This window comes from Choloepus didactylus, chromosome 7 (genome assembly GCF_015220235.1).
Source record: "Choloepus didactylus isolate mChoDid1 chromosome 7, mChoDid1.pri, whole genome shotgun sequence".
NCBI lineage: Eukaryota > Metazoa > Chordata > Mammalia > Pilosa > Megalonychidae > Choloepus > Choloepus didactylus.
Genome location: NC_051313.1, coordinates 155816009 through 155888097, shown reverse-complemented (window position 1 = coordinate 155888097; position 72089 = coordinate 155816009). Strand labels below are relative to the sequence as shown.

The 72089-nt window shown below is 36.5% G+C and overlaps 2 pseudogenes; both read right to left on the bottom strand.

Moving 5' to 3' along the window:
* Positions 1-40156: 40156 nt before the first annotated feature.
* Positions 40157-42350, bottom strand: LOC119539853 (annotated as a pseudogene).
* A 24943-nt stretch (positions 42351-67293) lies between these two features.
* LOC119540948 lies at positions 67294-68913 on the bottom strand (annotated as a pseudogene).
* Between the last annotated feature and the right edge of the window lie 3176 nt (positions 68914-72089).

Below are 72089 nucleotides of genomic sequence, written 5' to 3'. Positions count from 1 at the left end.
ATGGTGTGTGAACAAAATCATCTTTCAGAAAAAGGGTTGATGAAGAAACCTGAAAGCAGCAAGAGAAAAACAATCCATCACATACAAAGGAAGCTTGATAAGACTATGTGTGGCTCTCTCTTCTCCTTCTGGGACACCCATGACACATACATTCATGTGCTTCATATTGTCATTCAATTCCCTGAAATGACTCAACTATATTGAGTGAAATAAGTCAGACACATAAGGACAAATATTTTACTGTCTCACTGATATGAACTAATTATAATATGTAAACTCAGGATGAAATATAGGATACCAGGATATAGAATGAGGCTAAAGAATGGGGAGGAATTGTTTATGTGCAGAATGTTTAACTAGGTTGAACTTAAGTGTTTGGAAATGGACACAGGTGACAGTAGCATGTTATTGTGGGAATAACTAACAGTGCTGAATGGTGTGTGAATGTGGTGGAAAGGGGAAGCTCAGAGTCATGTATGTCACCAGAGGGAAAGTTGGACATTAAAATACGGGAATGTATAAAACAGTGGATCTTGTGTTGGACAATGTCCATGATTAACTGAACAAATATTAGAAATCTCCTTCATGAACTAGAACAAATGTATGACACTATAGCTAGAAGTTAATAATAGAGAGGTATATGGGAAAAATATACCTATTGCAAACTATGTATGTTATCAACAGTAACAATGTACTATACCAATATTATGAGTCAATAATGGAGGGGGTGGTTAGGTATCTGGGAGGATTTGATTTTCCTTTTTTGTTTTTATCTTTCTGGAGTAATAAAAATGTTCTAAAAATTGAAAAACATTGATTGTAGTGATGAATGCACAGCTGTGAGATGGTCCCATGGGCAAATTATCATGCATTTTGGATGATTGTATGGTACATGAACAATCTCAATAAAATTGAATTAAAACAAAACAAAAAAAGAAACTATGCCTTCCATGTGGGACCAAAGGAAGAGATGATTATATGGTGTGAAATATATATTTTCTGTAGCACAATATATAATTTAATTTGTATGATCTGTTTACTCAAATATCATAATTATGAGGAACCTTGACTAAGGAGTGAGACCTGGCTGATTTGTAAGGCTAGCATGAAACTCCAAATCAACCCAGAGTAATTTGGGCAGAGAATAAAAAGTATTTGCAATGCCCCCTTGAGTGACTGGGGAAAAATGTGGAAATATTAAACCTCTCCAACTGGGGAATTCCTGATATTCTCACAAGCTTGGGGACTTACAGCTTAGCAGGTCAAGACTGGATCTTAAGGCCTCCTCTTATGAAGATTTTTACTGCAAAGGAGAAGCTAAGCCTACTCATAATTGTGCCTAAGAGTCACCCCCAGAGTCCTCTTTTGTTGCTCAGATGTGACCTCTCTCTAAACCAACTTGGCTTGTAAACTCACAGCCAACCACCCTACTTGGGACATGACACCCAGGGGTGTAAATCCCCCTGGCAATGAGGGATGTAACTCCAGGGGATGAGCCTGGACCCTGCATTGTGTGATTGATAAAGACTTCTGGACCAAAAGGGGGAAGAGAAATGAAACAAAATAAAGTTTAAGTGGATGATAGCTTTCAAATGGAGTCAAGATGTCATTCTGGAGGAAAATCTTATGCATTATATAGATATCCCTTTTAATCTTTAGTTTATTTGAATAGTATTGTATGGTATGTTAATATATTTCAATTAAAAACATTTAAAGAAAACATTACATTGATTTCTTCCAAAAATTTTATTTAGTTTACAAAGTTTAATTTTGCACTTCTTTTGATAAATTTATTCCTATGTATTTTACTTTTAATGCTATTGTGAACTGAACTGTTTCCTTAATTTCAGTTTTTGATTGTCCATTTTGGATTATAAGTATTTCAAGTATAATTGACTTTTACATTGATGTGATATCCTGTTTTTTTTTTTTTTTGGTCAATTGTGCCCTTTATCAATTTGAGGGAGTTTCCTTCTTTTCCTAATTTGTAGAGTGATTTTGCCAAACCATTTTTTCTGAATCTACTGAGATGTTCATATGATTTTTAAAAATTCTATTTATATTTTGATTATATTAAACAAATTTTGGATGTTAAACCAACATTTCATCCTTGTGATAAATCCCTCTTGATCATAGCATATAATGACTTTTTAAAATACAGTTTTATTGAGATGTATCCACATGCTCTACAATCATTCACAGTGTACAATCAATTGTTCATAGTACCCCCATATAGTTATGCATTCATCACCACAGTTTTTGAATTTTTCTTATTCCCCCCAAAATAATAAAAATTAAAAAAGAACATGTAAAACATTCCACCTCCCAACCCACCCTATTTTTCATTTAGTATATGTCCCCATTTTTTTCTACTCATGTGTCCATACACAACTGTGTCCAAACACATCATCCTTTACTTTTTGTTGTGATTTGCATTAGTCCTAACCAGATTCACTTCATTCATATCTCTAATAGATGTCTGAACTCTTTTTCAGCTTCTTTAAATGCAATTTTATTGAGATATAATCACACAAAATACAAATTGTGCAACCCATCATTCACAGTATCATCCTATAATTTTCTTTTCATAACCACCAACTTTGAACATTTTCATTACTACAAAGCATGAAATAAAAATGAAAATAGAAAAAGAACATCCAAAACATACCATTCCCTTCTTCCCCTATTGTGCATTTACTTTTTAAAATACAGTTTAATAGAGATATATTCACATACCCTACAGTCATCCACAGTGTACAATTATTCACAGCACCATCACACAGTTGTGTGATCACCAACAGAAACAATTATTGAAACTTTTTCTTTGTCAAAAATTAAATAAAAGCCAAAAAACACACCTAAATCTTTCCATCCCCTTCATCTCACCCTATTATTCATCTAAATCCTGTACCAATTTTCCCACTTATCTGTCCATACACTGGGTAAAGGATTTGTGAGCTACAAGGTTTTCACAGTCACACGGTAACACTATGCAAGTTTTTAGCAGTTGCCATATGACATAATACTTTTATCTCTGAGTTTCATTTGTCACTCAGATACTCAAAATTGCAGAGACCAACCAGGTTATACAAATAGCTCAGCATCTCAGAATTTAGAGGTAACCATTACAACTCAGGAATAGATGTGACTGCCATAAAAGTTTGCGATCTAGGGACCTTTACAGTAAGTATTCCCCTGATAATCTGCACTCTAAGATTCAATTCTCAGAGTTTACACATTATAGTTAACACATACAAGTTAGACATTAAAATGTTTTCATTTCTGGTGTACTTCACTCAAAAGGCTGTCCTCAAAATCCATTCAGCTAATTGCATGTCTCACAACATCGTTCCTCCTTGTAGTTGCTCAATTTTCTATAGTATGCATGCACCAGAATTTACCATTCTTTTCATCAATTGATGCACACTTAGGCCACCTATATCTGTTGCAAATCAACAATATTGCTATCATAAACACCAGAATGCAAAGGTCCATTGCTGATACTCTCATATATTTCACACAAATACCAAATAATGAAGTTTCCAGACATTATGTTAGCCACATACTTAGCTTCTTGTGGAACCACCACACTGTCCTCCAGATAGGCTAAACCATTATACTTCCCAAACAAAACCCTGAATAGGTACATCCCTCCCTCCATTATTTCTCCAGCACTTTTATCCCTCTGTTTATTTTCCCTGCAATTTTGTAGAGATATATTCACATACTGTACAATTATCCACAGTGTATAATTGTTCACAATATCATTATGTAGTTGTGCATTCATCACCACAGTCAACACTTGAACATATTCATTAACCAAAAACTTTTTTAAAAAAGAGTAATAAAGAAGATAAAAGCAAAAATAAAATAAAATAAAATACAAAAATAAGATCATGTAATAACACCACTACCAAGAATACCATAACCCTCCCTTATATCTCCCACTCATAAAGCTAAATAGTTTTGGTGTATTGTTTTGTTACATTTATGGGAACATATAACAATGTTACTGTTAAAAATAGACTCCAGATTCAATGACTATATTTTCCCCATACCATCCCATTTTCAACACCATGAAAGGTTGAAATTCACTTGATCTCCCACATGTAAAAACATTTTTATATTTGTACATTTAGTCACCATCACTGACCACTCTAATTTTCACTAGGTTATACAGTTTCAGTCTTTATCACCTATCTTTACTTCTGGTGTCATACATGTCCCTAGCCCTCTTCTTTCAAATTTACTCACGGACATCTTTGTTCATGGTACTGACAATATTGTGCTAGCATCAAACTGTATTGTGTTTTCCATCTCTGGATCTATACAATCAATCCTATTGAACATTCTATACTCATTCAACATCAAATGCCTGATATCTACTCTCTTTCTATCACCTGATAACCTGTGATCTCAGCTTTAACTCTCAAAAATTGCTCAGTAATGTTAGTTCATATTGGTGAGACCATACAGGATTTGCCCTTTTGTTTCTGGCTAACTTCCCTCAACATAATGTCCTCAAGGTTCATCCACTTTGTTATGTTCCATGACATTTTTCTGTCTTACAGCTATGTAATGTTCCATCATATATTTATACTGCAGTTTGTTTATCCACTCATCCATTGATGGGTATTTCTGCTCTTTCTATCTCTTGGCAATCATAAATAATGCTTCTACCAACATCAATTTACAAATATCCATTCATTTCTTAGCCTTCAGTTCCTCTGAGTTTATACCCTGGAATTGCTCAATAATATGGCAATTCTATACTTAGCTTCCTGAGGAACTGCCACCCTGCCTTCCAGAGTGGCTGCACCATTCTGCATTCCCACAAACAGTGAATAAGTGTGCTTCTTTCTCTATATCCTCTCCTGCACTTGTAATTATCTGTTTTTTGTTTCTAATGGCCATTCTGGTGTGAGATGATATCTCACGATTATGATTGCATTTCCCTAACAGCCAGTGAAGTTGAGCATCTTTTCATATGTTTTTGAGCCATTTGTATTTCCTCTTCTGAAATGTGTCTTTTCATGTTTTTCACCATTTTTAAATTGGCTTGTTTGTCTTTCTGTGGTTGAGTGGTAGGATCTCTTTATATATTCTGGATATTAAACCCTTAACTGATATGTGGTCCAAATATTGTCTTCCATTGCATAGGCTGCCTTTTTACTTTTCTGACAAAGCCGTTTGATGTAAAAAAAATTAATTTTGAGAAGACCCAGTTATCTATTTCTTCCTTCATTATTTGCACTTTGGGTGTAAGATCCAGGAAACCACCTCCTATCACAAGATCTTTAAGATATTTCCCTATATTTTCTTCTAAAATTTTTATGATCCTAGAGCTAATGCTTAGTACTTCAATCCATTTTGATTTAATTTTCGTATAAGGTGTGAGATAGGATTCCTCTTTTGTTCTTTCGGATATCCAGTTCTACAAATACCAGCTATTTAAGAGGCTTCTCTGTCCCAGTTATGTTGACTTGACCTCTTTATCAAAGATCCATTGTCCATTGATGAGAAGTTCTATTTCTGAACATGTAATTTGATTCCATTGGTTGGTATATCTACATTTATGCCTTTACCATGCTGTTTTGACCGCTGTTGCTTTGTAGTACACTTTAAAGTCAGGTTGTGTGAGACCTACTAATTCATTTCTCTTTCTCAAAATAATTTTGGCTATACAGGGAATCCCACCCTTCCAAATAAATTTGGTTATTGTTTTTTTCTATTTCTGAAAAGTAAGTTGTTGTGATTTTAATTGGTATTGCATTGAATCAATAAATCAGGTTAGGTACAATTGACATCTTAGCTATGTTTAATCTTCTGATCCATGAACAAGGTATTTTCCTCCATTTTTTTTTGTCCCTGTTTGGTTTGTTATAGCAGTTTCTTTTACTTTTCTATGTATATGGCTTTTGTGGGCTTTATTAAAGTCTATTCCTAAAAAAAAAAAAAATTGATTCTATTGGTTGCTATTTTAAATGGATTTTTTCTTGTTTTTCTCCTCCTGTTGCTTATTATATGTGTATAGGAACACTACTGATTTTTGCATTGATCTTGTAACCTGCCATGTTGCAGTATTGATTGATTAGCTCTAGTAGCTTCACTGTAGATTTTTCTGGATTTTCTACATATAGGATCATGTCATCTGCAAACAGTGACAGTTTTACTTCTTCCTTTACAATTTGGAAACCTTTTATTTCTTTTTTTCCTAATTATTCTAGTTAGAACCTCCAGCAATATGTTGAATAACAATGGTGACAGTGGGCATCCTTCTCTTGTTCCTGATCTTAGAGGGAAAGCTTTCAGTCTCTCACCATTGAGTATGATGTTAGCTGTGGGTTTTTCATATACTGCCTTTATCATATTGAGAAAGTCCCCTTCTATTCCTATCCTTTGAATTGTTTTGATCAAGAAAGGATGTTGAATTTTGTCAAATGCCTTTTTTGCAACTATCAAGATGATCTTGTTATTTTTCTGCTTTTATCTATTGATGTGGTGTAATACATTAATTGGTTTTCTGGCTTTCAAACAGCCTTGCAAACCTGGCATAAATCCCAACCAGTCATGCCATATAATTCTTTTAATGTGCTGCTGGATTCAATTTGTGAGCATTTTGTTGAAGATTTTTGCATCTATTTTCATTAAAGAGATTGGTCTATAAATTTCTTCTCTTGTAGTATCCTTGTCTGAATTTGGAAATAGGGTGACATTGGCTACAAAGAATGAGTTACCTAGCTATCCCTCCTGTTCAAATTCTTTGAAGATTTTAAGCAGGATTTGTACTAATTTTTTCTTGGATGCTTGGTAGAATTCACATACACAGTCATCTGGTTCTGGGCATTTCTTTTTTGGGCGCATTTGATGACTGACTCAATCTCTTTACTTGTGATTGGTTTGTTTGGGTCATCTATTCCTTTTTGAGTCACTGTTGGCTGTTCATATTTTTCCAGGAAGTTTTCAATTTCATCTAAGTTGTCTAGTTAGTTATCATATAGTTAATCATATCATCCTCTCATTATCTCCATTATTTCTGTGTGGTCAATACTTAAGCTGCTTTACCATTTTCTATTGCATTTATTTGCATGTGCTGTACTTTTTATTGCTAGCCTAGCTAAAGGTCCATCAATTTTATTAATTTTATGAAAGAACAAACTGCTGGTTTTGTTGATCCTCTCTCTTTGGCAAATTTTCTCTTTCAGTGTCTTAAATATATCATACCACTGCTTTCTTGCCTCCATGATTTCTGTAAAGAAATCTGTACATGGTCTTATTGAGCTTCCCTTGTATGTGATGGATCAGTTTTCTCTTGCTGCTTTCAGAATACTTCCCTTTCCTTTGACATTTGACAATCTGATCAGTAAATTCCCTTGGAGTACATCTATTGGGATGCCTTCTCTTTGGGGTATGCTGAATTTCTTGTATCTGTAATTTTATGTCTTTCATAATAGTTGGGAAATTTTCCATGATTATTTCTACTACTATTCTTTCTGCCACTTTTCCTTTCTCTTCTCCTCCTAGGACAACCAAACATGTATATTCATGCACTTCAGGTTGTCATTCAGTTTCCTAATACCCTGCTGATACTTTTCCATTCTTTTCCTCATCTGTTTTTTGTGTGTGTATGTTTTCAAATGTGTTGTCTCCAATTTACTGATCCTTTTTCTTGCCTCTTCAGATCTACTGTGGTATTTTCCATATTTTCATCTCTTCTATTATACCTTTCATCCCCTTAAGTTCTGACATTCTTTTTCAAGCTTACAAACTCTTCTTTACGATCATCCAGTGTCTTCTTCATATCATTCATCTCTTTTGCCATGTTTTCCTTCAGCTGATTGAATTGGTTTGGGAGATTTATTTGAACATCTTTGTTTAGTTGTTTCAATCCCTGTATCTCAGTTGAAGTGTTAGTTTTTCCTTGAGCTGGTCTATATTTTCATGTTTCCTAGTATGGCTCATTGTTTTTAGTTGTCTTGGCATCTGATTTTCTTGATTAGTTTATTTAGTTTATTCTGGAGCTCATTTTCCCTCTTTTGCCTTGAGTTTCCTTCTTGGTTGGCTTTGTTCTCTATTCTTTGGTGTTCAGTTCAGCTTATTATGGTCAACTTCTGTTTAGTTGATCAAAGTTTTTAACCTCTTGTATATCTGGTTATTCCTCTCCCTGTATGTAACCTTTGTGTGAGAGGGTCTCCCCAGATTTGATTGACCCCAATCAGAATTTCCCAGCTCAGACAGGACCAGATCTCAGGAAGAGGATACTGAGTTTCCCTGAGAATAAAAACCCACAGGTTGTCAGACCCTCCAGTGAAACCTCTAGACTCTATCCTGTCCTGTCAGTGAGACTTTTCAGCTGGCAGTTCCCCACAAGTGTAAAGAGTTGCCACAGTTGCCTTTAATTCTCTGAAGACCTTGTATCTGTGGGGGATGTGGCTGACTAAAGCTGGTTTCTGTTTTCCAGCCCCTGGGGACTGAGTTCTCTGAAGGAGGGTTGCCACTTGAACTGGCCCCGATCCTCCCATTTTCTTGTGGGAAGTGATGCCATTCAGGGGACTGTCTCTCCCACTAGACTCATTGTTTTATCTCTCATAGCTATTGTAGCTCTGCTCTTGCCTGGGACAAGTGGCCAATTACAAACATTTGAGGCTTTCTTTTATGAGCTACTTAGAATAGTTATTTCAAAAAAAAAGCCAGAAAACAAACAAAAATTCAAGTAAAAGAAAAAGTAATCCCTTTTCAAGGTCTTTCCCTGTTCCCCAAGTTTTGTCAGTCCCAGAGTAGACTATTTAAAGATAAGTCTTTTAGGCTATTATCTCTTTCATCTGAATAGTTACTCTGAGGCAACTTTAATTCTGCCCTTATAGGGAGGCTGGACTGCTGCCAGAGCTCTGATGAGCTATTGAAATGCAAAAAGATAAAGATTTGGAGAGCAAGAAAATATGAAATATATAATCAGAAAAAGCCCTGTTTTTCAGAGACAGACCCTGGCTTCCTGGGTCTGCAAATGGGCATTGTTATCTGCAGCTATGTGCCCCCTTTTGTTGGAGTCCAGCCGTTTTCCAGTATTCTGAACACCTCCAACACCAAATGTCTCTGGGTTTGTTTGTTTGTTTGTTTTGCTGTTTTTATTAGCTCTACCTCCTCCCTGTAGGGCTGAATTTTCCCAGATTCTATTGTGTGTGCTCTCAGCTTATCTGTACCTGGAGTTTTTATTCAGTAACCTGAGTTTGTTAATTAATTCTGCAATTGGGGCAGGGTTGAGCCACCTTCCTTGCTCCCTGCAGAGATTGTTTCCTTTTCCCATGGTGAACTGTCTCCAATACAGTCTGCCATGCCTAGGCAGGAGGGGCTACCAGGCCCCTGGCCAGGGAAACTTACAGGTTTTGCTGTGATCTCAGTTCTTCCACCCATTTTGTGTGACTTATCACAGGCTTCCCTGAAATTGCTGTTCCACAGTTTCTGATTATTTACCAGCTGTCCTAGAGAAGAATGAGATTCCACACATCACCACTCCACCATTTTGCTCTGCCTCTGGCCCATGAGTTCTTAACACCTGGACAGCCTAAGTCACATAGACTGGAAATGGCACCTCCTGTATTTTATGTAGGCTTCTGCATCTTCCCAGTATAATAGCCAATAAATTATATCAGATGTGTACTGGTCTTACCCAGACTTGAGCTCCTTCTTTGGGAAGTGATAGGGACATACTGAAACCCCCTTGTCCTAGTAAGGCAATAGGCTGCCAGAGTTAGCATTCTCCAGGGAGGCAGCCTGTGCAGTTCTGCAAGTCCCTGGGCCTTTTATGGATACCCAAACTAAGCATCACATGACAGACAAAAAGCAAAAAAATGGCAACTACTAACAGCAGCAAATGATTTGGCCATCCCAAATTGTGCTTGCCACCTAGCCATTTGGGATGGAATGTTAGTAGGCCAAAAGCACCATGAAAGCATTCCCATTGGTCTACTGTCAGTATCAAATCATCCTGCTTGGTGTGTGTATTAATTATGGATCTCTAAGGAAACAGAATCAAGAAGAGACATCTATAAACACAAGATTTATAAAAGTGTCTCATGCAACTGTGGGTATGTATGAGTCCAAATTCTGTAGGGCAGGCAGCAGACTGGTAACTCCTATGAAGATGTTCAATGAATTGGCAACTTAAATGAATTCCTCAGGAACTTCTTTGCTGGCCAGCTGAAGAAGAAGTGAAGATCCTCTATCTCTCTTGCTTAAAAGGCTTCAACTGATTGGATTAAACCAAACTGATTGCATTCTCTCATTGTGGAAGACATGATCTTCATTGATGTAATCAGTCATAACTGCAGCCAATGGACTGATGATTTAATAAACCAGTCTTCTGGTTTATTAACCAGTCACAAATGTCCTTTCAGTAATAGTTAGGTCAGTGCTTCCTTGACCAGACACCTGGCTACCATCACCTGGCCAAGTTGACACAGTAACTTAACCATCACAGTCCAACCCTTGTCAACTTGGCAGTTACACACATCACCTTAAACCATACTTTATCTCTAAGTAGAGAAAAATAACAGACCTATATTTCATCTAACAATATTCTGCTGTGTGGCATACAACCAGAAATTCACTCCAGAATAGGGTACAAGTCCTTGGGTGACATTAACTCTTAAAATTGATTTCCTTTAACTTAAATGCTGCAAAATGGAATACAGCTTATGTCATATGATAAGGGAATAAGACAGAGGAAAAAGAAAAGATGTTTGCTTTACAGACAAATACAAACATACTCATAACAAAACAAGGAGAAATATTCATGCCATCATATTCCTCATTTCTTTAACTAGTCACATAGACATAGTTCATGTTTATCACTACCTTCATCCACTACCCACTCCCTTTACCCTCAGCAAGCACTTCAGCTAGCCATGATTCTTTGCCTAGTGGGGTGACCCAAATCCTCATTCCTGGAGTCTCTTGGCCTGGATTGTGTTGTTGCAGCTTCCATTGACTTTAATCACAGGACATGGTAGTACTAAGAGATCTCCTGTACTCCAGGAAAACTTTTCTTTACCTCCATTATGTAGTTGCAGTGCTATTTCTCCTTGATAGGATCAATCACCCCAGCCTGGACAGTAATCCCCTTCCTTGCCTTTTGATTCAGAAGCATAAGAAGCCCAAAGTGGCCAGATGGCAACCTAAACTTCCAGTTCAATGGAATTATTGCTGTGTTTCTTGGTGAAAGCACTCCTCCTTTTGGAAAAAATACTTGTAGACCAGCAGAGCTTAAGCTTGCAGGGACATGAAGCAGAAATTTTCCTAATGGGTCATGAGGAGTGATAGTGAGTGGTGCCACTCCTTTTTCCACCCCTTGATTCCAGGACCTGTGAATCCTGGCTTTGGGAGAAGCAGCACCATAGAGTGGATGCTGATTCAGAGAATGCTCAGCCTCCTGGGGAACACTGCCCCAGCCCTGCAAGGTATTGCCACCCAGTTGGTGCTGTAGTTGAGTCTTCAATAGGCCATTCCACTGTTCTATCAACCCAATGACTTCTGGATGATGGGGAACATGGTAAGACCAGAGAATTCCATGAGCATGTGCCAATTCTCTCAATTCATTTGCTGTGAAGTGGATTTCCTTGGTCATGTGTGGAGTACCGTGACAGTGGATAAGGCATTCTGTAAGTCCGTGGATGGTAGTTTGACAGAAGCATTTCATGCAGGGAAGGTTAACCCATATCTGGAGTATGTGTCTACTCCAGTAAGAACAAATCACTGTCCCTTCCATGGTGGAAGTGGTCCAATGTAATCAACCAGCCACCAGGTAGCAGGATGATCACCTCAGGGAATGGTGTCATATGTGGGTCTCAGCTCCTGGCAGATTGGGCAACCAGAAGTGGCTGTGGCCAGGTCAGCCTTGATAAATGGAAGTCCATGTTGCTGAGTTCATATATAACTTCCATCCCTATCACCATGACCATCCCTATCACCATTGCCCATTGAACAATGACAAGAGTGGCTGGGGAAAGAGGCTAGTTGGTATCCACCAAACAGGTCTTTTTTTCCACTTGGTTATTAAAAAATTCTTCTGCTGAAGTCACCCTCTGGTGAGCATTCACATGGGACACAAATATCTTTGTGTTTTTTGCACACTCAGAAAGGCCTATCCACATACCTCTTCCCCAGACTTCTTTGTCACCAATCTTCCAATCATGTTCCTTCCAAGTCCCTCACCATCCAGCTAAACCATTAGCAACAGCCCAGGAATCAATATACAAATGCACCTCAGACCAGTTCTCCTTCCAAGCAAAGTGAACAACCAGGTGCACTGCTCAAAGTTCTGCCCACTGAGAGGATTTCCCTTCACCACTGTTCTTCAGGGACATCCCAGAAAGGGGTTGAAGTGTTTCAGCTGTCCACTTTGGGTCATGCCTGCTTATCATGCAGAACCATCTGTAAACCAGGCCCAAGTTTTCTCTTACTTGGTCAATTGATTGTAAGTAACTCCCCAAGATGCCATAGCTGTAGGGTGGGAAAGAGAAGGTAAAGTAGCAGGAGTGGGGGCCATTGGCATTTGGGATACTTCCTGATGTAACTTACTTGTGCCTTCAGGACCTGCTTACACTCTATCACATATATACCTTTTTCCATTTTGTGATGGAGTGCTGCTGTGAATACCCAACTTTATGGCTTGGTGGGTTGGACAACAGCCAGCTCATTATAGGTAACTCAGGCCTCATGGTAACTTGGTGGCCCATGATTAAGCATTCTGTCTCTACTAAGTCCCAGTAGTAGGCCAACAGCTGTTTCTCAAATGGGGAGTAGTTATCTGCAGAGGATGATAAAGCTTAACTCCAAAATCCCAAGGGCCTGCATTGTGATTCTCCTATAGGAGCCTGCCACAGGCTCCAAAGAGCATCTCTATTTGCCACTGACACTTCCAGCACCATTGGGTCAGCTGGATCATATGGTCCAAGTGGCAGAGCAGCTTGCACAGCAGCCTGGACCTGTCGCAGAGCCTCATCTTGTTCCAGTCCCCACTCAAAACTAGAAGCTTTTCTGGTCACTCAGTAAATGGGCCAGTGTAGCACACACAAATGAGTAATATGTTGTCTCCAAAATCCAAAGAAGCCAACTAAGCATTTTGCCTCTTTTTTGGTCATAAGAGGGGCAAGATGCAACAACTTAACCTTCACCTCAGAAGGAATATCTCAATGTGCTCCAAACCATTGAACACCTAGATATTTTATGGAGGTGGAAGGCCCCTGTATTTTTGTTGGATTTATCTCCCATCCTCTGGCACACAAATACCTTATAAACAAATCTAGAGGAGTTGCTACTTCTTGCTCACTAGATTCAATCAAAATGATATCATCAATATAATGGACCAGTGTGATGTCTTCTGTATCCCTACAGACAATATAACATAGGGCTGGAGAATTGATATACCCCTGAGGTAGCACAGTGAATGTAAACATCTGGCCTTGCCATCTGAATGCAAACTGTTTCTGGTGGTCCTTACTAGCAGCTATTTGAGAAAAAAGCATTTGCCAGGTCAATAGCTGCATACCAGTTACCAGGGGATGTGTTGATTTGCTCAAGTAATGATACTACATCTGGAACAGCAGCTGCAATTGGAGTCACTACTTGGTTAAGCTTATGATAATCCACTGTCATCCTCCAAGACCCATCTGTTTTCTTTACAGGCCAAATAGGAGAGTTGAAAGGAGATGTGGTGGGAATCACCACCACTGCATCCTTGAAGTCCTTAAGAGTGGCATTAATCTTTGCAATCCCTCCAGGAATCCAGTAGTGCTTTTGGTTTACTATTTTGCTAAGCAGGGGCAGTTCTAATGGCATCTGCTTGGACTTTCCAACCAGAATAACCCTCACTCCTGTAGTCAGGGAACAATGTGAGGATTCTTCCAGTTGCTGACTGTGTCTATTCCAATTATGCATTCTGGCACTGGGGAAATAACCACAGAATGGTTCTGGGGACCCACTGGACCCACTGTGAGACAGACTTGAGCTAAAACTCCATTGATCACCTGACCTCCATAATCCCCAACTCTGACTTTTGGAACAGAATATTGTTTTGGGTCTCCTGGAACTAATGTCACTTCTGAGCCAGTGTCTAATAATCTCCAAAATATCTGATAATTTCCTTTTCCCCAATGCACAGTTACCACAGTAAAAGGCCATAGGTCCCCCTGGGGAAGGCTGGGAGGAAGATTATCAGTATAAATTTTTGGCAGTCTTTCTCCAAGAGTACCTGGTCTTGCCCTCATTCAAGGGGCTCTGGATCTGTAAACTGTCTCAAATCTGGGAATTGATTAAAGGGCCATGACTCTCTGTTTTTGTAATTCAAGGGAGACTTTTGTTCACTTGACCTAAAATTCTTCTGCTTTTACAGCTTAAGCAATAATTTAGTAGACTGCCCATCATTTTTACTGCTAGCTACTCCATGATCTAGTAGCCAAAAGATTATGTTGACTGCTGCCTTGAGCCTGTTTTTCATTATGGCAGCCAAGCCCCCCCTGTTGTCTTTGACAACTGCTGCCACATGGCTTCTCCTGACTCAGGATCTGATTATCCCATTGTGTTTAAGGATTCCAGCTTAGTGAATTCAGTTCCCACAGTAATATCTAACCTACCAAGGGGTGACTACAGAGCCCTTCAGGGATGATGGAGGTAGTCTCATAAATTTATTCCTCACAGTCCAGGTAAGAGGTATGTACTGTGGACATTCCAGGTGAGTGTGAGCATGTCTTCCATGATAAATCCACACTAATATTCCAATCTGTCTAAGCCCTTGAATCCCATCCTCTACATTATACCAAGACAGTTCTGGCATTTCAACCTAAGGTAATGCTGGCCACCTTTTGATCCATGTTTTAGCTAACCACCCAGTTAATGCCCTTTCTAATCCCTTGAGCTACAGCATTGAATGCAGAATATCTGCTTAGTGGGCCTATATCAGTAAATTCAGCCTGATCCAACTTTATATTCCTTATACCATTACCCCACACCCTTAATATCCATTCCCACACATATTCCCCTGATTTCTCTCTGTATAAGTTGGAAAAATCATATAGTTCTTTTGGAGTATAGCATACTTCCTTATGATTCACACTTTGTACCTCACCCTTCAGGGCCTGTTTGGACTTTAGTCTAGTTATAGGTCTTGAAGCAAAGATTGGTGTTGGGGGCAGGTCATCAAAGAATTAGAAGTATACTTCAAGTAATTTACCTCAGGACATTCTGTTGCAGTTTCATCTCATGAAACACGATTAATCTCTCCAGAGAGAGGAGTGAGGGCTGCTTCCTCAGGGGGTTGATTACAGGTTTGGCAGGCACTGAAGGGTTAATCTCTTTAGGTGGGGTTGGATGGCAGGCTCCTTTTGGCAGGCTGCCGGTGAGGAAGCTGTTTCCTCAGGGTAGACTGGAGGTGCAGAGCTGTTTCCTCAGGACAGGCCACTACAGTTATATCTAACAAAGACTCAGCAGAATCCAGGATTCCAATATCCTCACTGCCATTATTATCAATCCATATGTCCCCATCCCAAGTTTCAGGATCCTATTCTTTCCAAATCAATGCCTTTTCTTTAACAGCAGACACACTGCTAGTTTGAGATTTTAGTTTACGTTGTAAATCTGCTACTTTCACAATGAGTCTCTGGGTCTGGTTTTCAGAAATCTCAAGTCTGCAGCCACAGGAAGTAAGATTTTCTTTCAAGGCACACATAGAAACTTTTACATCTATAATATGGTGCTTAAGTTTTAAATTTGAAGCCTCTAACTTATCCTCTTCTCTTATAACTTTATCCAGCATATCTAAGAGCAACCAGCAAACATCATTATACCTCTTAACTCTGCAAAACTCTGTTAAGGTGTCAGAAATGCTGTCACCCAGAGCCTTGTTCATACGAGTATGATTAGGAGAATCAGACAGTGATATTTTGCATATCTCCATTGCCAACTTACACCATGGACTGTCAGTGCCATCTTGATTATTGGAAATGGAGTCATCAGTGTCTTTGAATCTAATCAGAGTAGAAAAACAATTGTAAAAGCCCATTTTAATATTCTGTTTCTCAAGAACCATGTTGTATTAGTTAGGGTTCTCTAGGGAAACAGAATCAACAAGAGATATCTGTAAGTATAAGATTTTATAAAAGTGCCTCACACAACTTTGGTTATGCATGAGTTCAAATTCCATAGGGCAGGCAGCAGACTGACAACTCCAATGAAGATGTTTGATGAACTACTCAGGAAACAAACTGGCAACTCTGATGAATATGTTCAATGACTCCTCAGGCAATGAACTGGCAACTTTGATGAACTCCTCAGGAAATGTTTCTCTGGTCGGCTGAAGAAGATGTGAAGGTCCTCTATCTGTCTCACTTAAAAGTCTTCAACTGATTGGAGTAAATCCAACTGACTGCATTCTCTCATTGTGGAAGACATGTCATTCATGGATGTAATCAATCACAGCTGCAGCCAATTGACTGATGATTAAATAAACCAGTCTTCTGGTATATTAACCAGCCACAAGTGTCCTTGTAGTAACAGTTAGTCTGGTGCTTGCTTGACCAGACACCTGGGTACCATCACCTGCCCAGTTAGATACATGAACCTAACCATCACAGTGTATCAATTGTTTTTGATGTTATAAGGAAGTTCTTCTGGTGATGAGCTGTCATAAGTTTCCCTTTGAGTGACTACCCCTGTTAGCCCTGCCCTGGGCATCCAAAGAGCAAGGCTTACTGCTCCATTTGGATGATAAAGAGCCCAGGAATGGGATATGCCCCTAGAAGAAGTAGCCCTCTCCATCTGAGAGCAATTCTCTAGAGTAGTCCAATAGTAGAGGGGAATCAACTGGCAGAATTCACAAGAACTTGGGAGAACTTGTCTGGGAAGAATTCCTTATAATCAGCTGACAGAGAAGGAAACATTTCCAAACTTTAATCATGAATGATTTAACTTGTTATGTAGTTCCTTTGAAAGGCTGTACAGAGAGGAGAAATAAGCCCAATAGGCAGTGCTTTGTTCGTTCACTTTTTGTGAAAAGAGAAATGGCACAAGATTAGAATACTTCTACCCAGGTCAGTGGCAAATGATTTGGCAAATTGGTCAGGGATATTTATGGAGTGTGATTGGAAAATCAGAGACAAGGGGTTTGGATCACGGAGATGTGGAATGACACATCCACACAGATTGGAATATATTGTTTATGAGGAGACTGAGTAATTCTTAGCAATTTCTTGTCCTACTTAGACAGAAAATGCAGAAGTGTAGCAAGCAGAATAGGATAGTAGATTACACAACCAGATAAAACCCTGTGCATTGGTTGTGGATTCAAAATCAAGTTTCCCCATTAAAATTTTACTTAGCATTTCTTTAGTAAAAGAAGATCCATTGAATTGTGGATGATCTGTTCTCAGAACTTATACAAAGAAGTGGATCTAAATGGCATAGTCCATGACATGCCACACATATCCCTTATAGGACATGGATCAATTCCCATAGTGTCAGCTCATACCCAGGACTCCTCTGTACACTGTGTGAAATATCTGAGAGTTTTACCACCAAAGAGAGATGAATTGAGTCTTTATCAATTCTTGCCATGATTAGTGGAGAGTTAATCCTGGGTAGGACACATAAACAGACTGTCCTTCACTTGAGAGCAGCCTGCTCTTTGAGGCAGAAGAATCTCAACAGGAAAAGAGTCATGCATGCTTGCTGGAAGGAGTCATTGGTGTCTGTGAAAAGCTGGATGCCAAAGAGGTGAATGGAGCTCCATATCCAATTCCAGAAATTCCTCAGCCTCACTAAGATCTGTAAATCATTCATCACTATTTCTCAACCATGTTGTCTTAGTTTTCTAAGGCAGCTATAAAAAATACCACATCATGTGTTGGCTTAGCAACAGAAAATTATTGTCTCATTATTTTGGAGAAGAGAAGTCCACAATCAAGATCTCTAGAGGCCATCCTTTCTTCTCGAGTATATAACATTCCAGTGCAGGTTTGCCACAATCAGTGGGGTTCTTTGGTTTGCACCTCTGCCTATAAGACAGGGGGATTGCTCTCTCTCTCTGACTTCTTATAATGGCTGATTCCTGATTTATTTTGAGGTCTCACTTTGACTGGCTACCTCTGAATTTCTTCTACCTTATAAGAACTTCAGTCATATGGGTTAAACCCCAGCCTGATTGAATTTGTCCTTATGTAAGTAGAATCTTCAAAGGTTTTCTTCACAAATGATTCTGCATCTTAATTAATGGTAGAATTTTCAAACATCCTATTTACAAATTTGTTCATACCCATAGAAATGTAGGTTAAGACTTGAATATGTTTTTTGGGGGGTATGTGATTCGATCCCCAACACATGCCTTCATGTCTCTCATGATCCAGCTTAAATTTGATGTCCATCATTACCTTGATTACACTTTCAGCTCCCTCACTCTCTATTACTTTGTCATACCTGTTTCAGTAAATTATAGCATAAGCCAAATGCAGCTCTTCACATAATCAAGGCCAATATCTTTACAACTTAATACTTCTAGAGGAAAACATACAACTGTGAAGCCTGCACTCCCTTAATGTTCATACTTACAAACTTCAAGTGTGCCTTTAATGCTGCCCAAGAATCACACTAAATTTTGCATATACATTCCTTATTAAATTCTTTTAAATATTTCCTAATTATTCATCTCTCTTAAATATTCAAAGTAATCAGCCCATCCCATTCTGAGCAATTGGCTTTAATTCACATTTCTCTGAGAAATATATGATGTTCCTTAATAACAGAAATTTAGATTTTCTCATGGCCAGCTCTTTGTTATCTGTGCACATATATTCAATCTCTGTTTGTATTACTATCAAGGAACTGCCTGTAGCCACAACCTTATGTTTTGCACTAGTTCCCCCTGCTGTCAACCACTCAAGGACATTGCTTCAATCTTCCTTTCACTCTCTCTATCATCATGTTGTATTACTTTTGTGCACAACCTTCTCAGAATATGAATATTTTCTCTCTTCTTTTCTCTCTCATCTACTCACATTGCTTTAGCTACCATATATATCTGGATTCCTGCATATAGGTATTTATGAGCCACACATCAACCCTAAATCCTTGACTCATATATAACTGCCTGCTTGATAATCTCCACTTAGGTGTCTAACATTGTGTATTAAACTAAAATGTGAAAAACTTCCCTGGTCACTGCACCCACAATAATTTATTTACTGCTGTTCTAATAGATTCCTCATCTCAGAAATTTCAAAAGTCAAGTAAACTTAAACTTATTTTTTCTTCCTCCCTCTTCCCACATCCAACTCTTCAGCAAATTTGTTGATTTATAAAGTTATCAAATTTTAACCACTTTTCAATGTCCTCAGTGTTTCTACTCTGGTTCAAATCATGGCAACCTTTTATTTTTATTGTTGCAAGTCTTCAGCACAGTTTACATAATTTCTCATTGCCATCATGTGCTGTTGAAAACAGGCAGGTTGACCATGTCTTCTACTAATTGACATATTATGATACCAAAATTGAATGCCAAAATTGTTACATGATCCCTAAATATTTCTGTCTCTTCTCTCCCCACTTGCCAGTTTAAACACATCACATACTGTTTTCTCCTTGTTCACTCATGTGCCTATTTCACCTTTGAACATACTACTGTTAAACTTTTCACACTCATGCCAATTCTTGTTTCAAAACATTACATCCCACCCTTGCTTTGTTTTCTTGTTCTTTGTTTCCCCCATACATTTCCTTAAGGGACCTGCTGTCCCAAGTCCTAACACCTGATAGCAAATCACCTGACAAAATTCTAACTCAATGGATCTGTTGTTTTGCAAATGGTTAACCTTTAAATGTAATATGTATTGACAGCTTGTGTCTTGGAGACACCATTAATCAACAAAGAATCTCACAGAGAATTAACAGTTTCATCTTCTGTATTCCAATTTCATTTTGTTTATAATTCTCTACAATTTCACATTTTAAAGTCATATTTCATTTAACACTTTTTGCATTTTCTCTCTTCCAAAAGCACAAGTGTAAGTGACAGTATAAGATTCAATTCCAGATCAGTTTAATAGACTTTGAAAGTACTAGTTTAAGCTACATTAGAATAGAGTAGATTGAAATAAAAATATAACATGAAATGATTGAATATAAGTACATTTGCATGAATAACACTAATTTACCACTGGTGTTATAAACTACAGATGCAGATGTCATCAACATAAAAGATGTCTTGTATTCATTGGTCCTTTTCCTGAGACTGCACATGGCATAGCTGGCCACATTTTGTGGCACAAACTCATCTTCAGGGTAGGGCCTGAGTCAAGGAAATCAAAGGTGTATCAGTCAGCATAAGCTGGGTGTCAGTGTGTTTAAAGAAGGTGAAGTAAAAAAACTTAGTACTTTTCTAAGATAGTACTTCTTGCTCAAGGTATATGTTCATTTCAAGTTTTCTGTAACTCTTTTTGATATGGTCTATATTCTAGGATCAGTTTCACCCTGTAATATTGTTGGTTGTGAGGTAGAGAGAAAATAAAACAAAACATAATAAAACACATGATGACTTACTTCTTCCTGGAAGGTCTTCATGTCAATCCTTCTCACATTTCCTTTGGTCAAAACATTCCACATAGCCCTAAGTTCAACAGAGTGAACAAGAATAATCTTATATTATCTATTATCTGTTAATGTAGTAATCCTGTAATTGCTCTAGATAAATGATGGAACAATTAATTTAGAAGTTTTTTCTTTTTTCTGTTAATTTTGATCCTTTGATCTTCCATAAAATTTCAGTCATTTTGAGTTCATTAGATTAAATATCCACCACTTGTTTTACTTCTTTGAGGTTTCCCCTGAAGTTGTATTTTTCATCTTTATTTTTATTGATTATCAAATTATTGTAGCAATAATGTATGATTTCCAAAAGACAAAAACACTCACAATTCCAGAAGCCTAAGAAAACCACCATGTTCATTTCTCCATTTCTCACTTTCAACCTATGGGCATATGTGAACACATTTTTACATGTTTAGAATGATAGCAAACCATGTATTTTGTGTCTTCATTTGGTTTCATCCCATATTATATGTATTTTCAATGTCACAACAAAATCTTTAGAACTATAGTTCAGAGCAGCTGCTCCAAGAATTTAGAAGTGTTCTAAATGAACAGCAAATGGGGAATGGCAACATACGCATAAGGACTTGATTTTTGTCCTTTCAACAATTAAAGTAATGTGCTACATTCCTTTCAGCAGTCCTATCTTAGTACCAACCGATTTTAGTCTTTCTTAAGAGGGATGACTTCACTGGTTATTCACAATCAACTTCCTTATCCTCTTGCCGCTTCTGAAATGAGAGTCCTCAGCATTCTGGCAGGACAAAAAACACAGATGGACACTTTGTCCAGAAATACATTCAAACAACAAAATCTGTTTTTCTGTCATTGCAAAAGACAGAAAAAGCTCTTGCCAAAAGCTTCTCTCACTGACTACACTTACATGGTTGGATTCTAGAAAAAGTTCTCTTAGGTACCATAAGATGGATACTGCCTGTTAAAGGATTCTTCATACCAACTACTTATTTAAGACATTCACAGATTTTTTTCCCAGTTTAAGCACTAGGGTTTAGAAGTGGGTGAATGTCTCTAAGGAAATATCTTCCTCATGTTCTCAGGTTTTATTCCAGGGTGTTCACTATTATGTTTGGTACAGAATCACCCCAGAAGCCTTTTCCACATTTATTACCACCATATATTCTCCCCAAGACTTCCCTAATGTATAGAGTTAACAGTGTGGCTAAGCAATGTCTCACATTCATCAATTCACCAAACAGCTTAAGGATTTCTTTTATACTGACTAGAGAGGAGTTAAATATGAAGGCATGCCTCCTTCATGCAGATTTCTGACAAGTCAAGAGTATATTATGAATGTTCATTTGGTTTCCATGGGTTTCTCTCCAGAGTGTGTTCTTTGATGTTGGATGAGGGATGAGTTGCTCCTGAAATTTTTCCCACACTGTGGACAGTGGCTGGGACAGCCCCTGCTATGGAGTCTCTGGTGTACCACTAGATGACAATTCTGCTTAAAGGACTTTCCATATTCCAGATATTGGTATGGTGTCTCTTTAGTGTGAATTCTCTGATGCTTGGTCAGACAGGAGCTATCCCTGAAAGCTTTGCCATGTTGATTACATTCATTCACCTGTATGATTCCTCTGATGTCAGATAAGTCCAGCAATGTTTCTGAAGTTTCTGACAATGGCTGCAGCCATAGGGCTTCTTGCCAGTATGAATCCTCTGGTGTCTGATTAAGTAAGTCCTCTCAATGAAAGTTTTACCATACTCATTACATTAGTAGGTTTTCTCTCCAGAATGGATTTTTTGATGCATAATTAGGTGAAAGTTGTGGGTAAATGATTTCCCTCACTCTGCACATTCAGAGTGCTTCTCACCTGTGTGAGTCCTCTCATGCTGAGTGAGGTATGAGTTATCTTGGAAGGTCTTTCCACATTTGCTATATTTGTAAGACTTCTCAGTACAGATTCTGAAATGCAGTGAGGTGAGAATTGTCAGTGAAAGGTTTCCCACACTCATTGCATCTATAGGTTTTTCTCTTGTATGAGCTCTTTGATGGAAAGCAAATGATGAATTTCTGTAGAACGTTTTTCCACATTCCAGACATTCATAAGTTTTCTTCCCAGAATGAATTCTCTGGTGCTGTGTATAGCTGACCCATCACTGAATGCTTTCCCACATTTATTGCAGTTATAATGTTTCTGTCCAATAGGGATTCTCTGATGCACAGTCAGTTGTAGTTATTGGAGAAGGATTTTCCACCCTCATTACAGGTGTACTGTTTAACTCGTGTGAGTTTTGTGATGCAGAACAAGAGAAGTATTCCATTTGAAGCATTTGCCACATTCAGTACATTTATGTTTCCTCCAGTGTGACTCTTCCTGTTTTCATTAAGAGATGTTCTCATGGTAAAGAAGTCCCCAAAGTCCTTACCTTCATTCAGTTTCTTGCCTCTTTTCATTATTTTTTGTTCACCAAGGTATGTAAAATATTTGAAAGTTTTAACATTTTCATGATATTTATAGGTTTTTTCATTTGTTTGATTTTTTTTTCAAATTGAATAACTTCCATGGAATGGCTAAGGACATTTCCACATGTACTACTCTCACTGGTTCTCTCAGTAGCATAGCTTTGCTGACAACTGATACAATCAAAACTTTCAACATTCAAGTTTTGCATATAAAAATCAATTGTTATGGGAATTCTTTCAGAAGGTAGAAGGTCTGAGCTCACACCCAAATATGCCATGAATCCAGGATATTTGCAAATTGTTTCTTGAGCCTTTGGCTTCTCCTGAGTTACAACTATCTGCCTCAAATGTCCCCAACAGTTCTCAGTGTTCCAATCATTGCCTAGACGAGAGAAATGGGAAAACTTCCTCATAAATCCTTGCATTTCCATGTCACAGAGTATTTCTTCCTCAGGAATATTTTGAGCTGTCATTCCCAGTTCATGTCACAGGCATGGATGGCTGGTGGTGGCCATGTTCAGGATGGGTGAGTGGCATTGTTATTTTTAGTACTGCAAGCTGTATTTCTTCAGCATAAATGCTGGTGGTCACCTGTTCTCTTAACACCTCCCTGGATAATGCAAATTATTCCTTGATATACATCTTAAATGTAATTTCTCTATGGAAACTCTTCTTACATGAAATACTTTATGACACCCCCTTATTATTCATTACCATAGTTGTACTTGTTCTTTTAAAATTTATGAGAATTCTGTGATTATCTAATTAATTTGGGTTCATTCATAAGATACTCCATCCCATGAATACAGGGTCAGTTTGTCTTGTTTATGCTCAGTAAAACTTGGATAATACATTTGTATTTGGAAATTATAGCTAGAGAAATATTTAATAATGGTCATTCACTACTTAATATAAAGACTAAATCAATTTCTAATCTTGTCCAAACACAATTATATGTTACTATTTAACTCATATTGTTGAAATAGAGTATTTCTATTCATTAATAAAAGTTTGAGATAAACAGAAGTTATATTTTGGAAGAAGGTCAATGAATAGAACAATATTTTCACCTGCTTTTCTATCATCTTCAATTAGTGGAGCCATTTCTTTACTGTCAATTAACAATCAAGTTGTACCTCATGTATTAGTTAGAGTTCTCTAAGGAGACAGAATAAATGAGAGATGTCTGTAAATACAAGATTTTACAAAAGTGTCTCATGCAACTCTGGGTATGCATGAGTCTAAGTTCCATCAGGAAGGCAGCAAACTGGAAATTCCAATGAAGATGTTTGATGAACTCCTCAGGAATGAACTGGATGTGCTGATTTGCTCAAGCAATGCTACCACTTCTGGAACAGCAGCTCAAATTGTAGTCACCATCTGGTTAAGCTTAAAGTAATCCACTGTCATCCTCTGAGACCCATCTGCCTTCTGCACAGGTCAAATAGGAGAGTTGAATGGGGATGTGGTGGGAATCATCATCTCTGCATACTTCAAGTACTTAAGAATGGCATTAATCTCTGCAATCCCTCCAGGAATCTGGTATTTCTTCTTGTTTACTATTTTGCTAGGGAGGGACAGTTCTAGTGGCTTCAACTTGGCCTTTCTCACCATAATAACCCTAACTCCATGAGTCAGGGAACCAATGTGAGGATTTTGCCAGTTGCTGAGCATTTCTATTCCAATTACGCATTCTGAAACTGGGAAAATAACAAAAAGATTGGTCTGGGAACACACTGGACCCACTTTGAGACAGATCTGATTTAAAACTCCATTGATCTCCTGGCCTTCATAAGCCCCAAATCTGACTGGTGGACCAGAGTGGTGTTTTGGGTCTCCCGGAATTAATGTCACTTCTGAACCAATGTCTAATAATCATTTCCTTTTTCCCAATGCACAGTTACCTTGGTTCCCCTGGGGAAGGCTGGGAGGAAGACTAACAGGATAAATTTTTGGCAGTGTAACAGGGTCCTTCCCTAAGGGTACCTGGCCTTGCCCTCATTCATGGGGCTCTGGATCTGTAAACTGTCTCAAGTCTGGGAATTGATTAAGGGGCTGTGACTCTGTTTTTGTAATTCAAGGTTTTTTGTTCACTTGACCTAGAATTCTTCTGCTTATACAGAAAAATTTATTAGACTGCCCATCTATTTTACTTCTAGGTACTCTATGATCTACTAGCCAATGCCATACGTCTCTGCAAGTCAGATTATTTTGACTGCTGCCTTGAGCCTGTTTTCCATTATGGTAGCCATGCCCACCTTGTCTTTGACAATTAACTACTGCCATGTGGCTTCTGCCAACTCAGGAGCCAAATATTCCCATTGTGTTTAAGGATTCCTGCCCAGTGACAGCAATTCTCACAATAATATCTTACCTATGGAGAAGGGTGACTACAGAGGTCTTCAGGGATGATGGAGCTAGTCTCACAAAGTTATTCCTCACAGTCCTGGTTAAAGGTGTGTCCTGTGGACATTCCAGGGATGTGAAAGCAGGTCTTCCGTGATAAATCTACTCTAACATTCCAATCTCTCTAAGCCTTTGAATCTCCTCCTCTACATTATACCAGGGTAGTTCTGGAATTTCAACCTCAGGTAATGTTGGCTGCCTTTTGATCCATGTTTCAGCCAATCACCCAAGCAAACTGTTAATACCCTTTCTAACCCCTTGAGCTACAACACTGAATGCAGAATCTCTGCTTAGTGGGCCCATATCAGTAAATTCAGCCTTATCCAACTTTATATTCCTTCCTCCATTATACCACACCCTTAATATCCATTTCTAAACATATTCCCCTGATTTCTGTTTGTATAAGTGGGAAAACTCATACAGTTCTTTTGGAGTATAGCATACTTCCTAATGGGTCACATTTTGTACATCACCATTTGGGACCTGTTGGGACTTACTCTGGTTATAGGTCTTGAAGCAAATACTGGTGGTGGGGATGGGGTCTTGAAAATAATTAGAAGTGTCCCACAAGCCATTTACCTCATGACATTCTGTTGCAGTTTCATCTGGTGAAACAGCTTTAATCTCTCCAGACAGAAGAGTTAGGGCTTCTTTGTCAGGGGAGGTGATTACAGGTTTAGCAGGCACTAAAGTATTAATCTCTAGGTGGAGGTTGGATGGCAGGATCCTCAGGGCAGACTGGAGGTTGGGAAGCTGTTTCCTCAAAGCAAGCTGGAGGTTGGCTAGCTCTCTCCTCAGGGCAGACTGGAGGTGGGAGATTGATTCCTTAGGACAAACCACTACTGATATATCTAACAAAGACTCAGCAGAATCTGGGATTCCAATGTCCTCACTGCTATTATTATCAATCAATATGTCCCCATCCCAAGTTTCAGGATCCCATTCTTTTCCAGTCATTGACTTTACTTTAACAGAAGACACCCTGCATGGTTGAGATTTTAGTTTATGCTGTAAATCTGCTACTTGTACAATGAAACTCTGGGTCTGGTTTTCAGAAATCTCAAGTTTGCAGCCACACGAAATAATATTTTCTTTCAGGGCACATACAGAAACCTTTTCATCTGTCATACAGCACTTAAGTTTTTTTTTTTTTTTTTTACTTTTTTTTATTTTGAAATACATTCAAAGTTGTAGGAACAGTTGCAAAAACAATACTAACCCCATACACAGAATTCCATCATACCCTGACTCCCCTCCCCCAATAGCTCAATCCACCAACTTTAACATGCTGTCACATCACTATTTCTTTCCCCCCCTATCATCCATCATCTATTGCTCTGTCTTCTGAACATATGAGAGCTAGCTGCACACATCCTTGAACATACACTATAATTCATGTATACACTTCCCATGAACAAGAACATTCTTTTATGCAATCCTATTAAGTGCAGCTAAGAAGTACAAGAGATTCAACAATGATATGAAGCTTACATTCTATATTTCCTTTTCCTTATGTCTCATCTGTGTCCCTTTGAGCCACCTGTCCTCTATCCTCCAATCCCATCCAAGTTCATCCTTGGCATTCAATTGTCATCTATTTAGACTCTTTTTTTTTTTTTCAATTGTGGAGACATATATACAGCCTAAATCTTCCCATTCCACACCCTCCCTGGCCTTCCATTAGTGGGATTAATCACATTTAGAATGTTGTAATGCTCTTTTCCACCATCCATTACTAGAAATTTCCCTTCACCTCAAACAACAACCCTACACTCATTTCTTAACTCCCCATTGCCCCTTGCCCCATTTCTCACTTAAGTTTTAAATTTGAAGACTTTAGCTCATCTCTTTCTCTTATAACTTTATCCAGCCTATCTAAGAGCAACCAGCAAACATCATTATACCTCTTAACTCTGCAAAACTCTGTTAAGGTGTCAAAAACACTGTCACCCAGAGCCTTGTTCATATAAGAGTATGATTAAGAGAATCAAACAGTCATATTTTGCATATCTCCACTGCCAACTTACACCATGGACTGTCAGTGCCATCTTGATTATTGGAAATGGAGTCATCAGTGCCTTTGAATCTAATCAGAGTAGAAAACAAATTGTAAAAGCCCATTTTCAGATTCTGTTTCTCAAGAACCACTCCTGCTACCAAGTTGTATTAGCTACAGTTCTCTAGGGAAACAGAATAAACAAGAGATATCTGTGAGTATCAGATTTTACAAAAGTGCCTCACACAAATTTGGGTATGCATGAGTCCAAATTCCATAGGGCAGGCAGCAAACTGGCAACTCCAATGAAGATGTCTGATGAACTCCTCAGGCAGCCTACTGGCAACTTCAATGAACATGTTCAATGATCTCCTCAGGAACAAGCTGGCAACTTTGATGAACTCCTCAGGAAATGCTTTGCTCTTTAGCTGAAGAAGAAGTGAAGGTTCTCTATCTGTCTTGCTTAAAAGTTTTCAATTGAATGAATTAAATCTAGTTGATTGGATTCTCTCATTGGAAAAGACACACTCTTTGATGTAATCAGTCACAGCTGCAGCCAATTGACTGATGATTTAATTAAACCAAACTTCTGTTTTTTTAAGCAGCCACAAATGTCCTTGCAGTAATGGTTTAGGCCACTGATTACATGGGCAGACACCTGGGTACCATCACCTGGCCAAGTTGACACATGAACCTAACCATCACACCTCACTTTGGCACTTTCTCTCTTATACCATTCATGTGTTCCTTTTTCACTCTGTTTTATTGCTAGTGGGATCTTTATGTCCTTAGAACTATATAACCTGGACATAATGATTTTGGACATCTGAATTAAAGTCTAAATTTGATGATGTCTTTGGTAAAATATGAAGCCTGTGGGAAGCTCTAGTTCCTCATATGTATAGTGAAGATCCCTAATCTAGCTAATCTTCATCTAAGGAAATACCCAGCTACATAATATGAGTCCCCATCCTTCCTTGAAGAAAGGCCCCATGTAGTTGATTATTGATCCAATTTGTAATCTTCATAAAATGATGAAATAATAATTACATCATAGATATTTTATAAAGACATATTAATTATGAATTCCAAAAGGTTTCTAAATACCCTTCATCTTTTTGAAGAAAATAATCTAACCATAACTTAGCCCCAGACTAAATAACTCCCATTTTAGCAGTCCTATTTAATATTACTTTTAATTTAAGTGTTATTTTCTTTCTTCTGAACTTTATTCTTTCTTCTTGTTTACTGGTGATTAATTGATATTGTGATATTTTATTAAACATTAAAATAAGTTAAGCTCAGATATATAAATACTCATATCATTTAGAATTCTGCTATGGACATTAAGTCAGATAGGATAGTATGGCTCTCCTTTCTGGCTCCAACTCCTCACCCAGAGAGTGATCCCAGGACCACAAACTTACCCCATAACTGTTCAAGACTAATTGGTGGGTTGTGATCTTAGTCCCTGTGGAGTTACCAGTATAAATAATTCCCTAAATTTAGGGGCTTTATCTCTTTTGGGAGCTTCTGTTTCCATGTACTCTCATGTCTACCCATTCTTTATGTTAATCTGTTTAGTGTATGATCACTGTGGGTTTTACCTTCCTTATCCTCAAATATGGAACAGCACAGAAAAAGCATGCCATGCATTCAGAATTCTGCTTATCATTAAGAGGCATCTGTTAGCAAGAAGTTTTTAAGAATCAGAAAAGCCTCACATTAGGCCACAGATGAAAAGCACCAAGCCCAATTGTCAGTTTTACAATCCTGGTCTTTTTTTTTCTATTTAGACTATCAAAGATTTACAATTGGGATGACACACACACACACACACACACACACAAACACACACAACAGAAAAGACAATCCAAGAAGAAGATGGGATCTCCAACAATAAATATCAGGTATTTTGAAAACCATTATATCTTAATTTTATTGTGTTCACACCACTACACTTAGTGACCTGCATGTAGCAGTATCCAAATATATGTCAAGTATTGTGACAAGCATTGTTTCAGGTATTGTAATCAAGATCTGGATATGAAATTGACTGATTTCAGCAAAATATTTTAATATAACTTAAACATATCATAAGCTTAACTCATCTCCAGTTGGAGATATATCTGTGTTTGTGGCTTTATAGCTTTCAGAAGCATTGTAAGGTAATTTCTCCTCCAAAGCTTAACTAAATAACCTGACAATGTAAGGTCATATCATGGAAATCATATAATAATGATTCCTTATTTTAAAGAGTATATAGTAATAATGAACATAATATTAGAAACCAGTAAGATTGTATTCAAATTGATAAATGATAGTGAACATAAATGTTACCTCAAAGCCAGAGGAGTCATAACATCAAAACCACTCTCTTTGTGCTCATCTACATTATACTATAAAGAAGGCTTTGGCATTTATTCAAATAAGTATTTGCTGTAGAGAGATATTTTAAGCTACTTGTTTTGGTTGCCATGTTCAACTTTGCTCACCATAGTACTCCAGTGCTGAATTCAGTGTCTGTCAAATGATAGATTTTGAGGTTGTAAAACAAATGAAGAAAATGATACACGGCACACAACTTACAGCTAAAACTACTTTGGGCATCAGAAAACTTGTCCTCTTCTGAGTTTAGTGGCTAAATTCACCTCCTAAGGTCACAGATCTAACCTGTGAAGCTAACTGAATGCAGACAAAACAAAGTCTTCAAGAAACCTGGGGATTTCAGGGCTCATGGATGCAGAGAGACCCATGACATCCTACTATGCCTCCATCCAATCTTCTAATGTTATTAAGAATCAGAAAAGCTTCGCATTCAGCTACAGATGAAAAGCACCAAGCTCAAAGGTCTAGCAGCTCTCAGAGGAGGGCAAGGTCAAATGAAGGGTATGGGAAAGTAGGAAGATTATTGTTATTTCAATTCTGGTTGTTAAATTCTTTCCCTGAGCAAATGGCATAGCTTCACATCATGGAAAATACAAATTAGTTATAAAACAGAATGCTTATGTTTGAGAATTCTTTTAAAATCAAAACTGGAAATAAAATAATCATAAATACAAACAAAACAAAATGCAATCATGAAATGAAGTAATACTCTGATTACTAGAACAGAAGAACAGATACAAAATAGAAGTGATATGAAAATTTGCTTGCATTTATTCAAAGGAGGTTGCATAGAACTTCCTATAAACCATATACTACTGCTTTTAATATCATAAACTCTAAGATTGTGAATAATAAGCTCATACTCCTATTTTTTCATTCCCTTTTTTCTAAGCTTTGAGAAATATGTTTCTTTGTGAGTGCATTTATGTGTGAGAGAGAAAGAGAGGAGAGAGAGAGAGCTAGATAGCCACAGAGGATCAAATATCTGGCTACAGTTTATGCAATATTTGTAACCAAAACACCTCAGTATAAAATGGAGGAATTATTTTCATTAATTCTGCTTAATAATGTAGAGAAATATCTATGTGTATTATTCAAAATGTTTATTGACAAATATAAGGAATTATAAATACAAATACTCTTTTTTACCTAGAAATCAATTTATCAAGAAATTTAAATTTCTAGATTCATGAGTAAATGTGTTATCATTCTGTGTCTTTTGAACTAGAACTTAAGAATATTTCCATTGTTGATATTGTTTTTTAATGTACCAATAATGTGATGCTTGTTTTACTTTGTCATTCTTATAGTAAGTATTCTGAGTTCTGAACAGTCTTGCTTCTCCCCTTTCTCTCCTCTCCATAAAGGTCTAAGTTTATTCATTTAAGACTTTTTTTAAGCATCTACTTTGGGGTAGACATTTTCCTAGGCATTGGATAAACACCAATGGGAGAAAAGTAGATAAAATATCTCTTCTCATAGCACTTACATTCTGTAGTAGAAAATAGAAATAAGTGAACATAAAAAATGCCAGGGGGAGGAGCTGGGGTAAAATGCAGAGGTGTTGGGCTTCCTCACCTGAATTGTTGCTGATGTTCTCACATTGAGGACTGGTGGTTTGATGTGCTGAGCCCTCTATCACAGGACTTGCCCTTAAGAATCTTGTCACTGCAAAGGAGAGGCTAAACCTGCTTATAGTTGTGCCTAAGTGTCTTCCCCTGAATGCCTCCTTGTTGCTCAGATATGGCTCTCTCTCTCTAGCTAATCCACCCTGGCAGGTGATCTCATTGCCCACCCCCCTACAGGGGATCTGACTCCCAGGAGTGTAAATCTCCCTGGCAGTGTGGGATATGACTTCCAGGGATGAATTTGGACCCAACATCATGGGATTGAGAACATCTTGACCAAAAGGGGAATGCAAAATGAAACAAAACAAAGTTTCAGTGGCTGAGAGATTTCAAATGGAGCTGAGAGGTCACTCTGGTGGGCATTCTTATGTGCTGTATAGATAACACTTTTTAGGTTTTAATGCATTGGAATAGCTAGAAGTAAATACCTGAAGCTATCAAACTGCAACTGAGCAGCCTTGACCCTTGAAGATGATTGTATAGCAATGTAGCTTACAAGCAGTGACATTGTGATTGTGAAAGCCTTGTGGATTGCACTCCCTTTATCCAGTGTACAGATAGATTAGTAGAAAAATGGGGACAAAAACTAAATGAAAAATAGTTTGGGAGGGGGCTGTTTTGCATGCTGTTTTCTTTTATTTTTTATTCTTATTTTCACTTTTTCTGGTACAAGGAAAATGTTCAAAAACAGATTGGGATGACGAATGCACAACTATATGATGGTATTGTGAACAATCAATTGTACACTTTGGATGATTGTATGGTATGTGAATACATCTCAATAAAATTGGAAAAAAATGCCAGGGCTGGCTAATATTATGAAGAAAAATGAGGGATAAGGGATAAATTATTATATATTTATTGATCAGGGAATTCTTCTTTGGTAATAAAATAGTGCAGAAAACACCTGAATAAATTAAGGAGATGGGACATGACATATTTGGGGAACAGATTTCCAGGGCAGAAAAAGTAACTTTTTCTTTTGAGTGTTAAGCATATCCATGCTACTGAGATGCAGAATAAGTTTAATTTCATGCCCTCATATATATATGCTTATTATTTTATATTTTCTGCTCTTTATTTAAAAAAGTCTTTCACTATGCAGTGTATTATAAAAAATTATTTTCTGATATTTAAAATGTTTGTATATTTGTTCCATTATCCTTATAACAATACTTTAATAACATACCCTTAGTTTCCTTTAATTTTACCAACTCTCTGTCGGTTTCCTAGCATAAGCAGGAATAAAATAGTTTCTAGAATATTGTTCTCTCACTCTTTTCCTTCCTTTAGCATCAATTTTGGTCAATAGTTTTATCTTAATATTTATTCCTATATTTTAAATATGATAAGCTTTTCTATTTGAGTTATCAATTTCAAATATGATTTTACTGCCACCTGCAATCTATCAAGCAACTGTTCAGCTTATACTCTCTAATTTTCTTCAAATTCTTTCCTGACAATTCAATTATCACTTCACATCTTTCTGCTGTCTGGAAATTGCTTCTCCCTGTCTGATCATAATTTTCTGAACTCTTAAATTTCTGTTTCATGATGTTCTCTATTAAAGAGAGCTTTATTATTTATTCAGATTTTTGGCTCTAAATCAACTTTAAACTTGTGTCATAATGTAGCTATGCTTTTCAGCAACAATTTTCTGGTGAACATATTTTTTCTACTAAGAAGTGTGCTACATGTGTTTTTTACTTTAGATTTTCTAATAGTATTTTGTATAACACAGCAGTTTCGTATGCCATTATTTTAGGGGTTGGACTTTGCTTTCCAGTTATTGTCAGGTGGGCCCCACGGGGATGCAGAAATTCACAGCTTTCCTGGTTTCTCAATTCTATGCAGTTATTGCACTCCTGGAGTCTTCTCTCCCACCCACTTATTATCGTCTTCTAATCCCCAGCCATGCCTGGAATGGCAATCATCTCAGTTTACACAATGCTGCCCTGTTGGCTCCACCTTCTCCCCTTCATATTGTTTTCACACCTTTCTCTTCATTAGTCCTCTGATTGCTCCCTGGCTCCTTGTCTCTTAGGTGTGTCCACAGCAGTTCCCCATTAGGAGAATTTGGTTCCTAATATTTTGGGTCATTACCACACCAGTGGAACCCTACACCCTGTTCTTCCCTCCAGGGACTACTGGACACAATTTGTCTCAGTCTTTTTTCACCCTTACATGCCATTTGTAGTTGATGGGTCTACTTTGTCTCCTATTTCAATGAAGTTCTCAATTTTATTTTCCTTTATCACTTATTCTCTGGCTGTATGCTATGTATTCTAATAATCGAGGTGGAAACATTAAGATTTTCAGATGATATAAAGTCTTGTACCAACATGCAGAACTTCCTAATTTATATTTAAGAAGTTTTGCTCAGTTTGCCTCTATGAAGAATGAGGTGAATGGGATAAAGTGCTCATAGGGTTATCAGTTAGGAGGCTCCAGCAGAGGTCCAGGCAGGAGATGATGGTGAACGGAACAGGGTTGTGGTAGAGGAGGTTATGAGACATTGGCTAACTAAAAATACATGTATGCACTCACAAATGTGTGTATATGCATACATGTGTATTTGTATATATATATATATATATGTATATATGTGTACATGTCATAGGAAATTTGTTTTAACCTTACTCCTTTCTCAGTACATGATTAGTCAGCAGGAATGTTTGATGTTTAGCTTCTGAGTTGTAACTGTTTTCCTTTCTTAACTATATTTAACAGCAGAACTAGTAACTAATAGCACAAGGCATACACAAAGTGCTTAAAAGACCAAATGTTTTCTTTCTCTCTCTCCTAAATGATCCAAGTGCAAAAGGAGAAACTTTTTCATGTTTCCTTTCTCAAAGAGGGAGTTTTCATTATTTTGTTTCTTCGTTGCCTTAAAGAAAAACTAGTCTTTAATTCCACAAATTCTGACCACAGAGAATTTTATATATACCTGTACAAATATAAGAGAATTGATATTTTCTTTATTAATGATCATATGTAGCAAATGATATGACTGTGATGCCCATTAACTAGATGTGGCTAAGTATTTGCAATTTTTCTTGGTCTTCTCCTTTACACTTCTGTCTCATTTATTTTTATTTGGTTTCTGTTGAAATTTTACATACATATATATACACAATTATAGGTCTCAGGTAATATTTATGTAGCTTTTATTTTACACATTCTGCATTGTATTTTGGTTAGACATCTGTCAATATAATTTTGTGGCTTTTGAATATTGGTAAATATTTACATAAATATAAAAGAAAATGTTTACATAGAAAAGAAATACAAGGGGTCATTTGCTTTAATGAATAAATAATTTTGATGTACAAATATATGTGTAAAAATGGACAATGTACAGGAAGAGGCAAATACAAGATAAATGACTTCACCTTAAAAGCAAATATTAGAGAGATGGGGAAGATGGCAGCATAGAGAGAAGTGGAAGCTAAATAGTCCCCCTGGAACAACTAAAAAAAAACAGAAACAACTAGTAAACAATCCAGAATAACTGTGAGGGGACAAATGAGACCATCCACTCATCATACACCAACCTGAATTGGGAGGAATGCCTTAGAACAGAGCATAAAATCTGTAAGTAAAACCTGCAGATCCAAGTCATGAGGCCCCGTCTCCCATAGCCTGAGCTGCAAAGCCTCATGGTGCCAGAGAGAAGCTCTCTCCCAGCAAGTGAATATAGCTCAGCTGAGCACCAACTGGGGCTCTAAGTAGCGAGTGTGAACTGCTCGCTACAGGTACGAATCCCCAAAAAATAGATGGAGGCTTTGGGTGATGACTGACCTTGGAGAGCCAGAAGGTCACCTTGGACTAGGTCTGAAGGGGACTATCGGTTTCTTTTTTGGCTCAGTGGAGAAAGCCCCAGCCATTACAGTTCCCAGTGCTGTGACTCAAAGAAGGGTGGAGATAGCACAAGCAGAGAGATAGAATATTGAAATGTTAATGACCTCCCCCAGGGGGATCTATCTTTTCTAAGAGGAAAGGGGTGGGACCCTTTCCATTCAGAACCAGACTGCAGAGCCTGGGGGAACACAGCCATACCTCCTCACACCAGTCAAGAATTATAGGCTAACTGGCACCACCTGCTGGGCAGAAAAGCACTGTGACCTGAGGCATCACAAGAACCAATTTCTAAGGGACACCCACAGGGAAACCAGATACTGAATATTTCTTCCCTCTGAGACCTGAGCCTGTTCTGTTCTGGGAAAACCTGATTAGGGTAACCAAAGAAACCATGCCTAGATAACAGAAAATTACACTCTACACTAAGAAAAACAAAGTTATGGCCCAGTCAAAGGAACAAACCTACACTTCAACTGAGATACAGGAATTTAAACAAGTAATGCTAAATCAATTCAAAAAGTTTAGAGAAGATATAGCAAAAGAGATAGAGGCTATAAAGAAAACACTGGGCATACATAAGGCAGAAATCAAAAGTTCAAAAAAACAACTAGTAGAATCTATGGAAATGAAAGGCACAACACAAGAGACAAAAGACACAATGGAAACATACAACAGCAGATCTCAAGAGGCAGAAGAAAACACTCAGGAACTGGAGAAAAAAGCACCTGAAAGCTTACATGAAAAGGAGCAGATGGAGGAAAGAATGAAAAAATATGAGCAACATCTCCAGGAACTTAAAGATGAAACAAAGTACAAGAATGTACAAATCATTGGTGTCCCAGAAGGAGAAGAGAAGGAATAAGGGGCAGAAGCAATAGTAGAGGAAATAATTATTTAAAATTTCCCATTTCTTATGAAAGACATAAAATTACAGATCCAAGAAGCACAGCATACTCCAAACAGAATAGATCTGAATAGGCCTATGCCAAGACACTTAATCAGATTATCAAATGTCAAAGAGAAAGAGAGAATCCTGAAAGCAGCAAGAGAAAAGCAATCCATCACATACAAAGGGAGCTTAATAAGACTATGTGCAGATCTCTCAGCAGAAACCATGGAGGCAAGAAGGAAGTGGTGTGATATATTTAAGATACTGAAAGGGAAAACCACCAACCAAGAATCCTATATCCAGCAAAGCTATCCTTCAAATATGAGGGAGAGTTCAAAATATTTTTGGACAAGCAGACAATGAGAGTCTTTGTGAACAAGACACCTGCCCTACAGGAAATACTAAAGGGAGCACTACAGAGTGATAGGAGAAGACAGGAGTACATGGTTTGGGACACAATTTTGGGAGATGGTAACACAGCAATGTAAGTACACTGAACAAAGATAACTATGAGTATGGTTGAGAGAGGAAGGTTGGGAGCATGTGAGACACCAGAAGAAAGGAGGAAAGATAAAGACTGGAACTGTGTAACTTGATGAAATCTAGAGTGTTCAACATTGTGATAAAATGTACAAATATGTTCTTTTATGAGGGAGAACAAGCAAATGTCAACCTTGCAAGGTGTTAGAAATGGGGAGGCATCAGGGAGGGATGCAATCAATGTAAACTAGAGACTGTAACTCTACAGATTCATTGTATTATGCTTCCTTTAATGTAACAAAAGTGATATACCAAGGTAAATGCAGGTGGGGGTGATAGGGGAGGCATGTTAGACAATCGACATTGGTCGTGTTGTCTGACTCTTTACTTTGTTTTGATTTAAGGTTATTTTTCCTTTTGCTGCTTCCTAGCTGTCATTTTTCTTCCTCTTTTTTTGCCTCTCTACCTTCTTTGACTCTCCCTCCTGCCTTGTGGAAGAAATGTAGATGCCCTTATATAGATAGTAGTGAAGGTGGTGAACACATAAATATATGACCATACAGAGAACCATCGATTATTTACTTAGGAAGGAATGTACAGTGTGTGAACAAAATCATATTTAAAAAAATGGGTTGATGACAAAACCTCAAGGGCAATATACTGATTGAAATAAGCCAGACACTTAAGGACAAATATTGCAGGATCTCACTGATAGGAACTAATTATAATATGTAAACTCAGAGACATGAAATATAAGGTACCAAGATATAGGACACAAGATGTGAGAATAACTAACAGTGCCAAATGGTGCATGAATGAGGTGGAAAGGGGAAACTTAGAGTCATATATGTCACCAGAAGGAAAGTTGGAGATCAAAAGATGGGAATGTATAAAACTGAATCCTATGGTGTGCAATGTCCATGATTAACTGTACAAATATTAGAAATCTCTTCCATGAACCAGAACAAATGTATGACAATACAATTAGAAGTTAATAATAGAGGAGCATATAGGCAAGAAATATATACCTACTGCAAACTATATACTACAGTTATTAGTATTTCAACATTTTTTCATAAACAGTAACAAATGTACTATACCAACACTACGAGTCAACAATTGAGGGGGGGTGGTTAGGGATATGGGAGGAGTCAAGTTTCCTTTTCTTTTTTCTTTTTTCATCTTTTACTTTATTTCTTGTCTGGGGTAATGAAAAGCTTCTAAAAGTTGAACAAAAATTAAGTGTGGCTATGGATGCACAGCTGTATGAGGGTACCAGGGGCAACTGATTTTACAGTTTGGCTCTTTGGATAATTATATGGTATCTGAACAATACCAATAAAAATTAATAAAAAAACAAATATTAAAACAATGATTTTCACAAAATACATTACAATTTTAAAGTACTCAGTTTACTTTGTTCATGATGTATTGAGATGAGTAGTTTTCATGTACTCCAGGCATGAATATTTATTGTACCACATCTTAACAATATGCAAGCTATATTATAATTTTTATCATATATTTGTGCATTTAGCTCTTTTTCTGGAAATTTTTTACAAGAAATGAAACAAGCTGTAAGTAAATGCATGCAAACATTTCCAGTATTACTTTTTATTGTAATAAACAGTAAACAATTTTGATAAATAATGTTAAACCCATTATTTTTTTTTTTTTGGTGCAGTATAAATTTTATTATGTTACAAAGTGGATTTTGGCACTAAAAAACCCTAGTTCATCCAGACCTTTCTCTGAGAGTAAACTTAAGACCAATTTAGGAAGTATTCATTTATTGACAAACTTCAATGTCATTTCATACCAGCAATTTTATTTACATAGCAACAACATACAAGTATCCATTATAAATGTCAGAGATCATCTCTACATTCAGAACTTCACTCATTTTAAGGGCCAACAAAGGAAGTTCTCTTTCTTTCAGTAAGTTTCTTGCCTCTGTTTTTCTTTGTACAAAGTGTGTACTAGCAAGTGCATTGCCATAGCATGGCTTTAAAGCTAACTTTTTGTTTGTTGGGATCTGTTTGATATGATGGAGAAAGGTGCATTGTAAGATGTTTTTCCCTTATAAATTCAGAAGGCCATGGCATTGCAGAATGGTGGTAGTTTGATCTACTATCTGCAATAAGTAAATTATGGCTATAATTTCAAAACTGATGTTTAATGATGGCAGAGTGATTTATAAGTGTGCTAACAAATATTCTGGTAGCATGTATTCTCTGCCAAGACGTGAACAGATTCAAAGTAGTACCATTATCATATCAGACCAGTTCTTGTTTTTTTTGTTTAAGATCAGTGCTGAGTCTATTGTTTCTTAAAAGGGTACCATATGATGAATGTACAACTATGTAATGGTACTGTAAACAATTGAAAGTACGATTTGTTTTGTATGACTGCGTGGTATGTGAATATATCTCAATAAAATGATGATAAAAAAAAAAAGGGTACCATAAACTTAAGTAAAATAACATATTCCTGTTTTACTTGCCAGTAGTCCTTCATAAGACTTAGTCATAACTTGAAATTTTAATGTCTGCAATATATACTGTATTAAGGTGTTATCTGTTCAAGAAAGATGGACCTAGATGTTTTAAGGCTTTCTACCAATATCTTAAAATCTATAGTTCATATCAAGAATCAGCTGGGAAATTTTATGATCTAAACCTCCACCCTCACTCCCTGAATGCAATTCAGTAGTTGATAAGTCTTTAGTTTGTATGTGAGTCTGTTTTTGTTTAAATCATAAAGTTCTACCAGTATGTTTACATACCTCCATTCCAATGTATTTTGGGGTATGAAGCAAAAGTAGCTATACCGACCTTATAAAGCAGAGAAGATAGAATATTACACCTAAATGATCAGCATGGTATTTGGTTTTAAGTCACACCTTAAAGTAAATCTTGGGAACATGGTGTGAGTGCCCCATATTAAAGGTACATCCTAATATAGTATCTACTACTGTATTTGCAAACCAAAGGGAATTTAAGTCTTCACTTGGACATTGTTATCAAGTCTCATTAGATAATCAAGTCCAGATGGTTGTTTTTAATGCAGGAAACTGTAATTCATGCTTCCAGGTTTAAGTAAGAATCAGAATATATTAATGTTTAATGCACTAGGGGAGTAAAGAACCGAAAGTGGAAGGGTGATGTAGTTACACATTTTGCACACCCCATCATTGTCAATGCTACAGATCTTCTGCATTCAGATTTCTTATACATTAAAAGTTGCAAAGAAGCTCCAAAAAGCTGTAAACACAGTGACTTTGTGAGGAACTTGTCAACCCACATCTTTCAAAGCCAGATCAATTTATATGGTACATGCATTACAGTTGTATGAAATGTTGGTTTGTTGCTTTCTTCTTGAAGGACTAAGGCAGCGGCTTTAACACTACTAACAAAGGTTACACAGGTCATCTTATCCACAGGCAAACTGTTTGTACTACTAGAACACTAACTGGTATTTTCAAAATTCAAGTGAAACTGTCACAAGACAGACTTGATGTATTTGATATATACTGGAAAACTTAAGAAACAGCCATTTATTATTTGGATTAAATGTGTGATTTGTTTTCCAATACAGTATACACTTTTCAGTTTATAGCCAGTCTTTACATGAACAGATTCATACCATTGCAATACACAGGAGTTCATAAATAAAATTCTACTTAAGTAGGTAGTAACTAGCAAGTGGCAAGTCAACACAGTCTCTCGTATCATGTAGTTCTCTTTACCAAAGATGAATCTCTCAGATTTCAGCAATAATTTGACTGGCTCCTTGTAATGCCTTTAGCATGTCAGCTGCTTCTTTCCTATGCTGTGCCATATCCTTAGATTCAGTCAGAAGATCATCCAATAAGGATGATTTATACAGTTGTCCTACTAACTCACTCTGAAGAGTATCTTTCACATGATTAACCCAAAAATGCATTACCGCCTTTGGCACACTGTCTTGAATATTCTTCCTGACAATAAGAAAATATGATTTAATGAGTCGCTCAATAACTTCACAATCTTGCTGTTCACAGGCAGATAGTTTTCGTGCAACAGGAACTGGCACATCCAGGAGATTCACAGCATGGCCTTTTTGTGGACTGGCTGGCATAATTGGAATTGGTTTTGATTTTTCTTCAGCTTTTGAAATCTTCAGCTTTTGAAATTTTCAACATTCCTCTCCAGTTGCCTGTTGTTGGTTCTTGAATGGCATCTCCTGCCCCACCACTTCCAGGTGCAACCTTGTCTCGTGATACAGCTGAAGGTAATTCTCTTGCTAGCCTGTTTCTCCTTTGTTCCTGTATATTATTCTTCATTAGCCCACAAGCATCAGCAAAGTCTGGATGTTTTGTGTTGATATAAGCCAATTCAATTGCCACTAAGTTGTGGACCATTTCATTTGTGACAGGAAACCTTTTACGAAGAAGACAAGTCACTACTTCAACTATAGCATCATGAAGTTTAGGAAACCACAACAATTCCTGTGTACTGTAATTGCTACAGTGCTGAATGATCCTTTGCATTTCTTCATGAACTAGTTCCACACAACGGAGGCTAGGCTCTTCTAGACATTTGATTTGCCGCTTGACCAGTAATTCAAATGAAACCTCAGGCACAAACAAAGCAGGACAGGGACCAGTAGCAATTCTAATGGCAGTGAAAATATCAATAGTGTTAAGGCCACCCTAGTGGGTCAACAGATTCTAAGGTTCGCCCAAAAGTCTCATGGAAGATATAACATATTCTAGCAACACCGCATAGCTCTGAAGTTTCAATATATTTTGCAGTCCCTTCAATAGTGTTACAGTATTCTGTGGCAAATTTGGTAATAAGCTGGAGTAAAGTAGCACTTTTATCATCCACAGGTTCACTGTAGCTATTTAGAAGAGACTGATATTGAGCAGCTAAAACATTTATTCTTGTTTTCAGCTCTGGTAAGCAATCTCTGATGTGATGCATCAGTAACCTATTTAGAGTTCTAGCAAGATATTTTGTTCCATTTCTATTGGCCAGAGATGGATATTTCTTTTGAAGAAAAGCATATTCATCACAGATTGAATCTGTTATGCTCTTCTTATTGTTAATATCTAGCTGGCTCCTGTTAACTACTCCAATTATTCCAAGTTTGCCTGGTATAACCCTTCCCATCAAAACATCCATGGCATCTGTTCCTGCATCCATGAGATCAAGTTTAGTGATTACAGCTATGGTTCTGTGACCATCTGGATCTACCTCTCTTGAAATTTTAAGAGCCTCTGATGTTGCCATATCTGTATTAGCAGCAGTGACAGCGAGGATAATGGAATTTGGATTACTGATGAACTGAAGAATGAGCTCTCTGATTTGAAGTTCAATATCCTTAGGTTGATCACCTACAGGTACCTTGGTCATCCCTGGTAAATCCACAAGTGTTAGATTGACAACATTGGGTGAAAAAATCTTAAGATGAATTGGTTCAGGGCTTACTCCCTTGTTTCCTGAAATTCTTTCTGTTTTTCAATTTCTAGGCGAATTTCATCAAAATCTGTGTAAAGCTTATTTTTGGTGTGAAGAAATTTACCCCATTCTTCTGCTTCAACCCCATTTTCTTCTCCTGTTTTTTTTTGTTTGTTTGTTTGTTTATCTTCTGGTGAAACATGAATCAGCTGCAGAATGAGAGGTCTCTGGGTGACAATACCAGTACCTCTGGGAAGCAGGTCCCTCCCCACTAGACTTTCCAGCACTGAGCTCTTTCCACTGCTCTTGGTCCTACAAAGCTTGGGTGTTGCTCAGGCAGCAGACCAGGTCCTTCCCACCAGGGACAGAGCCACTCACAGGGTCCTTCTCCAGTCTATAGACTCCTACAGAGTTTCAAACAATTCAGAATTATCCTTTTTTTCTTTGAATCTCTGTAAAGAAGTTCTCAGTAGCTGTTTATGTTGCCATTTTGATGACATCACTCCTTGACATATGCTTCTGATAGAAGGAAATCAAAAACCAAATTTGGTATTTTGGCATAACTCTTGCGTATATGTGTATGTGTGTGTGTGTATGTATCTCAAAACAGCAGCAAGTGAAAAATGGGCAGTCTTTTAGTCTAAGGAACTTTGATAAGATGTGTTGAACACCAATTTGATGTTATGTCCTTTAAAAGTAGTGAATGTAAACATGTGTTAGGCATGTGTGCTGGTTTAGATGTATTATTTCCCCCAAAAGTCATTATCTTTGATGCAGTCTTGTGTGGGCAGGAAACATATTGGTGCTGATGGGGTTGGAGACTTTTTATTGGATGTTTCCATGGAAATGTGATCCTTCAATTGTGGGTGAGATGTTTCACTGCATAATTTCCATGGAGGCGTGGACCTGCCAATTTAGCATGGACCTTGATTAGTTTGCTGGAGCACTATATAAGCAAGCTTGCTATAGCCAAGAGGGACACATTGAAGAGAGAGGAGCTTCAGCTTACAGAGACATTTTTTAGATGACCTTTGAAAGCAGACTTTTGCTCTGGAGAAGCTAAGAGAGGACAAATGCCCCAAGAGCAACTAAGAGTGACATTTTTGAGGAGCTGAAGCCTAGAGAGGAATGTCCTGGGAGAAAGTCATTTTGAAACCAGAATTCCAGAGCAGATGCTAGCCACATGCCTTCCCAGCTAACAGATTTTCTGAACACCATTGGCCATCCTCCAGTGAAGGTATTTGATTGTTGATATGTTACCTTGGACAATTTATGGCCTTTAGACTGTAACTGTGTAACCAAATAACCCCCCTTTTATAAAAAAAAAAAACAATCAATTTCTGGTGTTTTGCATTCTGGCAGCATTAGCAAACCAGACCAGCATGTAACTTGTAAGCTGGGGAACAGGTGATGAATGAGGAAGCTTGTGGTGAAATATCAGCCTTTTAAATGTCACTAAGCTGCTTGTCCTAGTATCCCAAGTAGTTAACAGTGACTGTATTTGAACTAAGATGTAAGTGAATGCAAATTTCTCATGTATATTTATCTTTATTTTTAAAGATTCTATACTGAAATGTGATTTGTTCAAAGTGAATTTGAAGAAAAGCAAACATAAGGGATTAGATGACTATAAGCAGCATTAAAACTATTTTTAAAACTAACATCTCCATGTTTAGTTCTGAAAATTACAAAGATGGGATTCTTTTGCTTCAATTGTCTGTAAAAGGTAACCTAGTCCTCTAGGTCTCCAAAAATATTCAAGCCACTCTAAAATATAGAGAGAAATATTGAAAAATGATGGGAAAAGAGAAAAAAGAGAAAGAGGTGGGAAAAGAAGAAGAGATGGCACAATGCTTGTGTAATGCAGTTCTCTGGGCATCTAATTTAAAATGTCAGGTGGTCATACCCAAACATCCAACTCTGTAGGAAGCTACTATCAGTGTCCAATGTATCGAGTGGAACATCAGGTTGCTGTTAATTTGATTTTCATCTACTTCTCCAGGCCTTTCTTCCCAAGACAATCCCTTCAGAGACACCCACCTCTTCCAGATCACTCCAAACTCCTTATGATACCAGCACTACCAAGACCTAAACTATACTCTCTTCTCACAGACTCATGTATACCAATGTTGGCTTCATACCTCTCTGCCATTCTATAATTTAAGTTTTTGTGATTCAACACTATGCTAGGACTATTAAATAAAAATTGATAGAATAATGTCTCACAAATGGACACCAGTCTATCTACATAGATGCCTCTGTTAGAGGGCAAAAATGGTATACCATTGTGCTGGTTTGTATATATTATGTCCCCAAGAAAAAGCCATATTCTTTGATGCAATCTTATGGGGGCATACATATTAGAGTTGATTAGGTGGGAATCTGTTGGTTCAGTGTTTCCATGGAGATGTGACTCAGTCAACTGTGGGTGAGATCTTTCATTGGATTATTTCTATGGAGATGTTGCTCCACTCATTCAGTGTGGATCTTTATTGGATCACTGGAGTACTTTAAAAAGAGTCACAGAGGCCCAGATTCAGAGCAGCTGTGAGTGACATTTTGGAGAGCAACTGAGAGTGACATCTTGAAGAGGAGCTGCAGCTAAGAGAGGACAAAATGTCCCAGGAGCAACATTTTAGAGAATGCCATTTTGAAACACCAACTTGGGATCAAGAAGACACAGCCACATGCCTTCCCAGCTAACAGAGGTTTTCCAGATGTCAATGGCCTTTCTCCAGTGAAGGTACCCTATTGATACCTTACCTTGGACACTTTATGGCCTTAAGACTGTAATTGCATAACCAAATAAACTCCCTTTATGAAAGCCAATCCATTTCTGGTACTTCGCAAAAAGGCAGCATTAGCAAACTTGAACCATTCTTAATTGAATTATGGATGGAACCAAGAGAATTTTGTGGTGGTGTTTACATTTCAGTCACTCCCATTAGAAAGAGTAAGTCATTATTCAAGGAAAATAGAAGATGGACAAATTCCCTGCAAAAAACCTCTATGTTAAGGAAAGTGCTATAGGTTTTTACAAAATGACAGTGTGGTATACAAGGTATATAATCATACTGAAAAGAACTGGGGCATGCCAATGCTGAACTCATCACCCTTTTGTCCCAGAATATCAATCCCTTCATGAACTAAAGGCTTCAAGACACTGAAGGAAATAAACAGCTCTCAGAGGATTTCTTCTTCTGAGATTTTCAGATCAATCCCAGCTTGAAAAGATACTCTTTGTCAATATTTTGCTTTTCTACATCTTAACTTTCTGAGGAATACTGTTGTCATATTGGTTTCCTGTCTGGACCATGAACTCCATACTCCAATGTACTTTTCCTCAGCAACTTTCTTGTGTGTACATCTGCTTCACAGCCAGTGTTGCTCCTCATATGCTGGCTACCATGAACAAGAAAAGCAAGTCCATAAGCTATAGTGGATGTGTGTCTCAGCTTTACACAGCCATGGTGTTAGGTTCCTGTGAGTGTATCCTTTTGGCAGTCATGGCCTGTGACTTCCGTGCTGCTGTCTGTCAGCCTCTTTGCTACATATCCATTAAGAATTCTTGGCTCAGCAATCCTGGCTGACAAACCATGGCTCAGTGGCCTCATCACCTCCCTAGTTAGTGTTCCCTTACTGTGGAGCTGTCCCTGTATGGTCACCACAAACTGGACCACATCTTCTGTGAGGTGCCAGTGCTCATCAAACTGGCCTGTGTGGACACAACTTTCAATGAGAAAGAGCTCTTTGTAGCCAGTGTGGTCTTTCTTGTCTCTGTGTCATTCATCTTAGTCTCCTATGGCTTTACAACCCAAGCTGTACTGAGGATCAAATCAGTTGCAAGATGTTGAGGGAGCTGTTCCTCCAACATGGCTGTGGTCATCATTTTACATGGAACTATGTATCTTCATGTACCTTCAGCCAGTCAGAAGGAGCTTGAAAAACTACAGGAAGTTCTTTTTCTACACCATAGTCACCCCACTCTTATATCCCATTATCTCCACTCTGAGAAACAAGGATGTGAAACTGTCCTTGAGAACACTGATAATGAGAAATGATCTTGGATAAGGAAGGTTAAGAGACATAAGAATAATTTTAGAGGGCTAAGGCCCATGGATCTTTTGTTTTAGAGACTTTTCTTTTTTACAGTGCCACTAAAAATAGTAAATAGCCCAGAAATCTATAAGGGACTAAACTACTTATGTCACAAAAATATTACATGCTTCTCAAATATCTCTCTCAGGAATCTCAAAATTCTATGCTGTATCTACATAAAACTCTTTGCTCTTCTTCAACCAGTCATCAAGTTTCATGTCCCTACTGCTTCTCCCTAGAGTACTAGTTCCCTGGTTAATCCTTTATAAAAGCTCAACTAAAATGTTACCTGCCTTATGTATCTTTCTTAAAGCACCATCTTAAGATGAGGAAAATTGTTTCATAATATATATTCCCCTAGCACAGGATGCATACTTCTGTTTCTACATTTTGAGATTATTATATATGCAAATCACATCGAAGTTATAAATAACTATTTTCCCAGACAATGTTAAACCATATAATAGAAAAGCCTTGCTGTGTTGACTCATTTAAAACATGAGAAACAAAATTAAATAAGAGTTATGACACTCTACTTCCACAAAATTCTGGGATTGAAATAATTATATCATTTTAATAAAGTAATGAAATAAGTAAGATTGCTTTAAGCAGATTGATCCAAATATCTTTTAGATTCATTCCCCTTTTCTTTGATGGGTTTAAAGTTGAGTAAAAGTTATATATACTAGTATGTATTTGAATTAGTTTATAGAACATTTTTTAAATCTACCATATTGTTAATGTAACAATCTAAGTAATTCCGTCTGGCACTAACTTCTGTACAGGGAAGACTAACTTGCTATATTGCATACCTTAAATTTTGAAGTATGAAGCTCATATACAAATGCATGTTATTGGTAATTTTTATATTTGTGCTTTTCTGGCAAAATTAAAAAACAAAACATACCTTCAAAAGCAACTTGACAACTACATTCTTGCATTTGATCATGATATGAAATCCAGTTTCCTCCCCTTTCCTCATTTCTCTCTTTCTCATTACCTCAATGCAGAATACTGTATCTGTCAACTCAAAGTGTTTCCAGTGAATTTGACAGTAGAGGAAAATTGATTTAGCATGCAATCTTAGTTTGACTTCCATTTTCTCATTACAATGTAGATGACAGAATAAATCATGAAATTTTCCACATCACAGAAAACAAAATACAATACAGATAGAATCTGGTTGAGCTTTCAAATGAGGTAGCCCTTATGATGGCTGATAAAAAGAAAAATGACTAAGGCTCATCTAAAATCTACCCATGGACCATAATATCATAGCCCATTTATTAATGCCAGAAATAAACTTTGGAATTGTCTCTACTGCCAAATTGTAGGTTAAAAGCAAAATGGCTACATATATCTTAAAGAAAAGGCATGATAAGAATTTTGTGAATGACTCAGAGACACCTTTCCAAACATAACCTGTCCAATTTTCACCTCTTATACATCAATTTGGCAACTAAAATACTGAATACACAATTTAACAAGACCAAGACAGGTATAAACCTCATTGAATTTGTATTCTATGATATTAGTAGGTGAATTCCCACATCAGTAATGGAAGGAAGATCCCAGGAACTGAATGGAGCTTGCTAAGGATTGCATGGTTCTATTTACAGCACTCAAGGAGAGCAATTCTACAGGACAACCATACTTTTATCAGTGTCACTTCTTTATGACCAGAATAGGGAAGAAGATACTTGTTTCAGATTCTCAGTTTAAATGAAATATGACCTTTATAACACAAAATGTGGCACATTAAAGAAAAAAACTCCAAATGAAAAGACAACAATGTGCAAAGTAAAAGAAGTAATAAATTATGTAGGAATGACAACTATGCAAAAAAGTTAAAAAGATAGAAAGAAAACCCTTTTAATGGTAATATGAAAAATAATTTCCATTGAAGAAAATAAATTACTATATATAACAAATAATTGCTACCATAATTCAAAAGAAAAGTTAGATAGAATTAATTTTTTTAAAAGATGTTAAACTCTGAATCAAGATATAATTGGTATTCCCTCTAACATGAAAACAGAAAATATAGAAAAGGAAAACAAAGCTATATAAAGAGAGTTGAATGAAAAAGATAAAAAGAAAACATATTTGAAAAAGTCTTGTTACTTTTTTTCTGTTTTTAAACTTGACTTTTTCTGTGGCAATATATTTATGCTACTTTTGCAATAATAGCACATATGTAATTTCATGATTTCTAAAAAGCTAATTATGATTATAAGTGTTTCTGTTGTGATTGGATAATCTCCAAAACACCAATAATTTGTTACATTTTTTCCTAGAGTGTATAGTTTGGATGTTCCCATTTTTCTTATGTTAAATAGGTGAGTTGGGCATACATTTATATACATTGTGTACTATGGTTATAATTACGTATTTATGCAGTATTTTAGAAGTGCAATTGAAAGTAAAAACCAAGGGCACAACTGCTCAGAATTCCTTCAATGGTATCTGCTCTCTGGAAGAGCTGCTATATCTTCAGATGCACTGACATTCATACCAGGCACACTTCCCTTGGGCTCTTCCCAGCCAGTAACTGAGGCAAGGGATGCTAGAAATTGGTCATTCCTGTCTGGGATACAGTTTCTCTAACAGGCAATTTTGTCATGGGGCCCCCCATCAGTTTGGCTGAGAGTTTCCCAGAACTGCACTGGAATCTGAGGATCTTCCTCTCCTTTCCTTCTTTACCTTGTTGCTTTTACAGGACTCAGACTGCTTTGAAATCTGAAGGCTTTCCTTGCCTACTCCTGCTCCAACCTCATTTATCCTTCTCTGTCATTCTCCCCATTAAATCTCTTGCACATCTAATCCATCCTGGTATCTGTTTCTTGAAGGCCCTTCACTAATACAAATAGTGTCAGGAGTGGTCCAAGGAAAGGAGGTAGCAAGTGAGTGTGGTCTGGATTACTCACCACCCAATGGCTTAGAAGACCCAATTCTTAGTGGCATGTGGACCATAGATCCTTCCAGGCACAAGATTAAAGCCAAAATCCTAAAGATTTCACCTGTAGTGACCTGGGAATATGCTCTGGTGAAGGGGAACACTGTTGCCAATGAATTCAGGTATTTGAAAGTTATGGAGAGTGTGCTGGTTTGGATCTGTTATGTACCCCACAAAATACTATGCTTTTTTAATCCACTCTTGTGGGGGCAGACCTATTGCTGGGTGGGACATTTTGATTAGGTTTTTCCAGGGAGATGTGATGCACTCAATTCACAGTGGAACTTAATCTTTTACTGGAGTATTTTTTAAGAGAGAACAGAGAGACATTTTGGAGAGACATTTTGGAGAGAGCCATTGAAACCAGAACAAGGAAAGAAGGATCAGCAGAGGTTGATACGTTCCTTCCCATATGACAGAGGAAACATGGATGACATTGGCCTTTCCTCAGAGAAGGTATGATCATGTTGATACCTTAACTGGACATTTTCATGTCCTAAGAATTGTAACTTAATAAATCCCCATTGTTAAAGCCATAAAAAGGAAGAAAAAACAAATAGGGACACACAAATCAATTTACATGTCACCAATTTGATTTTCAGAGCATTTGTCTAATTTATCTCCACATGAAGAGGACCTTCTTGCCTATTCATTTAATGATTCACTAATATAATTATATTAATCATTCATTAATAAATTATATTAATACTTTACAATGAAGATGGTGAAATGAGCACAAAGTTCTACCACCTCTCTAAACATTAAGAAATGACAGTAATTGTTAATTTTAAGAATAAAACATAAGAAAATGATAGGATTTGCATATTAGAAATATTGAATAATTCCTGGAAAATAAAGCATATAGGATCAGATCTCAGAGAAAAAGTTTGTGGAAGCCCACAGACTAAATCCTAGACTAATGGTCAATTAGAGGTGTACGCTCTTTTCTGAACTTTGAAGCCCATAGACACAGATATAAGATTCATATAAAGGGTTAATTCAGAAAGATTAATAGATGAGGCTTGAGAAGTTAATGTTATATCCCTAATATGTGTCAAGAAGCATCATCAGTATCCTTTCCCACAGGATAGGGCAAAGTGATTAAGTGCAAGAAATGAAAAGAATTGAAAAGGTATCCCCATAATGCTCAGAATATAAGCTCTTCTGAAAAGAGCTTATGAGAAGATAATGCTTAGAATATAACTTCTTATGTCACAGGAGACTTGGGAAACAATGTGGTCAAGCAAACAGACACTATTAAATGTAAAAAAGAGTATACAATGGAGGATTCCCACATATGAGTGTAAATAAATTTATCAAAGAAAATGTCTAAATTCAAGAAAGAAATAAGGAAAGAAAGAATGGAATGATGGAGGTAAAAGAAAAATGTTACTAAATATTGAAGAGGAATGCTAAATAAAGTAAAAAGAAGACACTTTAAGATAGTTTCAAAGATGTGGGAGAGATAATTAACTAAGAAGTTTTGTTCTTTAAGTTTATTAAACTTACAAGCAGAAAGCATGATAGGCTGGATAGCAGAAACACCTGAAAAATATCTTAGGATATGGATAAGTTAACAAATGCTCTAGGAATATTGAGATAAAATGACCAAGATATTTACAATGAAAGAAAAAAATGGTAAAAGACATGAGGCAATGACATGCTGGTATATCACCTCTCAAAACCAACCCAGGGGGGAGGGGCAGGATGGCAGAGTGGTGAGGTGTAGGTTTTAGCTACTCCTCCAGGGCAGTTGGGAGAAAGCCAGGAACTGCATGCACTGGACACCGCAGAGCAATTTGACTTTGGACATATTTCATGTAACACGCACAAATGCATGGGAGAGCTGATATCAGCAAAATCTATAAGTTCTCATGGCCAGGGGGCCCAGACTGCTCCCTGCCAGGCACAGTCCCATGGGAGGAGGGGCTGTCAGTGCTGGGAACCAGGAGGGAGAACAGCAGTTGCAGCTCTGATTGAAAACTCAGACTGCTGATCAAAAGCTCCAACCATAGATAGACTGAAAGCAGACACTGGAGAATCTGGGAGCAGTCAGTCAGTCCAGCAGAGAGGAGATAGGGCTAGCAAAAACAGCAAAAAACAAAAACAAAAACAAAAATAAAAACAGAGACTTTTTGGAGTTCCAGTGATCATAATACAGAGAAGGGCAGGACTCAAACAGAATCAGACATATATGCAAATTCAGAGGGGTGAGGACCCTTGTCTAAAAAGCTCCCTTCTCTGCTGTCTTGATTGTTACTTAATCACCCTCAACTCCTTGTCTTTTAGCATTTCCATAGCCCATTAGATCTGCAAGGACAGTAAATAGTCCATACTGGGCCCATCTTTTTCTTTTTATTTCTTTTTTTTTATCTTTTCTAAAACAATTATTCAAAGAAGCCCATTACAGGAAGCCTCACAGACTTGTAATTTGGGCCCAAGCAAGAGCAGAGCTAGGATACCTCTGAGAGACAAAGCAATAAGTCTAGTGGTGGAGAAAATTTGCTGAACACCATATCTTCCCAGTGGCAGCCCTACTTTTGGGAACTCAGATCCCAGGGGCTGGAATACAGAAACTAGCTTCAGTCAGCCATGCCTGTGACATGGTCAGGGTCATCCAGAGAACTAAAGGCTCCATGCCTCCTTACACTGGTGGGGAAACTGCAGGCTGGCAAATGCCACCTGCTGGACAGCTTAGGAGAAGCAAAGACTCTAAAGGCCTCACAGGAGGGTCTCATTCTAAAGAAAACTCCATATCCTCTTCCTGAGACCTAAGCCTTTCTGGACTGGGGAAACCTGACAGGGGTTGACCATATCTGAGGAGACCATCACACAAGAAGGCTACATAGAGGCAGGGAAAGAAACAGAAAAACAAGAAGTGAAAAACTCTGATCAATTAAACAAATCTAAGTTAAATGTCTAGAATAGGCTGAACTGAATACCTAGAGTAGAGAACAAAGCCAACCAACAAGGAAACCCTTGGTAAAAGAGTGGAAACAAGCTCCAGAATAAACTAATCAAGAAAGTCAGATGCCTAGACAGCTTAAGATAATGAGTCATACTAGGAAAAATGAAAATATGGATGAGCAAAAGGAACAAGCAATAGTTCAGCTGATTTACAGGAGTTGAGGCAAGTATTGCAAAATCAATTCAATGACCTGAAGGAAGAACTAATTGGGAGATGTTCAAACAAAGCTAAATCAATTCAAAGTCAAGTCAATGAACTGAGGGAAGACATAGCAAAAGAGATGAAGGAGATAAGGAGGACACTGGATGACCATAAGGTAGAATTCATAAACTTGAAATAGCAAATGGCAGAACATATGGGAATGAAGGACATAATGGAAGAGATGAAAAAGACAATGGAGGGATACAACAGTAGATTTGAACAGGCAGAAGAAAAGATCAGTGAATTGGAAGACCAGACATCTCAATTAACACACATGAAAGAACAGATGGTGAAAAGAATGGAAAAATATGAGCAGGGTCTTAGGGAGCTGAGTGGCAATAAGAAACACACAAATATATGTGTTCTGGATTTCCCAGAGGGAGAAGAGTGGGGAAAGGGGGCAGAAAGAATAATAGAAGAAATAATCACTAAAAATTTCCCAACTCATGAAAGACAGAAAATTAGAGATTCAAGAGATACAGCACACCCTAGACAGAATAGACCCCAATAGACCTACTCCAAGGCACTGATCAGATTGTCAAATGTCAAAGACAAAGTGAGAATTCTGAAAGCAGCAAGAGAAAAGCAATCCATCAGGTACAAGTGAAGCTCGATAAGACTATGTACAAATTTCTCTGCAGAAACCATGGAGGTGAGAAAACAATGGTATGATATATTTAAGATACTGAAAGAGAACTGCCAAACAGCAAAACTATCCTTCAAAAATGAGGGAGAGATTAAAGTATTTCCAGACAGACACTAAGAGCATTTGTGAATAAAAGACTGGAGCTACAAGAAATAATAAAGGGAGTGCTACAGGCTGATAGGAAAAGACAGGAGAAAGAGGTTTGGAGAAGAGTATAGAGATGGGGATTATCATGAAGGGCAAAAAGAGAGAGAGGAAAAAATAAGATATGACATATAAAATCCAAAAGACAAAATGATAGAAGAAATTACTGCCCTTACAGTAATAACATTAAATGTTAATGGATTAAACTACCCAATAAAAAGACACAGACTGCAGACTGGCTGAATGGATTAAAAAACAGAAACCATCTATATGCTGTCTACAAGAAACTCACCTTAGATGCAAGGACAAAAATAGGCTGAAAGTGAAAGGTTGTAAAAAGATATTTCATGCAAACAGCAACCAGAAAAAAGCAGGAGTAGCTAAAGTAATATCAGAGTTGCTGAATTGTATGATAAATGAACTAGACTTGACAGACATCTATAGAACACTACACCACACAACAAGAGGATACATATTTTTCTCAAGTGCCCATGGAACATTCTCTAGGATAGATCACATGCTGGGTCACAAAGCAAGTCTAAACCTATTTAAAAATATTCATATTACAAAAAAACACTATCTCAGGTCATAATGGAATGAATTTGGACATAAATGATGACATGCAGAAAATTGTAAAATTCACAAATATATGGAGACTAAAAAACACACTCTTAGAAAACCAATGGGTAATGGAAGAAATTACAAGAGAAATTCATAAATATCTTGAGGCAAATAACAATGAAAACACAACATATCAAAACTTATGGGATGCAGCAAAGGTGGTGCTGAGAGGGAAATTTATTGCCCTCATAAATTTAACTGTCCCTCTGGAGGAACTAGAGAAAGAACAGCAAATAGACCCCAAAGCAAAGAGAAGGAAAGAAATAACAAAGATTAGAGCAGAAATAAATGAAACTGAGAACAGGAAAACAATAGGGAGAATCAACAAAGCCAGAAGCTGGTTCTTTTGAGAAAATCAACAAAATTGATGGACAACTAGCTAGGCTCTCTCTCTCTGAGAGAGAGAGAGGATGCAAATAAAATGCAATCAGAAATGGGAAAGGAAATATAACTACTGACCCTGGAGAAATAAAGGAGATGATGAGAAGATACTGTGGGCAACTATATGCTAATAAACTGGAAAACTTATAGGAAATGGACAATTTCTTAGGAAAGCATAAACAACCAACATTGACCCAAGAAGAAATAGATGACCTCAACAAACAAATCACCAGCAAAGAGATTGAGTCATTCTTCATAAAGCTCCCAAAAAAGAAAAGCCCAGGACCAGATGGCTTCGCCTGTGAATTCTACCAAGCATTCAAGAAAGAATTAATACCAATCCTGCTCATACTCTTCAAAAAAACTGAAGAGGAGAGAAAGCTACCCAACTCATTTTATGAAGCCAACACAACCCTAATACCAAAATCAGGCAAAGATACTACAAAAAAAAAAAAAAAAAAAAAAAAAAAAAAAAAAAAGAAAAGAAAATTATAGGTCAATCTCTCTCCATGACTTTGAAGCATATTACAAATCTACAGTTCTCAAAACAGCTGGGTACTGGCATAAGGACAGAGATACTGACCAATGGAATCGAATTGAGTTTTCAGAAATACACTCTCACATCTATGGATAATGGATCTTTGATAGGCATTCAAGCCAAAGCAACTGGGACAGAGTAGCCTCTCCAATAAATGGTGTTTGGAAAACTGGATATCCATTTCCAAAGAATGAAAGAGGACTCCTACCTCACACCTTATTCAAAAATTAACTCCAAGTATATCAAATACATAAACACAAGCACTAAGACCATAAGACTCTTAGAAGAAAACATAGGGCAATATCTTAAAGATCTTCTGAAAGAGATTGTTTCCTAGACCTTACACCCAAAGCATGAGAAACCAAAGAACAAATAGAAAAGTGGGATCTCCTCAAAACAAAACACTTTGTACATCAAAGGGCTTTGTCAGAAAAGTAAAAAGACAGCCTACACAATGGGAGACAATATTTGGAAACCACATATCAGATAAGGGTTTAATATCCCAAATGTATAAAGCAATCCTACAGACTCAACAACAGAAAGGCAAACAACCCAATTAAAAAATGGGCAAAAGGCATGGTCAGACACTTTTCTTGAGAGCAAATACAAATGGCTCAAAAACATATGAAAAAATGCTCAACTTCACTGGCCATTATGAAAATTCAGATCAAAACCACAATGAGATATCATCCCACACTTACCAGAATGGCTTTTTATTCAAAAAACAGAAAATAAGAAGTGTGGAAAGGATATGGAGAAAGAGGCACAACTTATTCATTGCTGGTGGGAATGTAGAATGGTGCAACCATTCTGGAAGACGGTGTAGAGGTTCCTCAGGAAGCTAAGTATAAATCTGCCATATGACCCAGCTATTCCATTGCTAGGTTTATACTCAAAGGGACTGAAAGTTAAGACACAAACAGACATTTGTAAACCAATGTTTATTGTGGCATTATTCATGATTGCCAAGAGATGGAAGCAGCCCAAATGTCTATCAACAGATGAGTGGTTAAACAAACTATGGTGTATACACATGATGGCAAATTATGCAGTTGTAAGATAGAACAAAGAGATGGATCATATAATAACATGGATTAACCCTGAGGACATTATGTTCAGTGAAGTTAGGCAGAAACAAAAGGACAAATACCGTATTGTCCCACTAATATGAATGAATACTAGTGAGAAAACTTTAAGAGTTAAAAGCTGATAACACAGTCTAACAGGAGATAGAAAGAGGGTAAAGAGGGTACAGATAAGTCATCTGATGCTGAGACTACAGAATGTTCATCAGGATTGATTGTATAGATCCAGAAAGAGGTAGCATAATACTATGGTAGCACAATATTGTAAGTACACTGAACAAAGATGTCTGTGAGTAAAGCTGAAAGAGGTGGGATAGGGGAATATATGACAAAAGAGGTAAAGATAGATGATGAAGACTGGGACTGTATAACTTGGCAAAATCTGAAGTGGACAACGACTGTTACTAAATATACAAATATAAAAGTGTTCTCACATGTGGGAGAACAAATGAATGTCAACCTTGCAAAGTGTTGAAAAAGTGATGGTATTTGGGAAAAAACATAATCAAAGCAAACTAGTGTCTATGGTCAACAGTAACATTGTTATATGCTTCCATTAAATGTAACAAAGGAAATATGCCAAAGTTAAATGTGTATGAGAGGAGGATATAAGAGAGGGATATGGGATTCTTCGTAGTGGTATTATTTTCTGTCCTTATTAATATATTTTATTATATGGCATTTTATTTTTCTTTGTATTATCTCTTTTATTATTCACCAAAAAATGTTTTCATAGTAATCAATATGTTCAAGTACTGACTGTGGTGGTAAATGTACAACTATAGGATGATACTGGGAACAACTGACTGTACACAGTGGATAATTGCATATTATGTGCATATATCAATATAAAATTGCAGGAAAAAGTATAACTAGGGTAAAAGTGCTGGAGAAAACATGGAGAGAGGGATGTACCTATTTACTGTCAATGAGGAGGCAGAATGTTGCAGCCTTTCTGGAGGTCACTGTGGTGGTTCCAAAAGAAGCTCAATATGTGGGGGCCATAAGGTCCTGCAACCTCGTTATGGGGTATGTACTTGGAATATCTGAGAGCAAAGACATGAATGGACATTTGCACATTGGTGTTTATGGAGGCAGTGTTCATGATTTACAGTGTGTGGAGGTGGCCTAAGGGTACACTGACTGAGGAACAGAATGGTGAACTGTGGTGTATGCATACAATGGAATATTGAGCAACTACAAGGAGTGAAGTTGTGAGACATGCAAACAGGTGAATGGATCCTGTAGACAGCATTTTGAGTGAAGTATGCTGGAAACAAAGGCAAACACTATAATGCCTCACTGATAGAGACTAAATACAATGTGTCAACTGAGAATTGAATCTTAGAGCACAGTCTAACGGAGAAACGATTATTGTAATGGTCGCTGGATTGTAAACTCTAACAGCAGTCAAATATATTCCTGAATTTTAATGGCTATCTACAAAGTCTGAGATATTGATCCTTTTGTATATAACCTGATTGGTCTCTGGAATATTGGGTACCTGTGTGACATCTGAAGGTCAGAGCTAGAGCTTGGCAGATATCAATATCAGTATTAATACATACAGCAACTGTTAGGGAAAAAAAGCTGAAAAAGAGCCCAGACTTCAATTAGAGATATGAATGAAGCAGATCTGGATAAGACTAGGAGAAATCAGACCAAAGGGTAAAGGTTGAAACAGACTGTGTGTTAAAACTTCAAATACATGTCCAGCCAAGGGTAGAAATGTTTATTTGGTGTAGGATCTGTATTTTCTAAACAATATAACTTCTACATTCAGTTTGTTCAAACACCACAGTTACACGGACCTTTGAATAGGAAGCGGGATATGATAGGTCTGTATATGTTAGAGTGAAATAGCAACACATCTCAGAGTAATTTGGGCTGAAAATAAAAATGTATATTTGGGCCCCCCTGAGGAGCTGGGGGAGGATGTGGATCTGCTGGACACCCTCACCTGATTGTTGCTGATGTTCTCACAAACATTGGGGACTGATGTCTTGACATGTAGAGCCCTCTGTCTTGGGGCTTGCCCCTGTAAAGCTTGTTACTGCAAAGGAGAGGCTAAATCTGCTTATAATTGTGCCTAAGTTTCTCCCTCTGAGTGTCTCTTTGTTGTTCAGATGTGGCCCTCTCTCTCTAACTAAGCCACCTTGGCAGGTGATCTCATTGCCCTCTCCCCTACATGGGACCAGACTCCTAGGGGTGTAAATTTCCCTGGCAATACACAATATGATTCCTGGGGATGAATCTGGACCTGGCATCATGGGATTGAAAGCATCTTCTTGACCCAAAGGGGGATAAGAAATGAAATGAAATAAAGCTTCAGTGGCTGAGAGATTTCAAATGGAGTTGAGAGCTTACTCTGATGTACATTTGCACACTATATAGATAAGACTTTTTAGGTTTTAATGTATTGGAATAACTAGAAGTAAATACCTGATACTACCAAACTCCAACCCAGTAGCTTTGACTCTTGAAGATGATTGTATAAAAATGTAGATTACAAAGGATGACAGTGTGATTGTGAAAACCTTGTGAATCACACCCCTGTTATCCAGTGTATGGATGGATGAGTAGAAAAATGGGGACAAAAACTAAATGAAAAATATGGTGGAAGGAGGGGGATGATTTGGTGTTCTTTTTTTATTTTTTATTCTTATTCTGATTCTTTCTGGTGTAAGGAAAATGTTCAAAAATTGAATGGGATGATGACTGCCCAACTATATGATGGTACTGTGAACTGTTGATTGTACACCATGGATGGTTGTATGGTATATGAATATATCTCAATAAAACTGAGTTAAAAAAATAACATAAGAAAAAAAAACCCAACACACTTTTTGTGGTTTTACCAGTTTCCCTCATGTAAATACTTACATGATGAATAATTTCAAGCTACAATGTGATGTCACTACCCACGGATTTGGATAAAACAAGCACTATCAAAACTCACAAACCAGTTTCAGCATACCATTGCAGGAAGAGAAAATGAAGAGTACTAACTGGAACAAAAATTATTTCTATATCAATCTTTACGTGAATAAAACAGAAATCAGGAAGTATGAGATCTTCAACATTGTACTTTTACACTTCTACAAATGACTTCTGGGATGTTATTATGGTTTACACTGAATCTATAGATCATTGTGGGTAGTACTGATATATTATCAATATTAAATCTTCTTATCCATGAGCATAGAATACCTTGCCATTTATTTATATCTTTTTAAATTTATTAAAGCAGTGTTTTGTATTTTTCAGTGTGCAGCCATTAACAATCTTGGTTCCATTTATTACTAGTATTTTATTCTTTTAGATCAATTGGGAATGGAATTTTGGTTTCATTTGCATTTTCTAAGGTTTTTTGCTGGGATATAGAAGTTAATCATATAACCTGCAAATGTGCAGAATTAGTTTATTTGCTCTGTTAATTTTCCTGGAGATTCCTTATGATATTCTGTACAGATGATATCAGTGGATAGAGGGAGTTTATTTCTTCCTTTGCAATTTGGATAGCTTTTAATTCCTTTTTTTATTTTCCTAATTGCTCTGGTCAGAACACCAAGAACAAGATTGAATAGCAGTGATTAAAGAATATAATAATATAAGATAAAATAGACTTTAAGAAAACAAAATTGTTTCAAGGAGAAAAGGAGGTCATACTGATTAATGAGTTCAGTTCAACAAGAACACATAACCAGTATAAATACATATGCACCTAATGGAAGAACCACCAAATAAAGGATGCCAATATTGCCAGATTGGAAGAGTGAAACAGACACTTCCTAATAATAGCAGGGCACTTCAAAATACCTTTCATTGATGATTAGAACATCTGTACAAAAAAAAAAAAAAACAAAACACAATAAGGAAAAGAAATAGAAAACTTGAAAGATATTCAATATGCAAGGTCCCAAAACAAGTTTCAGTAATTTCAAAACTACTGAAATCATGCAATGTATGTTCTGTGACCTGAATGCAATGGATCTAGAAATTAATAACAGAGAGAGAAATAAAAAATTCACAAGTATTTGGAAATTAAATAATGCACTATTAATCAACCGATGAGTCAAAGAAGAAATGGCAAGGAAAATTATGAAGTATCTTGAAGTGAATAAAAATGAAAACACCATATACCAAAACTTATGGTACTCAGCAGAGGCAATGCTCAGCATGAAATTTATAGCTATAAGTGGTTATATAGAAAAAGAATAAAGACATCTAATCAGAACTTTATCTCCACAACTGGAGGATCTAGAAAAAACAGGCAAACCAAACTCTTTCTTTGCCAAAAACACTTAGGACACTAGGAATAGTAGAAAACTTCTTCAGTGTGATAAAGAGCATAACTTAAATACCCCAGGTAGAGGATGTGGAGAATTTGGAACTTTTATTCATTGCTGGCTGGAATGTATAATGGTACAGCTGCTGTGGAAGACAGTCTTGTGGTTCCTCAGAAGACTAGATATCGAGTTACCCTATGATCTGGCAATTCCACTTCTTGGTATGTACTCAGAAGATCTGAAAGAATGACATGAACAGACATGTGCACACCAATGTTCATAGTAGCATTGCTCACAGTTGCCAAGAGATAGAAACAATCCAAATGTCCTTCAACAGATGAGTGGATAAATAATATATGGTATATACATATGATGGAATACTATACAGTAGTAAGAAGGAATTAGGAGCTGAAACATATGACAACATGGATGAACCTTGAAGACATAATGCTGAGTAAAATAAACCAGGCACAAAAGGAAAGATATTGTATGTTGCCACAAATGTGGACGCCCTGAACAACGTAAAGTCAATGTCTATAGTGTAGAATACAGGGGACCTAGAGATAGACAGAAGCTAGTTAAGGGGGAATGACAACCTAATACATACAGACATGATGATGGTGAACTTAAAGGTATGGGAATGGACAGGGGTGATGATGGTTCATCAATGAGATTATAAGTATCAGCCCCACGTTGAAGGTGAACATGGTCAAAAGTGGTTATTTAAAAGCATGTTACCCATAGAGTAGCAGTACAAATATAAATAAGTATTTGCATGATATACTTCTAAGATATGACATGGTACAAAGAGTTACCAACAAAGTGTTATATGGAAAAACTATTAAATATATTATAGATTATATTTAATAGGAATGCCTTATCAGCACTACACCAATAATAGGGATGAAAAATTAGTGAATGATGAGAGCTCTGGGATGTTTTGTGTTATGATAATTGTTTCATTTGAGAGGGGTGATGATTGTACAACTAAGTGAAGATAATATGAGATATTGATTGGTTATCTTGGACAGAATATATGCTATGTGAAATTAGGAACCCCCTTATTTAGTATGTTAAGCCCGCAAACTTGAAGCTTGCTCTTGTGTAAATGGGAAGCTAAGCCTTACTATAATTATGCCTAAGGGGCACCTCCAGAGAACCACCTTTGTTGCTCAGGTATGGCCTTTCTCCCTCAAAGCTAAACTCAGCAAGTAAATTCATTAACTTCCCACCTATGTGGGACATGACTTCCAAGAATGAAATAGGGATTGATGGATTGAAAATACCTTCTTGATTAAAGGGGGGAAAGAATGTTAAAAAAATTAGGTTATGGTGACTAAGAGATTTCAAATAGAGTTGAGAGGCTATCCTGGAGATTACTCTTATGCAAGGTCCAGCTAGATATCCCAAATGGCCACAGTATGCCAAGCCCTAAAGAATGGTAGTCCCAAAATAACTAGGTCCCTGTCTAAGATCTTGTAAAATTTTCACTCACTAAGGATGTCTCTTAGAAACTTAAATCCACCAAGGTGTTCCTATGCCAGACAAGTCCTAAAATACAAAGGCAACAGCCTTTTTAAGAACAACAAACAGATGCAGCTCCATTCCCGTAATGCCAACACCCCTTTTCAATATGAACAAGTTAGGCAGGTCACTGTGTAGACACCTCTGAATAGTGAGAAAGTGATTAAACAAGATGAAGAGGTAACAACAGACAAGATAGGAATTAGCAAAGGATTATAAATACTGAATCTTTATATAAATATTTTTAGATGCTAGAGTATTAGAATCACTAGAAGAAAATAACTGAAATGGTAGAACCATAACCCATAGCATTCTTTGACATTTGCTGTCTAGTTATCCATTAAATTGTACTTCAGAAGTTATAACCTTCCTGTATATAGCTTATATTTCACAATAAGGAAGTAACTGAAGCTATGGAACTGTATTCCATAACATTCTTTGAAATTACCTACATGATTACTTGTTAAATTGTACTTTCAATGTTTTCACCTTTCTGTATGTTTTATATTGCACAATAAGGAAATAACAGAAATTGTGGAATTGTAACTCATTATATTCTTTGAAATTTGCTCTCTATGTGTTAAATTGTACTTTGAAAGTTATCACTGTTATGTATATATGTTAAATTTCACAATAAAAAGTGTATTTTAGAAAACCAAGCTAACATTATGCTCAATAGTGAAAGACTGAAAGATCAGGAAATGCACAAGCATGTCCACTACCACCAGCATTACTGAACATTACACTGGAGGAATTAGGCAAGGAAAAGAAATAAAACTCACCCAAATTGGAAAGGGATAAGTATAACTTTCCCTATTTACAGATGACATAATCCTATACCCAGAAAATTCTGAAAAATCCACAGTAAAACTACTAGAGCCAATGAGAAAAAGATTTCTTAATATGGAACTTTAAGGGGCCCTGAACAGTCACAGCCATCTTGAAAATGGAGTACTCACACTTCCTGATCTTAAAAGTTATTACAAAATCATTGTAATCAAAACAGCACAATACTGGCATAAGGACAGACATATGGACCAATGGAATAAAACTGAGAGTTCAAACATAATCCTGCATGTCTAAAGTCAACTGATTTTTGATAAGGGTCCTAAATCTACTCAATTGGGGCAAATATTCTCTTCAACAAATGGTGCTGGGAAAACTGGATGTCCAAATGCAAAAAAGTGAAGCTGGACCCCTATGTCTCACCATATACAAAAATCTACACAAAATGTAGCAAAGACCTAAAGTTAGGAACCAGATCTAGAAAACCTCTAGAAGAAAATGTAAGATACAGGTAAGCATCTTTAATACCCAGTGTTAGGCATGAATTTCCTTGTCTCTCCACCAGAAGAATGAGCAACAAAGGAAAAGATCAATAAATGTGACCCTATCAAAATAAAATATTTGTGTGTATCATGGACTTTATCATGAATTCATAAAAGCAATCTACAAAATTGGATAAAATGTTTGGAAACCACAATATCTGAAAAGGGCTTAATATTCCAAATATATAAAGAAATTCTACAATTCAACCACAAAAAGATAATCCAATTAAATATTGGGTTAAAGACTCAAATAGACATTTCTCCAGAGAATATATACAAATGGATAAAAAGACATAAAAAGATGCTCAACATCATTAGACATGAGGGAAATGAAAATCAAGCCACATTGAGATAACATTTCATACCCATAAGAATGGCTACTTTTAATAAAATGGAAAAATACAAGTGTTGTAGAAGATATAGATAAATAGGAACAGTAATTCACTGTTGATTGGATTTTTAATTGGTTCAGCCCATGAGGAAAACATTTTGGCAGTTTCTCAGAAAGTGAAATATAGAATTACCACATGAACTGTCAATTCTACTTCTAGATATATACCCCAAAGTATTAAAAGAAGTGTATTGAACAGATATTTGCACACTGATATTCACAGTGGTATTACCTGTGATTGGCAAACCAACTGTCCATCAACTGATGAGTGGATAAACAAAACGTGACATATATATACAATGAAATATTATTCAGTCATGACAAGAAATGAAGTCCTGATACATGTGATGACATGGATGTACCTTGAAGACATCATGTTGAGTTAAATAAGCCAGACACAAAGGTAAAAATGTAGTGTGATGTCACTGATATAGAGTAATTAGAATAAGCAAATTCATAGTGTCAAAACCTGGAATAAAAGTTACTAGGGCCTGGGGTGGGATCGGGGAATGGTGAGTTAATGTTTAAATTATATAGCGTTTCAATTGTGGTAATGGGAAATTTTTACTAATGGTTGATGGTGATGGTAGCATATCGTGAACCTAATTAACAGCACTGAATTCTATATTTGAATGTAGTTAAAAGTAGAAAGTTTGGTTTTATTATTTTACTAGAATAAAAAATTTAAAAATAGGACTGTACAACGCAAAAAGGGAACCCTAATTAAACCACGGGCAGTAGTTAATAGTACAATAATAACATTCCTTCCTTAATTTTAATAAATACATGATACTAATGCAAGTTGTTAATAATGGAAGTAGGCATATATGGGAATTCAGTATTTACAAAAAGATTTTTCTATAAACCTACAATTTCTCTAATGAAACAAATTAATTTCCAAGAAAGGTTTGAACTAAATGAATGAAACATGGTATGATATGAAACAGAACATGCAACAGAGTATAGAAATGTACTTGGAGGAGAGATGGATTTAGAATATTTCTCTAATAAGATATTATTTCATGGCTGCATAAATATAATAATAGTCTTGAAAAACTGGTAGAAAGAGTAATCCATGAAGTGGAATGTAGGAGGGAGTTACAGCAATTGATAGAATTCTAAAAAGAAATAATCATGTTATGGTCCCCAAATAGGAAGAGGTTTAAGATACCTGGGGACCTACAGAGCAAGATGGAGAAGGTCAAAGATGTTTGGAGAAGTAGGCTAAGATTCCAGAAGGCTTGGTCAGAACAGTAACAATTTCTAATACATAAGATTGCTAAGAGGATGAAATGAGAATTTTTTTTGTAAAGCATCACAGCGGAGACAACAAAATTAATAAAAACCTAATAATATATCAGCCTGGAGGTTACTGATCAAAATAACTCAAAAGCTTCCCTGAAAGCTAGATCAACTAATTTTAAAATTTAGTGACAATAAATACATTCCAAAAAGCAGAACTCACAAAACTTATAGGACTAAAGGTCTATAAAATGTGTGATATCTGTAATGAAGCATTATAACACTCTCCAGTAGATGTAAAGAAGATGAATGGAAGTCTCAATGTCATGAACATGTAGATTCTACTCAAAATATTTGAAAAGCTTAAAGCAATCTCAATATGAATTTGTTGGCATTATTGTTCTTGCTGTGATATTTCTGATGTTCCTGTCTGTCATTGCTCTATGAACAATGAAATTCTGCTGTAAGAAAAAATAACATGTCTCCAGGCTAACAGAAAAATAGCCAAGGAATGATACAGTCTTCACCATCCAAATCTCACATGCAACTAGTAAGCAGAGCCTAATCATGTGTGAAATCTCAGATACAGTGAAGTCTGGAGACATAGTTTTCCAGCCTTTGACAGTAGGGATTTGTTATTGCAACATAAATTTCGTGTTTTCTCCTAATCCAATATTATCTCCTTTCTCTTTTAATAGGTGTGCTTATTCCATTTCCTTTAAGCATATCATAAATATGTTTTCCTTTCTTTTCTGACATCTTATTTTGTCATGCTTCCTTTTAAATTTTTAACTTCCTTTGTTTTGTTTCTATTTATAGTTAATTATATGTTTATGCATGTTTGTGATTGAGAGATAATATTTTAAGACTGATTACTTTTATGGTTCTAAAAACATATTTAAATATATATTATTCAATTTTTATATATCTATTTATTTACTATCTCATAAGAACAAGGAAATCAGTATATTTACACATTCTATCACCTCGCCTGCAATGCACAGAATTTGTTTTTTTTTAGTTCTTTATTCATAGAAACCTTTTAGATAATTACTTTAATACTTTAATGATATATGTTTACTTATTTCTCCATTAACTGATTAATCAGCTTTAAAAAGTGAATGGACTGTTCTGTCAGGAAAGGCATTAGTTTTGTGGAGATACAAAAGAAAATGAAAGACTTGTAAATATTTGTGGAAGAAGTAGACTACATATATACTTCACAAATCTCTCACCAAACTTTGAAATCTTTATTATTATTTCCACATTTCCATGGTTTTTTATGTTTATATTCTGTTTTGAGTCACAGATACATTTAATAAATCACATTTAATCATTTCCTCAGGTGTTATTATTAAATGAATCTAAGTCTTGTCTTGGACCTTTTTAACATAGTTTCTTTGTTCATCACTTGCTGATCTCAGTGAGATGAACAATGATGCACATGGCGGTTCTATTTCCTAACACATCACACATTTGAAATTCCTTTTCCTCGTCATTGAAAATGGAAGATTAAATATACTACTTAAAAGATATTACACTAAAATACAGGTAATATTCCTCTATTTTATCAATTTTTTGTTATTAAAAAATTCAAAGATTAGCCTGATATTAACCTCTGAAAAGGTGACTTTAGTTTTTGCCCAGATATCCAAGGAATTCTCAATTTATGCTTATAGCAGAAATATTAAATATTGTATTTTCAAAACATATTTTGAAAAGTAAATGAGTAAATTTTCATTTTATTCATTTAATTGTATTTTACATAGTAACTGTAATTTAAATTATGTTTGACATCATTTGGTGCTGGAGCATTTTTAGATTTGTCTGTGTGTACTTATAGTCACTTGTTTGTCACTTCATGTATATCATTGGAATTCTTTTCACAGAAATACCATATTTTATTATATTTAAACTTCAAGGAAAATAACTTTTAATAATTTTTGTAGATATCATAGTGTGCCATTTCTATTGTGCTTCTGCTATATTTTCTTGCATTGTTTCATTCTTCTTTATACTATTTTTGTATGAATTATAATTTTATTAACAAAGAAATTGAAAGTAAGAGTAGAAGCAGTACAGAATTTTCTACGATGAGGAAATCCCTATCTAGAACTTTGTTTTAAAAAGAAATTTGGATGTTTGAGATTGAGAAGAAATGATCCAGTAGGAAGGGAGAGAGAAAGCAGGAGGTAGTTTGGGAACTAGACTCCATAGGAGATGGGAAGTATGATTTTAGAGAGAAGAAACGAATTTCTGAAACTAATGAGAGGCTTGTGAGGATGGCTAAAATTAAGAGTTCACTGATTGCCCTTTTCTCCTGTAGGGTAGGAATGCCATACTATCTTTAGTTTAAGTATAAAGGATATACTTTGTAAAGCCAAACTGCATTTTAGGCAAGTAATAAATAATCCACAAAGAAAGTGAATGTGAAAATGGCTTCAATCATACCTTAAGATACTTTTATGAACCAAAATACAATTATTACACTTTAAAAAAATAGTTTTGATTAATGGAAGTGACACACAGAAACTGAACACTATGTAGCACATTAAAAACTTTCTACTTATATGCTAATTTTAAAATACTGTAATGCTATGGAAGGAGACTAATATTTATCTTTAGAAAAAACTTCAGTAAAACTAATACTTTTGTGGAGTTTTGAGAACAATATGATCAAGGTATCAAAAAATATAAATACGTAAGTCAACTTTTCTTCTTGAAAAGATTCACTTATAATCTTTTATTTTGAAATAAACTTAAAGATGGAGAATTAGAAAACACAAATATTTCCAGGTAAGGTTTAAGACCCATTTGTTTATTCTCTTACAATGTTTGTACTACAATTTTGACAAATTTTTCTCCACTGATGTCAGTGTTGTCCAATACATGCCTAACTTTTGAGATCCTTGTAGGTTTGGTACTAATAAGTTCATAGTCTTCCTTCATGATCAAATCCCTCGATGGAAGGCCATATAGGGACTGGTTAAGACAGGCTTCAGTCTTCTGGTTCACAGTGCCTTCCCTTTCACTCTGGATCCACAGTAGGGGTTATACCAGCCTGCAGATATTCTGAATTTCCCTCAGCTGACAGTGGATGCATTATTGCTAAAGAGCAAGGGAGGGGCTATTGATCACATAATTTAGCCCTTTGACCTGCAGAAATGTTACCATCCCAACTGTGATTTACTTGACAGTGATGTAGCACTGAAGAACCATGTCGAGTTTTTCTAGGTAAAAAAAATAATTGTCTTGAGGAGCAGACAATAAGGTTCCAGAAAAACTACTAGTTTTATGGAGCTGAGAGGATCCACAAGATTCCTCCTGTGGATCATGATTTACAGGCATGTTCAGAGAAGACTCTGTTTTCTTTTTGTCAGGCAAATGAATAGTACTCGACGTAATCTGTAGCTTTTTTTCTTTAATTGAATAATGGCTTCAAGAAAAGTTACCTCTTCAACTGTTCTCAGAACTAGTTCAATCTCTAGTAAACATTTTGAGAAAGAGGGTCTTTCATCTGGATTTCATGCCCATCCACTTTCTATTAGAGAGATCATAAGTGCTCCATGAGGTATATCAAATGGCAAAGTTTCTTCATTAGTTGTCCAGTAGATCTCCCTGTGACAAACTATACACAATCTGTAAAAGATTGGTGACTTCTTCTAAAGGTTGTTTTCTAGATAAGACTTTCCAAGTGATAATTGCATAACTACATATATCATGCTTTACACTGGCCCTTGATTTTTGTTCAGGTTCATAGTTTTCTGGTGGCATATGAATAAGTTGTCCCTCCTTATTGTGCAGATTTGCTACTTCACGATTGTGATAGGGACATCATGCACCATTTTGATAAACCAAAATCTGCAATCTTAACATGAAATTCATCATCCAATAAGATGTTTTGAGTCTTCAAGTCATGATGAAGTAGAGGAGGATTCATATTGTGCAGATGATTTATGCCCAGTGAAATTTCATGCAGAATGTGAAACCTCAATGACCAAGCAACATCAGGATACTCAGTTTTCCTATATAGGAGGTCATTTAATTGTTCATTTGGCATGTATTCAGTAACTGTTCCCCAAAATTCAAGCTCTTATTGCAAATTCCCAAAATTGGAAGAATGTAAATAAGTCTAGCTTTGTACAAAATTTCAGCTTCTCTCAAGACATCGTTTCTTTCACTGTGGAGCATCAATGTATGGATACGCAGGTGCTTCACAGCTATCTGGATGTGCCAGTCAGAATGCTGGGCAGACAACCCAGTGCTCAAAGCACTGCAGCTCAGATAGTGCAGGTTGGCCAGCTTGTGGTAGAGAATGGTGGGCAGAGTGCTGCAGATGGCCTCCCTGTACATCACCACTGGTTGTGTGGGCACTCTGACCAGGCTGGTTCTGGGTCTGCCTTCCATCTCTTCTTTATATTTTGATGTATGATGTTGGCTAAAGAGAAATATATTATATTATCAATAAATGCATTTCTATTACCAGCTATTAAAGTCATGTTTTTCAAAAACTGGTTTTGAATTGTTTGAAGGCTTTTATGTACTTCTATATGTTGAAAAGGTTTTCATAGTACAACAATTAATGAAGTGTTCTGTAGTCCTGTGTATAATTTTGTTATTTATGCATCATTGCTTGACTGAGGAAAAACCTTGGTTGTTCCTGTATCCTATTTTATCCTCATTATAAAACCTCATTATAAAAATCTTTCTCTTTTGTAAACATTGCTTCTTCAATTGAATTCTTCAATCCCCTCTATTTTTAGTTTTACAATATTACATGCAATTTATTTCAGACTGATAAAGAAAGTTTTTGTCTCAATTCTTTCTGGTTTACTTTTATTTCTATCTCTAATGACTAACAGTGCTGGGAACACAGCTGGTGATCAATAAACATTTGTGGAGTGACTAAATAAACCAAAGCTTGGTGAGAAATTTAGCGCATAAAATCAATAAATTAACTGCTTAATTGTGTTAATAGGGCAACTATTTAAAAGTCAACTGAAAACAGTTGAACTGATAAGTCAGTTAAATTTACTGAAAATAAAAGTGTTCTTTCATTCCCTGGGTTGTTGCAAAATTTAGGCCTGGCAGATAATTACTTGTGGGGGTAGAAAGCCCCAGAGATCTCTGAAAGAAGCTCAGTTCACTCTGTGCTCCTTATGCTCTTTCTCTAAATTGCAAAAAAAAAAAAAAATGATTGCACTTTGGTGGGCCTCTTCCTAATGTCTGCACAATGCCATATATTTAATGAGACAACACAGAGAATACTGAGATGAGACCTCAATTCTAGGACAGAAACAGGGTATGGCCATCAGGCAGGTTTTGCTCAACTCTACCACCAACCTGCTTTACAGTCTGGTAAGCTGCTTACATTTCTGAGGTGGAAATATTAAAAAATGAAAATGGGAAAGATCAGACTTCCATAAATTCAGAAGGCATACCATTTCCCTATACTTGATGGGAATTTATGTTAAGTTCTGTGGAACTTCATGGAGCAGGATGTATTTTAAGATGCATCATCATGCTCTGTTCAGTCTCGGAATCCTGAGCTATACATTAATTTTAGAATTTGTATGTTGAAACACATACCCACACATCCAAGACACTCATAAATGTTTTTTATGACTTGAGAAATTTCATTCTACTCTAGTTCATTTATCATATCACAGCAGTGGATTTTTAAAATCTTTCATATAGAAGGGTGAAGGTCATTTTTTTAAATAAAATATATTTTAGTATGACCCTAGAGTTTCATTATTCTATATGTATTGATAGTGTATATATTCTCAGTTAGACACAGGATCAGCCTTAATGAAGCTATAATCTATTTAGAATTAAAATCTACATGTTTATTTATTAACTACTACTTAATGAAGTCACTGGAAGTTTCAAGAGTCATAATCAGATGAAAATAAAAATAAGAGAGAGAGAAAGAGAGATTGGATCAATTTTTGACATTAAACACAAGAGTAGAATCTGTGACTCCTGCCATGATTCTAGCAGACTGCTAGGTCTGGGAAAATTTAATAACTAGTTAGGAATAAATTTTATATCCTATTATGAAACTAAAAGAAAAATACAATCAAACTGATTAAAGGTTTAGAATAGAAAATTAAACTAAAAAACTCTAGCAGAAATATGGGCCAAGTTTTAACTTAACTATATGCACAGGCAATAAAGAAAATACTGTGGAAATAAATTAGAGTTTGATAAGGGAGAAAAAAACTGTGAGAAGAAAAAGAGGTAAACCATATTAAAAGGTGTTTTCTAATTGGAATATTTTTGTGGGCCACATTAAGTTTAAAGACTAGTAATTTATAACAATCACTTCCAAACTAATCAGAAAATGATAAACATATCGATTAGAAAAAAACAAACTTAACATAAGGAAACATTTCAGTGATGAACAATTTTCAGGTCACTAGTAGATTCAAAAGAATGTATTCATGAGAAAAATGAAAGTTAAACCAACAATGAGGTACCACTATTTTACTAGCTTAATTGAAGTGAAGAAAAATCAGTGATCATCAGTGATGTTGCAAATAAATTAAAAAGATGTGCTCCAAGTTACATATATCTGTAATATATGGTTTTGGCAGATCCTTGATGGAAAGCAGCCCGAATACATGAATTAAATAGGGGCACCACTTCTTATAACTAAAAATGTACTCTGAGACACATATGTGGGGTTTTCACATAAGTATTCATTTCAGTATTGACTTAGATTAGCAAAAATATTGGAAACCTACATTCAAAATAAGAGGAAAATTGTTATATAAGTTTTACTAAGATGGAATGTTATGAAACTTTATATTCAAAAGAAAGATTTTTCTAAAACTATTTTAATAAATAAGAACATATGCATAATTATAATATTAGGTAAATTGAGAGCTATGTACAGCCTGAATCTAATTGTAAATCTTATATATTTGATATAAATACCATATGTACATACATATATACCTTATCGATAAATCAAAATATATGGAAAATAAGAAACCAAATATTTTTAGTGGATATATTTCGTTGGGATTATGGATGACTTAGTTTCTCCTTTTTGTTTCACATACTTCTTAAATTATCTATAGTGCTCACAAAATGCATTTATATAGAGAAAAAGATAAATCTTTAAAAACATGATTTAGTCTAATTTTAACCCCAAAATGCCACATAGTACTAACAGCTTTAATTTATTTTTTCTTTGCATAAGGAAATCCTAAACCCATGATATTTTAAAACCAAAATCACAAATGGACAACTTGAAAATTTTTTCCCAAACTCCAGAATTTAGTATAATATTGCATTATGAGCCAGGGTAGTATGAGAATTAGATAAACGTATCTATAGAAACTGAGAAAATGTAACAAGTGGTACAGTCTCATGGAGACAGAATGAACATTGTATAATTCATTCAGCCTGCCTTGTAGAGGAAAAAACATGAAGTGAGTTCTAGAGAATAATCTTGGGAAGTTAGAACAGAGAAGCTGAGTTCATCTGCTGTAGTGCACACCATGCACTTGCTTTCCCTA